The 70,536-nt window shown below is 42.3% G+C and overlaps 6 protein-coding genes and 2 long non-coding RNA genes across 8 annotated transcripts in view; 7 read left to right on the top strand and 1 right to left on the bottom strand.

Moving 5' to 3' along the window:
* The first annotated feature begins 20,371 nt into the window (after positions 1-20,371).
* On the top strand, positions 20,372-44,225 carry LOC311009078 (uncharacterized protein). The gene is made up of 20 exons (XM_084003051.1): positions 20,372-20,419; positions 21,108-21,592; positions 21,729-21,920; positions 22,154-22,249; positions 23,672-23,906; positions 24,811-24,957; positions 25,600-25,626; positions 26,364-26,897; positions 29,583-30,565; positions 31,088-31,183; positions 31,286-31,516; positions 31,707-31,854; positions 31,960-31,986; positions 32,076-32,624; positions 41,391-42,115; positions 42,232-42,327; positions 42,632-42,865; positions 42,958-43,105; positions 43,195-43,221; positions 43,305-44,225. Exons 1-20 carry the CDS (start codon positions 20,413-20,415, stop codon positions 43,862-43,864), a joined length of 5,547 nt encoding a protein of 1,848 aa, XP_083859177.1. The 5' UTR covers positions 20,372-20,412; the 3' UTR covers positions 43,865-44,225.
* LOC311008711 (zinc finger protein RFP-like) lies at positions 33,283-36,835 on the top strand. The gene is made up of 7 exons (XM_084002537.1): positions 33,283-33,407; positions 33,616-34,204; positions 34,279-34,374; positions 34,449-34,682; positions 35,194-35,332; positions 35,412-35,438; positions 35,518-36,835. Exons 2-7 carry the CDS (start codon positions 33,626-33,628, stop codon positions 36,096-36,098), a joined length of 1,656 nt encoding a protein of 551 aa, XP_083858663.1. The 5' UTR covers positions 33,283-33,407; positions 33,616-33,625; the 3' UTR covers positions 36,099-36,835.
* LOC311008730 (E3 ubiquitin-protein ligase TRIM47-like) lies at positions 36,963-40,709 on the top strand. Its single transcript, XM_084002573.1, has 3 exons — positions 36,963-37,021; positions 37,681-38,251; positions 39,094-40,709. The coding sequence occupies exons 2-3, from the start codon at positions 37,736-37,738 to the stop codon at positions 39,370-39,372; spliced, it is 795 nt and encodes a 264-aa protein (XP_083858699.1). The 5' UTR covers positions 36,963-37,021; positions 37,681-37,735; the 3' UTR covers positions 39,373-40,709.
* A 515-nt stretch (positions 44,226-44,740) lies between the features above and the next one.
* LOC311008705 (uncharacterized protein) lies at positions 44,741-53,024 on the top strand. The gene is made up of 20 exons (XM_084002530.1): positions 44,741-44,821; positions 45,619-45,815; positions 45,920-46,011; positions 46,182-46,224; positions 46,315-46,400; positions 46,495-46,573; positions 46,664-46,749; positions 47,587-47,662; positions 47,753-47,838; positions 47,939-48,017; positions 48,107-48,183; positions 48,282-48,360; positions 48,448-48,533; positions 48,642-48,734; positions 49,031-49,126; positions 49,214-49,317; positions 49,408-49,516; positions 49,603-49,732; positions 49,847-49,873; positions 51,235-53,024. The coding sequence occupies exons 2-20, from the start codon at positions 45,635-45,637 to the stop codon at positions 51,780-51,782; spliced, it is 2,157 nt and encodes a 718-aa protein (XP_083858656.1). The 5' UTR covers positions 44,741-44,821; positions 45,619-45,634; the 3' UTR covers positions 51,783-53,024.
* A 2,089-nt stretch (positions 53,025-55,113) lies between these two features.
* LOC311008746 lies at positions 55,114-56,326 on the top strand. The gene is made up of 2 exons (XR_014596555.1): positions 55,114-55,409; positions 55,562-56,326. It is a non-coding gene; the product is annotated as an uncharacterized lncRNA (long non-coding RNA).
* Positions 56,327-62,989: 6,663 nt separating this feature from the next.
* LOC311008745 lies at positions 62,990-64,308 on the top strand. The gene is made up of 3 exons (XR_014596554.1): positions 62,990-63,044; positions 63,145-63,313; positions 63,920-64,308. It is a non-coding gene; the product is annotated as an uncharacterized lncRNA (long non-coding RNA).
* Positions 64,309-68,293: 3,985 nt separating this feature from the next.
* LOC311008738 (uncharacterized protein) lies at positions 68,294-70,334 on the top strand. The gene is made up of 3 exons (XM_084002582.1): positions 68,294-68,373; positions 68,780-68,951; positions 69,135-70,334. Exons 1-3 carry the CDS (start codon positions 68,361-68,363, stop codon positions 69,454-69,456), a joined length of 507 nt encoding a protein of 168 aa, XP_083858708.1. The 5' UTR covers positions 68,294-68,360; the 3' UTR covers positions 69,457-70,334.
* LOC311008732 (complement C1q tumor necrosis factor-related protein 3-like) overlaps positions 70,271-70,536 on the bottom strand; it is a 1,948-nt gene continuing 1,682 nt past the window's right edge. The window contains exon 3 of the mRNA XM_084002575.1: positions 70,271-70,536. This exon is cut by the window's right edge and continues 210 nt beyond it. Coding sequence (XP_083858701.1) covers positions 70,466-70,536 — 71 coding nt within the window. The 3' untranslated portion in view covers positions 70,271-70,465.

Below are 70,536 nucleotides of genomic sequence, written 5' to 3'. Positions count from 1 at the left end.
AGGACAAATCCCAAGCTAGTCATTTGTGATTAACGGCAAAGGAAGTGGAAAGGACAAGAGAAGAAGAATAAAAGGATGGATAGACGATATGAGGATCATTATATGAGGATGGGAGGGTCGGGGGGTCAACGTCTAACTTCATTTCAGCCGATTCGGAAAGTGATTTTCTGACACCATTAGAAGCAGAAATGTCTTTCGGAGAGGAGAAAAGTCGAATTAAGGGCAAATAAGGTTGCTTTGTGCTTCGCGTTAACACAGTTACTTTCTTACGGGAAGTCACGCCGCGCTGTAACATTAATCTTCTGTCGATCACGGGAGCAGCTTCACTCGAGCAAAAGGGGGTTAAGTGCCCTTCAAAACTAATGGTGGTGGGAGGGGGGTGAGGGAAGTGTTGACATGCTATTTTCGAGCAGGATTTCCCAGCAGGTCCAAGCCACAGATTACCTGCAGTGACTTTACTGGGTTTTCTTTAAACCCGTAGAGATTTTGTTGAAGTGAACCGAGTGACACCCTGAAATGACCCCTAAGAGAAGGAGTGGGAACGTTAAGGGTGGCGAGAACGGGGGTAGGAGATGATAATGGAAGCAGTGGAAATCTGTAAATTGGAAACCAACCCCAGGAGATTTTATACCCAGAAGCTGAGAGGCTCCAAAGTGGTAATTAGAAACTACATGGTGGCGCCAAGAATTAGTAGTGATTGGAAACTTGGTGACTCTGGTTGCTAGGGTAAAAGACGAAATGGCCTCACTACACCAATCAACCAATTTTAATAGAAACTTCACTGACTGAGCTTTGTAGAGGCAAAAACATGACTTGTTGTGCACGCTTGCCAGACTAAGAAGCCACTGTAGTCGAATATGAAGCCTTGAGTTCAGAATTTTGGCCGTCGTCACCCTGGATTTTTTTGCGTGACCATATTTGGACTGCGGAGGAGCAACGGGTGAATCTGACAAACAAGAGAGGCAACCTTATTGCATCTGGCTCGATCTGGCTTCTGGTGCAAAGCCTTTAACAAATTTAGTGGCTTTGATAGCGTGGTAGTGACTGTAGTCAGGCTCCACTAACAACTTGTCAATCACAAGGTTGCCTCACCCCTAAAGCATACCCTGGGGGGGTGGGGGGTAGGGGGGCAACGGCCTACATGTTGGTGGTTCTGGTGTTAGCTATCTAGATCACGGATACCGAAAGCAAGACTTCCTCTTCCGTGTGCCGTTCACAGTACAGTCCGATTAGCAACTCACATGAATGTCTATAGATAATCTGTATAAACACATCTACATAGGAATCTAGATAAGTAGCTAAATTAGCATTAGAGGATAATGGGTTCAACAAAAGCCTGCTCAAATGTGGTCTATTCAGATATCAAAATCTTGTCCCGTTGCCTACAGATTCATGCATTCATATTAGTCCAACTGTTTGACCATTGTACACCATGTACTCTCTTTTCAAAGCTTGATTTATTATTAGCATAAAAGTAAAGGTCAAATTAAATTCATACGAATGTCCTATCCCGCCGCAACGGGGTGCCTGAGTACCCGTTTTATTCGCCTTGGTCATTATCACCCAACTGTGTCTGCCAGACAACCAACTGCACATATCCAGTACAGTATTAGAATTAAGCTCCTCTCGCACACTAAAAAGGAAAAAAGACACCAGGAGGGAGTTAGAGAAGAGAAGGAGATGATAAAAGAAAACATACTCCGACGGCCCCAACAGGGTCGGGCTTTAATTCTGAGCCACAAAAATGAGGGTTGTACCAATTTGAATTCCTTTCCCAGTTTCTCTTCACATGAGCTTTTTATTGACACAGTTTGTCAAACTAAACAGAAAAAAACACTCAAAAAGGTAGTGGCTTGATTTAAATTGGTTCATTCTCCCAAACGATGCAGACCCCAAATGTGATTTTTGTGTGTATTTTATCATTTGACACCTTCGCCTCCTGATTTATTTTTCCCTCCTCGTGTTTGTCAAGGCCAAATTCTCTCTCTCTAAGCTTCAAAAAGAGAGGATCCTTTCGGAGTAAAAGCCTGTTTTAATGCCTTTTCACCCGAAAAGCTTCTGCACTTCTGCACCGTGTGATGTGTGCAAATGCCGTACATACTCCCTCTCTTCCCCTCTCTGCAGTGTTGCTGCAGACACACTCACTCATATCTTTGCAGTCTCTCTCTCTCTCTCTAACTCACCGGTTTTTGTTTTACTGCCGTCTCTCTTTCTGTTGCACCGTTGATGCTCATTTTCTCGCTCGTCGTCTGGTGCCTTGATGTCTCAGCATGACTGCAGTGCTGCAGTAAGATGCTCTCCCTCAAATAGAGCTGAATAATTTGTAGGGGGGGGGGGGGGGGGAGGGAGAGGAATTGCAAGAATGGGAGAAAAAGGGAGCACAGACTTAATATCTTCTGTTGCAGTGAATTTAACGTTAGCCGTTATGCTGCAGGAGTTCATCTTTCTACTTTATGCTCACGTAACCGTACTGGGGGAGGCTCACTCCCAAAACAAATACGCTAGGCTACATCACCGCTAACCCACAAAGCTAACAATAAAGCCAAATATGAACTGGAGGCTTCTGGTCTACACAGTTTAAAAACAAGATTGTATGGATGGATTTTTATACATGAATAGCATCTGGAAAAAAATAGCCAAACTATCGTGGTAAGTTATGTTTGACGATATCAAGTTTTGACTGAGAACCGATGCTAATTTGCACTGTACCGGCTTAAGCTAACGGGATAGCTTCACAGCCCCAATATCCAGCTCAAATAAAAATTATAATAAAAGTGTCAGCCTAAAATTATGATATAAGGCTTAATAGTCATGTGCACAGGCTGACATTTCATTCGCACTCGAGAACCACCTAGCTAACCGCTAAAAGTGACTTTGGAGGAAAAACTCACTGTTGTCGCTCCTTTTTCTTCTCAAACATCCAAATTATAAAAGATGGGTGTTTCTTTCTCTGCGTTAATAGTAGGGACACCAGCTTGAAAAGGGCATATTTACCAGGCTTTGCATTCATTAGCTGCAGCTGCGTACATTGGCTGCTGGTTGTTGTCATAGTTACACAGGCATGTCTGTGTGTGTGTCTGTGCTCTGCTCTGCTCTGCTCTTCGTTAGCGTCATTAGTAACACCTGTGTGCTCCTCCTACGGTGACTCAGCTGGAGAAAGTCCTACAGCAGGAACGCAGCAACTTTCACCTCCCGGAGCTCGTTAAGGCACTTTCAAATTAAATTTGACACTTTGAAATTGCAGTTTTGTTCTCCGTGCTGTTCCCTACCTCTTCGCCCCCTTTGCCTGTCATTTGAATTTCTTCTCTCCCAGCACTTTGTCTCTCCCCTCCTTCGCCTTAACCTCTCTCTCCCTTTTTTTTTCTCTCTCTCTCTCTCCCTTCCTCCAAACCAGACACATACTGTATACACTCGCAGTCACTGAACATTAGTTGTCTTCCCTGTCTGGCTTTGAACGCGGGCCGGCGGATTGGCTGTTGACCCGACGGCCTCCTTTTGCACGTGTGCACACACACACATAAATCACATGCGTCGTGCACTTATACACACACACACACACACACTGCATGAGAGAAAAACTCCCACACAAATGAGCACATCAGCACAAACATGCGCTCATGCATGCCTGTAGACACACACACACACACACACTGAGACTCTGAGTTATTGGCAGGGCCAGAGTGACAGGCCTCTCTTCACCAACTCATTCACGCTCTGTCGGAGATTGCGTTATGCATGGGCCATTTGCTGTGTGGATCATAAAGCACAATAAGGACAGAGTTAAGCAAGGATAGATACACACACACTTAAACTCACACACTTTGACACGCACCTACTACGATATTGCACAATGGCAGAATCTGTCTAAATCTAAATCCCCCTCCTACTCCGTCCGTCAGTTTTCTTCACTTTGTGTCTCTCATTCCTGTATCACTGACTCACACATCCGCAAGAGAAACACTAATAGTGTGGTCGCAGAACGGCAAGTAGAGCTTAAAGGACAGAAGGAGAAAAAAAGCAGCATGAGAAAAGGAGTAAAAGTACGCCGGCTAATGGAGGTCCGAGTAAAAGTTTGTTTAGTTAAGTGTAGAAGAAGAAGAAGTGTTTGATGGAGGAAAAAGAACAGCTCAGGCGGAAGAGTGCAACATCTTCTACGCAAAGAAATCTGCAAGCAACAGGAAGTCATTTGTTGCTGCATGACATAAAAGCAACACCTGTAGTGAGGCGACAATAACAATCACAGTCACAGAGCGAATGCTACGAAGTTCCACAAAATAAGCCCCCACTTTTGATTGCTAGCTAACTTTAGCTCAAGGAAAATGAACATCAACACCTTAAAAAAAAGGTTAGCAAACAGTTGCCTACTTTTCCAGCCAACTTCATTTATTGTTGCAATGGCCACTTTACAAACGTAACATTAACTCTTCTTTAAGCTCCGTTTTTGGTCTCCACCAGTTTCTGATGGAAATATTGGACTCGTTAGCTGCTAAAGGCTCTACTGTGTCTGCTAGGTAGTTGCTAAGTTGAAAGTTACCATCTAAGTGCACTGTAGTTTGCAGAAGTACCTCTAAAAAAAGGTAGTTAGTCAGGTAGGATAAGGCGTAGTATAAAGAGCGACAAAGTCCATGTAGGTTGAAGGCTGGTGGACAGACGGGTCAAATAAACGCAGGATTCTCACCCAGGATACCCCTGTTAGTAGCAAATGGCTAATTTTGCCTCACATGTTGTTGCATTAACACTGCAGGGCCTTCCGTAGGAGAGCCATGAAATATAATATGATATCATATGAATCAGTAGCATTTCAGTGAGACAGATAAAAGAGCCTTGCTCTGGTTTTCCTTTCTCACTGTAAACTATAAAACATTTTTTGGCACGCGCCAAGATGTAGGAGAACCTGGCTTCCACTCATTCAGCTTCCCGCCATTCAGCTCTCCCTGCAGAGCGGATGTGTCATTTCGAGTCCATTGCAGTCCATTCGAAGACGCCGTGGAGTCTTCGTGCACCTCGTACCGTCTGCCAGGAAGTGGCTGCCGGGCTGCACCGTTTGGCAGTAACACAACACTGTCTGTGTGTGTGTGTGGGAGCTGCAATGTTTATTAATAAAAATCTTGACACTTACAATTAAATTGCAAATCAGAGAGTCTCTTTATCGTCGTGCATATGTTGGATTGAAGTGTTTATTGCAGCTTCCCTCAGGTGGAGAAAAAAATCAAATAAAATGTGACAGAATGTGTTGCTTAAAGTGTTTTTTTCTCTTCTCCACAGCTGGCATCCACTAACTCCGCTAAATGCAGCCAGACGACTGCAGCCGACAACAAAGGTACATCTTAATTTTGTTCACACTTTCTATAACAACGTCCACCTTCGATGCTTCCTGTTATTAAGGTTTTCATCCAGATTGGAAGCAAAAAAAGAGAATTTGCACATTGCGATGTTGAAATTAACCAGGAAAAGGAGCTTTTCGGTTGCGTAAAAGCACTAAAAGGAAAACTGCTGCTCACCGTTGGCCAACTTGGCAACTTTGTTGCAAGATTGGCAACTTTTCAGACCCTTTGACAGCTTTATTCATTGAGGTTCTGAGTCTTCAGGATTATTTGTGCTCATATTTTCCCTGAAAGATAAAGGGTGCTACAGCTCGATTCGATGGTTACGTACGACAAAGCTGTAGATAGTAGTTGTGGATGCTTTTTCTCTTTCATTACTATATTTTCATATAGTCAACCTTTCCCGATTCTAATAAATGGACGAATGTAGCCGGCTATACTCTAAGAGAAGTCCTTAAAAATATTGGCCAATGCACCATTTTAATATTCTTTATGTTTTTAAATTCCATATTTAATTGTGGGAGCAAGAATATCTGCTAGCGCAAAAGCTGCCAGATGCAGTGACCTTCGCCCACGAAAAATGTAATAAAAGTTTTGGATTCGTTGCAACCTTCCTCACACTTCTTTGGTAGAAATAAATGTTAAGGATGTAACATTAGCTCAGAATCATTTTAGTTAATTTCGCAGACTCATTTTTGCACTCTTTATTGATTGATTGATTGATTTTTTGGCCTGATGCGTCCTCGAGGCTACAGTCCATATAAGCTAAAATCTACAAAATTTTCCATTTTAGGTTTGAAGGAAATGTTCGTAAACGTAACAGAGCATTGCTGCCAGGACGTTTTTTTTTTTTTTTACAATTTATGCTTTTCCACAATCCATAAAAATATGCCAAATTTTTGCTGTAGGTCAACTTTTCAACTTCACTCTCTTCTTACACATTTAAGTAGTTGACTTTTCAGCCTCCACCATTCACACCGGAGATACAAACTTGTCAGGGGAATCATAAACACAATGTGTGTAAACCATTCTTTTCTGTTTATCTTCGTCCTCCTCTCTCTCACTCTCTCCACAATGCAAAAAAAAAAAACCCCAACAAAACTTGACATTCCTTTAGAGGTCAGACAACTGATTTTTCCATGAGCTAAGCAAACCAAGACACGGACGTCCTTTTTGGCAGCAATCACCAGCGTTGTCAGCCAGGAAAAAAGTTGGCTGCGGCTTAACTTTTTTTTTGTGCAACGTTGCTCATCAATAACCAATTCCAGCACTGCAGATTTTTTTTTTATACCGCCTATCAATGCACCACGGGCCCGGCTCAGCCGGCGGAGGGGGATGAGGTTGCTTTTCATATCTCTCTCCTCTTCCCAGCGGGAGTATTTCCTTTTTGCCTTTCACTCCGAACACAAAGTCCTGTTAGCCGACTGAGCATTTTTGGTCGTATTATGGGGAGGAATGAGCCGTTCCTCATGGCTGAGAATAATTAAAGTGACATCTTTGGCTGCAGAATATCCACAAATTCCTTCGTCTTTAATGAGCACAAGATTTCGAAGTGATTCTAGACGATTGGGCTCAGTGCTGTTTGTTCATCCACACCACTCTGTGCATTTTCAGATTAGAACGGCTTTTTTTTAAAGCGCCGACAAACATTGGCTTGTAACTGTCAGTTCAGCATATTTGAGTGCTTCTCTTCATTGTCATTTACTTCTCATACTATTGGAGATGGGCTTGTTTTTGAGCTTCGATCTTGTCCCATAACAGGCACTTTATTTTTAGGGCTGAACTGACAGTTTTTTTTTTTTTTGCCACTACCTGGTCACAAAGGAAAAAGTGATTGAAATGCTGCTAATGAACTGAAATATTGACACTTCCTGTGCCATCCTCCCCCCTCCAGAGAAGGCGTCGGCGGCAAAGCCTCAGGAACAGGAAGAGGAGGAGGTCGACATCGACCTGGAGGCACCGGAGACGGAGAAGGCAGCGCTCGCCATCCAAAACCAGTTCAGACGCTTCCAGAAGAAAAAGAAGTAGAGTGACTGATTAATAACAAAAAAAGAGAAAAAAAAGAATGAAACGATAAAAAAAAGATCCGCAGATGTACAGAAATACAGTTAATGATTGAGATGAGTGGTTTTGGGAGGGGGGGGGGGGGGGGGTGTGAAGGAGAAGGGGTTTTCAATTGTTGAGGATTTATTGTCATATTATGCAAAGTGTCATGAAACGCCTTTTTGCATGAGATCGACTGATATTGAGGATGAGGACAGAAGGGAACAATGGGGGGAGGGAAAAAGATGGAGATTTGGAATTTATAATCAAGCATGATCAAAATACTGTAACCTCCCGTCACCAAATAAACCTTCGCAAACGCCCCCCACCCACCCCCACCCTATAACGAACATGTGACTTCCCTTCATCCCCTCGTCCTCGCTCGCCCCTGCAACACAAGCCGAGACAGAAGTTGTACTTAAAAAAAAAGCCAAAAAAAAGAAGCTTCTCTCCGTCTCTGCTGACTGACAGAACAAGCACACATCCTTCAATGCACAAAAAAACCAACAACGAACCCCCAAAAACAAACAGAAGCACACTCTCTTGTTTCTTTTCTTTCCGCTATCGTCATCTCGCCGTCACTCCGCGAGGGTGAAAGTAACACCCGGGCGACTGTCTCAGGTGTGAGATCACCTTCTGCATCGACATATTGGATTGCCTCCCTGCGAGGTCTGATCTCGCAGGTGACGGTGGAAGGTGGTGGTCATGGAAACTGCTCGCCACCTCGCACAGTCAAGAGGCAATTTTTTTTGTTGCTCTGCAGGCGAGATCAATACGTGATGGAAAGCAGGCCCACGAGCCGTAGCATGTGCGCTACGTCCAAATGATTCGCCCGCATTAGTGATCATCAGGTGTTTATGCATCTCCATCATCCTCCCCCCGACATCGTTTAATAGCAACGAGCAATCCGGTGGAAATCCATTCAAATATTCATACGGATTCATTTGGAGGCGACCGCTGGAGCGGCTTGAATGAAGCGTGTGAGGGTTTCCATGGTTTCCGTCAGCGATAGTCCAAACGACGAGGAGGCGTGCTAAATAATTACCACCGTTTGTTTTTAATCTGATTAAATGGGGAAGGAGACGTCTGGCAACGCAAGAGGTTGTTTTCTCTCACGCATCTCGGTTGCCAGACAGAGTTAGACTGAAGCAGGCTTCTCATTTCTGGCCTGTTTATTTAACTGGAGCACAGCTAGCTAGCTAAATAAGTTAAGGTTAGCTGCTTGAGTCACTCTTGGTTGTTTCTAGACCCGTTTAAAAACCCCAAAGCCTGTTAACACGTTTATTCGCCAACATTCGAGCATTCAATTCCTGACCTTTTGGGCCGTTTCTCATGCTCTTCCTTGGCTAACGGAGTCTGCTCACTTGTCGCCGCGACATGTATTATGATACGATAACAGAGCAAACTCCATTCTCTGGTGCTTGAAAGCTTTGCCAGGTGCCAGTAAGGGGCCCTTGAGTAAAGATATTTCTGGTATGGCGCAAACGGATCGATCCGTCCACACAAAAGTGACTAAGTAGAAAACAACCCAGAAGCTCACGGGCCTCAGGGCGATTCGACTATCTTTACACGACCACGAATAGTTTTGACCTCCGGCGGGGCCAGAAGGTATAGAAAGACGTCCGCTCGTCTATATATGCAACCGCCGCTTCATCCGCCGGCCGAGAGCTCCTCGGCAGGGATACTCGGGTTACTCCGGTGCAACCCAGCTGGGTAACAAAAACCCTCCGCATCCTTAAATAAACACTTGATAATGATTGGGAGCAGATGCCAGCGGGCGAACCCGAGCCCCGTCACCTTTAGATCAGACAGACGGGAAAAGACAGAGAGACACGCGGCAGCTGTCGGCCCCCCCGAGACCGAAAGAAAAGACACTTGCAGCAGTAAATATGAAGCACACCATACAAATGAATGAGTCCTGTACATATCTGACAACACACACACACACACACACAGCTTCATCCATGGCCCCTCCCCCCCTGATGTATGATCTATGTAGCACACTGACCTGCTTCTAAAAAAGCTCTCCAATCGCTTTAATAATAATCTCACCTATTACTAGAATTATTATTGGACTGTAACCTCTTTTTCTATTTTGAGGGCAGAAAAAAATATATTAAAAATTGCAACCTCGCTCGCTCACTCCTTCCCTCAGAGATTTGCTGATGACATCACTCCTGAGTTTGATATCAAACCTCTTTTTCTCTCCCCCCCCCCCCCCAAACAACTGGATTTGACATGCTTTTCAAATAATTACCTGACATACACCCAGTAAGACGGATTAAGGTGGATTTGGCTTGGCAGGCGTTTTGAATAGACACCTCAAGTAAAAAGCGTAGCTTGTATATAAAAGTGTTTTCAAATCTGTGTGAGGCCTGTACGGCGGAGATACAGGATTAAGAAGTTAGAAAACAGCTCAGATAAGCTCCCGGACTCTGAGTGTGCCTCCACCTGCCTCCCTTTATATCCAGCTGTTGAACATCACTCACACTTAGTCGATGTTTGTGTACATTCACAAAACCCGACCTACACGAAAACCCTATTTTCAGCCAGAGGCTTGAAGTGGTCACATGACAAAGGGAGACCACCGTAGAAGGACCTTTTCAGTGCTTGCTCCTCTCCACTTGTTCTCCAGACTGAGGTAAACAAGGAAGAAGCACGTGGCACATTGTGAATCAATCAAATCAATGAAAAAACGATTTAGAATGGAAAAAAAGAAACAGAGATAATTTTTTTTTCAAAAAGGGATCCCATCAAAAGTAGTGGACTTTTACTTTGAAGTTCATTTTGGCCATCAGATATCTGCATCATCCTAATTATATTAGAAAGCGGATTAATCTGTAATGCCGTAACTTTTTTTTTTATTTGACAAAAAATGTGTGAAAGACGCCTTTTGATAAAACATGTACTTGCACGGAAAGATCAGGGGGGCCGGGATCCACGTAATTGAAAACAGAGCCTCCGTCTGGAGGCTGTAAATAGCTACCTGTCAGAATCTAAAGAAGCTTAATGTTGCCTGGCAACAGGCACAACTCAGAGAAAGTATAACGGCAAGCCGGTCATTTCTATGTGAAATGCGACGTTGCGATAATCCTTGTGGATTCGAGGCTCGGAGATTGTTCAGGGCGGGTTAGATGAAGGTGACCCCACGACCGGAAAAAAGGTCACGGTGAGTCTGCAGGCATGTTCCTTAAGACATCGGACATGCCCCCCCTTTGACTCGTAGAAGCTGAGGATTAGTGTGAGCTAAACATTTCTGCTTTAAATGTCACTTTGTTCTTTTTTTTTTTTTTTTAAAAAGGAGAGAAAGGAGTTTGATACAAATTCAGCATCAAACGGAAGGCTGATCAAAGTTCCCCCGTGCTCAGTCACGGGGTTTTGCATGCAAAACAAAACACAGGTTCAAATCTCTTTATCGAGCAGGAATATACATTTTTTTCCTTTGCGATCTCACAACAGCAAATTCCCAAATACCCCCTTTGTTTCCCTTAAACAGCGAATTAACTGTTGATAAGCCATTTGCGTGGATGCACTTTGCTAACGTAGTTCGGCATTGTTGCACAAGACGTGTCAAGATGTTTCAGGTTAGATTTGTCAAGGCATCACATTAAATCCTAATTTATTTCTATATATATATTTTAGTGTTTTAGCTCATTTTCAGACATTTAGCTCCCGTTATCCTGCCCCACATACTGGCCTCTCTCTCTATTTCCTTTCTTCCTTCATCAATGCCGTGTTTTCACTTTGCTTTGTTAGCCTGACCTCGTTTTCACTTTTCCGCCCCGAAGGCGACCAAACGAGGAGGGGGGGGGGGGGGGGGGGTTTCCGCCGAGCACAGCATGGTCGCCGCGAATGAGAGCGGTGGCGGTGGATTGGGTGTGAATAAAAAGCTTTTTGCTCCCGATCATAATTGGAGCAAAGCCGCTTATAGCTTCACATCATCGGCATAGAGCAGCACCCCATCTATACACTTCAGCTTCTGTACAGTGACCCACCCCCCCCCTCAAAAAAAACATGCTTGCGGACTTATTATCCCCTCTCCCTCTGCTTGTATGTTTATCTACATCCACTTCTTATTATGCTTGACAACAATATAATGTACTCGATAGAGAAAAGTAAAATCGGTGCGGATATTTGGGCGCAGCTTTTACAGCCTAGAAATGACATCAAAGCCATACTGTAGAGAACTAAAAAAAAGAAAAACACGTATATTTAGATAATCTCTTCTTGTACATCCCCTTCTGTCGTGTCGTCCGCAGCGCCGCAACAGTCGAGCAGAATACAAAAAAATCAAAATAAAGCATGTGAAGGAGGATTGTAGAGGTGATTGTAGGCTCCACAATGTGGCGTTGCGGCGCAGGCTCAACCCCCCCTTTCACAGCGTGGCCAAATCGGTGACCACTGTCCTTTTTCAGGGAGGCATCTGCCAATCAGGAAGCTCTACAGAGCCCCATCCCACAACCCCCGACCAAAATCTCCTTATTGCCTCGTCACTTCTCCCAACCATAACGATCGATGCTTTTTATTTATTGCTGGTTCTTATTAGATTATGTTTCTTAATATTCACGTGGACGCCCCCTCCCCTCCCCTCCCCCCACCTATGCGTTGTCGTTGTGAACTCTTGTTTCGTTGTGTTCCTGACGTGAAGGCATGTGAAAATCCATATTTGTATATTTTAGGCGACACAATTCCCCCTCCGTGTGTTTTTGACATTTCAATCTACGATGTGTTGTTGAACTTTCAGAAAATGGTGGCTAAAAAAATGGTGAGAATGCACAAGAACACTCCCTGTACTGTGTTTTTCTGCACTAAATAAAATTTGCTGCATATTGCTTTAAACTACACACTTTGCAGTTATTTTTTTTTAAATGAAAAACACATTTCTGCAGGTGTCTAACAGAATATCCTCCAGATTCTGAGCCTTCGGGGGGGGGGGGGGGGGGGGGGTTCTGGTGTTGCTATGAGAGTCCCCCCCCAGAGGAGCTGGTTTCAATCCGGTCCCCCCTGTGGGTGCCGTTCCAGTTCACGACACCACAAAATATGGCTTCTTCATTACGCTGCTGGCGTTTAGGGAATTTGGAGCACCTCAATTATGCGTGGGCTAAATGGGAGGCTTTGTCTTCGCATATCCCTTTGACACACATGAGCGCTTGGACGTGTGCTGTACCACGGGGGGGTCAGAGGGGTCTCGCATGTTTCAGTGGTCCCGACCAGAAATAGACTTGTTTGCATTCAACAGGAAAAAAATTACGCCTTTTTTTATAAATAGTTGAATGTATTAAAGCAATAGGGATCTTCTTTTTTTTTGTGGGTTGGAGTATTTCCTATACACTATCACTGTAATATCGATGATATATCTTTAGTTGCATCCCATTTCAAACACTCCTTTAAATGCAGAAACGTGGCCTTCTTTTCCCTGACTCGGAGGATCCAACTGATGGATCCTTCACCATCACAGGATTCATGGCACATCAGTGATGATTGGACTGCAATAATTTATGAAGCATGTCCATCATAATAGAAAATATAAAGTAAAACATGATCTCATCTTTGAGTCAAGGTAGGCGTTTCTGCTGAATTTGCAGATAAATTCCCTCCAAGATGTCGGGTCCTGTGAGTGGACCAGGCAGACGACCTGAAACCATAATGCCTCCACTCCCACACCACTAAGTGTCTTAATTCCAAACTTTTTTGCGAACAAAACAAGCAAAAAGGTACATCATTTGGTTCAGAAGGTCTTCTGAATGTTGATTTAATAAAATAAAATGTGATTAATTGAGGAAAAAAACCCCGCCACAAACAGGCAGCATGCCAAAAGTGATTTTCCTGCTGCTGACTTCCTGGACGGGGGCCCACCTGCAAAGCTCTTGTTCTAAAAACTGCAGTGCAGCCTTTTTTAAGGGGCCCAAGTGCTATGAATGTTGCAATAAATGTTGAGCGGTCCGTTAAGAGGTATCACATGTTACATCACTGCACCAGTAATACGAGCCTTAAGTATCAGCAATCCACAATCAATGGAGGGCGTGTTCCTTCACGTAAATACCCCTAACGCTGATGTTTGAAGATTAGAATCAGTCATACAGTGGCCCTCAAAATACAATACAGACTCATGAAGATCAATTCCCTTCTTTGTCAAATTCCCAGTAAAAGGATCAATAAAGTTCTACGGAAGCAACGCTGTGAGGACAGTCTGTCAGAGGTTAGAGGTCATCCTGCTCAAGCTGAACCTATCATTTCACAATGCCACGGTTCATACTCACGGAGAAATGTTTCCAAATAAATTATATGATGCTATGTTTTCTTCATGCCCGGCTGTATTTATGTTTGGATTTATTGCTCAGATGTGGAATAATGAAAAGAAAACAGTCTTTTTGCAGCTCGAGTGACGAAATACGGAGATAAAAGAGCAACACAGACTCTCATCTTAACAAAATATAATAAATAAAAAGGGGAAGATCCTACTGGCTAGAAATAGTCATTGTGTTCAACAGCCCTGTTTGGAGTTTTAATTTAAAAAAAGGATGGGATTTCACATGTTTATTCAACCACATGATCTTTAGCCTCAAAATGTCTCATGTGATCACATGCCTTTTGTCCTCCCCCAGTGTCTTTATTAAGACAAATGTGGAGAATATTTCAAATTGTGCAAAGATGAGATCAGATGAGACAGCATCAGATTAGATCAGATCACATCTGAAGGGAGCCGGATTAACGTTGTTGTCGTCGTCGGCTGTTTAAGCTGTTTAAAAGCAGAATGTAGCTGAAAGGAAAATCCGGCGTTGTTGCCCCCCCCCTCCGAATGCACACGCTCTCGTGTCTCGGTTACATTCAAGACGACGCATCGTCCGTGGCAACAAAAGCCATGCGATGCATGAAAAGGTATTACCTGAAACGGATGAGATACAGATATTACAGTGAAAGAATTCGCCGGAGGGAGATTCACTTCCCACCTTAAACAAACATGCAGCAACAGGCAGGAGCTGGTGCATGTGAATGTTCGCACGTGCGGTTTTATATGAATGATGGAGGGGAAAAAATAAAAAATAAGAGTGTAGCGGTGTAGAAACTGTGGTTGCGTGAAACACACTGGGATGGTTTAAGCTTTCTCAGCAGTGATTTGTTTCCCGGTCACACAGCTGAATACATTTACACTTGCAGCAGTGGTCTTTTGAGACTGTCGGAGGGTTTGGGAGAATCCTCTCCTGCACACGAGGTGAAGGGTTTCAACTTTTACAAAGCAGCAGCAGTTTGGAATAAAATGTTTTTAAAAAAGGAGAATCACAATGCAAGGAGCTACCATCTTATTTCTTGCTTTTTTTGGAGCAGTGTGCAAAAAAACACGTCGCTAACCAACATAACATAAAAAACTAGCTAGGATAAGGCTCCAAACTAACATAGCTCGGGTTAGCTTATAAAGCCTCCACAAAGACATAGCCATGGTTAGCCTCCACAAAGACATAGCTATGGTTAGCCTCCACAAATACATAGCTAGGGTTAGCCTCCACAAATACATAGCTAGGGTTAGCCTCCACAAATACATAGCTAGGGTTAGACTCCACAATGACATAGCCATGGTTAGCCTCCACAAATACATAGCTAGGGTTAGCCTCCACAAATACATAGCTAGGGTTAGCCTCCACAAGGACATAGCTATGGTTAGCCTCCACAAAGACATAGCTAGGGTTAGCCTCCACAAAGACATAGCTATGGTTAGCCTCCACAAATACATAGCTAGGGTTAGCCTCCACAAATACATAGCTAGGGTTAGCCTCCACAAAGACATAGCTAGGGTTAGCCTCCACAAAGACATAGCTATGGTTAGCCTCCACATAGCCTGCATCTAGGTTTAGCGTCCAAAAAGACACAACTAGGGTTAGAATCTAAAGCGACATAGCTAGGGTAAGGACAGAAACGTCACAATTTAGTTCATAAATGACTATGAAACATAACAACTTTCTCAACGTTAAATTGTTTGAAGCTCATTTCTGACTTGTCAAGAGCAAACATCAATCCAAAACAAATTATATTTGGTCTTGAAACATAACTCAATGCAGTTTCTTTTTTTGGGAACGTTATTTTTAGGAGACCAGGCTGCCCATGTTTTAAAGAAATGCAGCAAAAGTGCCCTCTGGGATGTCCGTATGGCAGATTAAAGATAAAGTTCTCCCCTGGGGGAAAACGTGATGCAGTGCCGATAATGCTGTCCCACATGACAGAAAACTGTATGCAGCAGCTTGTGGCCTTTTTATTCAATTATTTCAGCCGAGTCCACCACTGCATGTAAACAGATGCTACCACGTTCCAGATTGTGAGCCACGCTAGCCGTTTCCTCCCTGTTTCCGATATTTCTTTCGATAATTCTTGATAACATTTCAAATGGTATCACATTTTGATGCCATTTCAAATGGTATCAAAAATGTATAAAAAATCAATTTTTGTGGGGTTCAAATGTTTCCAGACTCTGAAGCAGCTCGGAAGCAAAGTCTAACTGAACTAATGCGTTCATGTCTCCGCTCAGCGTGACGGAGTTTGTTAATAAGTGCGCTGATTTCCAATCATGCATGAGCTAAAGAAGCAGTTGGATCAGCTGTTCATGGTATCAGTGCCGATGTAATTCCTGTGTTAAGTCACCGATGATCGATCGATCATGCGGCCTGAACCAAAACTCTTACATAACCAGTCAGCAGCAGCAGCTGCAGGGTTAGTCAGGTGTTCAGGAAGTTGCAGGCTCTGCTTTAGTGCCCTTGAGCAGTGGTACTCCATATCTCACTTCCTCTGAGCTCAAAGATAATAACCCCAGCTGGGATTAATTTATAGTCTCAGTGTTATAAGAGGCAACACGATTGACTGAAACACCACATGATCGGATCCAGGCGGCGGCGGCGGCGGCGTTTCAGCTGTGGGTTTCGTCCTCCGGTTGCCGAGCCACAGAGGAGGTTATCGGTGACACAGACAGTGTGACACTATCCGCGCTGACCATCAATAATGCTCGCTAGCGCTACCGTATCCCCCCGGAGCACCGATACTCTCTCTGGGAAACCAGAGAGCTCTGGGGAGGAAGGCTGAGCTGGAGGCGGGAGGACGCAGAGGAAGCAACACGCCGAGAGATGCGAGGGAAAAACTATACGGAGTGCTTACTGGGGTTTTTGTGTGGGAAGCTGCGGGAGAGTACGCTTTCTCGAGGAAAACCCATTTCTTTACATTCGAATGTGAGATAAAGAGATGGAGGTTAGAGTTTAGAGTGAGAGCTGTGCGGAAAAAAGGGGGGGGGGGGGGGTTCAAGACAGGAAACAGCGCAGTGTTGCTGCCAGCGGAGACTCTGCCTGCTGGATTGCAGAGGGAAAAAAACTGAAAGCAAAAAAAAAAAAAGGAGAGAATAATAAGACAAGGGTAACGCTTCTATTTATACATCTGAAAGAGAAGCTTTGGATCGGGTTATGGAAAATAAAACAGAGAAACAGAACAAAGGGGAGTAAAAAAAAAAAGACAGATGGGTGAAAAAGATGAAGAGAGAGCTGGAGCTGCCGGTGGACAGAGAGGGGGAGAAAAGGGGGGAGGACAAGTGGTGGTGGTGGGGGGGGGGGGGGGTGGGGGGGATACATTTACCTTGACTGACACTGCGACAGGGAGAGAAAAAGCAGAATCCCCCCCCACACTCTAAGAAATTGTAGCTCTACAACATCATGCGACACAATCTCTGCAGTGGGTTTGCTGTAGGGCTCCGCTGAATATTATAGCATGCACACACACACACACACACACACACACACACACACACACACACAAACACAGGTAATCACAGCCAACGCACTGTTGCAATTGTGCAAGACTGACAGATTCACAGCAATCCTAAAAACACTCATAATAATAATAATAATAAAAAGTTCATAATTTTCGGAGCAAGTGGTCAGAAATATTCAAAATAACATTTAAAATGAAGGAGGAAATTCTGCTCCTAATAAGACAAAAATTATAATTTATAGATGTAGAGATGCGGTGACATTTGCAGGAAGTGAGGAGGATCAATAATATTGGAGATTTCTTTTTTTTTTTTATGTCTCATTGAATGAGAATGATCAATACTGTCGATACGCTGCGGAGCAAAGAAACGGATCGTTGTGAGAGCTCTGCAGGTGGTCGATCTGAGGGTCATCACTCAAAGTTGTGGGCCAGAAATGGAAGAAAATGACATTTAACTGCACCATAACTTTATTCTACACCATTTGTCTTTCAGCCAATCACTGATTACTTTTGGAGAATGATTTCCCATCTAACTGTTTCCATGGACGACAGCATCAGTAGGGGGGAGAAAAAGAAAAAAAAATGCAACATGAATGTAAAGTGCATGTGGGCAGAAGCTGGTGTTTTCCCCTCACCGCTGGCGCAACGTCGCCCACTAGTGGTAGAAATAAGGGAATGCATTTTCTAACACATTTAACACTGCTCTCTGCATTACACTGAAGAGAGAGAAAAAAAAGAATATTTAAAGAGGGAAAAAAACATTTTATATAACCATGCACATCGGTGGATTATGAGACAATGGGCCCCTGGGCACAGACATAGAAAAGAGGCCCTGCCACCTCTAGACTTCATAGTAGGTTAGTCTCTTTTTGTAGTTTCTTTGTGTAGTTGTTTTGTGTCTCTGTTTTATGTTTCTTTGTGGTCATGCTGAGCCTCTTCCTGGTAGGAATGTGTCTACAAAGCCATGGTCTCGCTGCTGTTTATTTCAGCTTCATAGATAATAACATATTCTTTCTCCAGATAAAAGTGCTCCCACTAGAAAGTAATGTTTTCATTTCCCTCCCAGAGTCAGATATGCAGGCAGCAGAGACCAGCTCCTATTTATCAGCTGAGCACACCGGCCTTAACTGCACACACCTGTGAGTGATCGGCCTTAATGAGCCTCCACTATCTCCACCTGAGAGTCTCACGTATGCAAAGGAAGACCTTCCTTTCTGAATCAACAAGGAGCAAGCTAAAATGGAAAAACGGAAAATAAAAAACTCAATTTAAATAAAAAACTACATTTGTATGCTTACAAGTTATTTTTGTAACATCAAGAAAAAGTCATGTAGAAATGGAATTAATTAAATTAAATGTAACAACAGGGATTTAGTTGTAATTTTAATGCAGACACTTCCATGTAAACACCTTTCAGGTCTTATACTTTTGAAGATTTCACATAAAGATCTGGAGTTTTACTTCAACTAAATGTTCAGCTTCATTAAACATTTTTTACTTCTTTCAGTAATTGCGACTTTTCATGTTTCAATGTTGGGAAATTTAGCCTTTTATCATCTAATACTGGTTGGAACTTTCTGACTTTTATTTTGTTAGGATCATTCGTTTTTTGTGGCTACTTTAGGTTTTTATTTATTTATTTATTTCAGAAATCAGTTCACTTGTTCTCTCAAGTGATGTAGTTGAAATTACAATGTAAAGACCTCGGAGCTCATATCACGGCAAATCAAATAACAGACAATAATATTATCAGTGAAACCCAGAAGTCGGCCCACTATTGCTGCCTTTTCCACAGAAACAGTGTTTACAGTGAGTACAGCAGCTTTACTCCCATTGGTGCAGCCTGGACGTAGTTTGACCATCAATCATTCAGATCACAGCCAGCAGAGTGATGAATGTGTTCGTGTTCCTCACCCCACTGTCTTTCTCACATTAGATATGAATAAATATGCGATGACGTGAAGGTTGCCTGAGTGATAAATTATGCCATCACTCAAGACGATTTGAACACTGCACCTGATTTGATCAATTGAGCGATCATGTTGATTAATTTAAGCATCCTGTTATTTGTCACGTCAAAAGCATCGTTTATCGCATCGCTGATTACGTCCTGCATCACCCCAAACTTTTCATTTGGATCTTTGTGTGGTTTTTGATTCAAATTCAAGTTGAAAAGGAGTGTAATGGGACTTTTGGATGTTAGTACTTTATAATCAGAATATTTGTCAGGCTGACGCCATCCGCATCTCCTTTTGTGACTGTTATGCTATGACGAAAATGAATGTCTGTTTGTAGATGATATGAACATGAGTGCCACATTGACATAATATAATTTCAGGACTATGACGCCTGTGTTCTGTAAATCTTGACCTTGCCTGTACATCTTGTCTTTGTAAGATAGGACATGATCCGTCCTTTGGTTCCTCCTCCTTAAAAGGGAGACTGTTGTTGGACTCAGGGTCGTTCCTGCTGAGTCTGAACCATTGTATCAGAAGGCAGGGGTGAACAGTACTTTCTTCTGCAGATTAGAATACTTAGAGAAATAAACCTCGGAGAAAGAGCTGATCCTGGTTGTTGATCTTTATTGGGCAGATTCATTTTTCCACAACAGGAGGTAGCCCCGAATCCAGGCGCCAACCTCCGGTTCTGAATAATGAAACCAAGGCTGAAGTGCCTTAAACTTGCATTCTATCTGCTGACCACCAGGAGGCGGCTGTGGCGATTTGTTCAATTCCTCTGTGTGATTTTAAATTTTAAATTCAGTTTGACATGCCAACATTTAAAATGCATGAATATCACTAGAGCATAAACAAAGTACAAGTGATTAACAGTGTTTTTTAAATTGTAAAATAAAAATGTAGTTACTTACACATTAACCAACAAGAATTTGCGATAAGTAAGTTCCTTCACATCTACACGCTGATATCACTGTGAAACTTATCAGAGTCGTAAATAAGCTGAATAATTTATGACCTCACCTATCTACAGCTGCAACCATTTGATAGTTTTTTATTTATTTTCGAATGTTATACAACAGCAGTACAACTACATTCTTACTGCCACAAAAAGCATTTTGACTGATGATGTCAGAGTCTTTCCAGGTGAGGACCCGGAGAAAACAAGTCTGGAGGCTTCTTTGCATATCTACAGATAACAAAAGGCAAACATGTGTGAACATTTTGGGTGTGTCTCGCCGAGAGTGGGAGGGGCCGCTCCGGGTTTCAAGCACCTGTCTGCATGTGATTCATAGCAAAGTGCATGAAGGGAGGTGAAGGACTGCATCGCTTTCACACCGGAGGAAAACATGCAGGGTGAGTGCTGCTTCAATCTCACATGTTGTAATTTATTTTTGTACAATAGAAGAGTTACAAATAGAGAGTTTGAACTAAAGTTGTGAATATTTGAGAAAAACCTCAGTGTTGTATTGTTTAGCTAAGGACACACATTATTGTTTTAACTGACTTAACGTCCTAAAATGAACAAAAAATCCAGTTAAAAACACCATTAGATTCGCAAATACTGATGTAAAGTCGAGTCCGTTTGGATTAAATGTAAACGGAGCTATTTAAGCTTGATAAGGAATGCCAATTGATGGTGGTTTAAATTACCAGAGGTAGCTGTGTCTTTCTTTTAAAGCAGCACTGAGCTGGCGTGGAGGTGGAAGGTCCTGAGTTTCTGCATTCCTCAGATAGTTTCTCACCTGTGACGCTCTTAAATTCCACTTCCTGCTCGCGTAGAAAGACTTTGTGTTCCCTACTGCCGTGGATCAATTCTCTCCTGTGTGACTCTTTTTTTATGACCCAACTCGAGCGCCAAAGGAACAATGCCAGATTGTCACACACTGACCTTTGACTCTGAAAACTATATCCTCAGACTCACAGTGGCACAGTTGTGGTTCGCCTCAAACACAAATACCCCAATTTTTGGTCAAATTCACAGTTCTGTTGTCTCACCTTACTGGCAAGGACTTGTGGGTCTGATCTATCTCATGTCTTCCAGCCGTCAGCTCCCCAGGAGGCCGCCACCTCTCCGAGGACCAGTTCAGCTGTTCCATCTGCCTGGAGGTCTTCGTGGAGCCCGTGTCCACGCCCTGTGGCCATAGCTTCTGCAAGGCCTGCCTGCAGGGCTACTGGAACCATAGCAAGAAGTTCCTCTGCCCCATGTGCAAGAAGAGCTACCCCAAGAGGCCCGAGATGAGCGTCAACAGGGTCCTAGCCGAGATCTCCACCCAGTTTCAGGGGTTGCTGATGGCTGGGGAAGCCGGGGCGGCCGGTGGAACCTCGCGGGGATCCACTCGGGGGTCCACGCTGAATCTCAGCTCGGACTCGGGCCACGGGGGCAACCAAGGGTCCGACAATGGGGAGTTCGCCCGGGCCGGGGAGGTCCCATGCGACGCCTGCATTGGAAGGAAGGTGAAGGCGCTTAAGTCTTGCGTGAACTGCCCCGGATCGTTCTGTGAGGTACACCTCAGGCATCACAAAAAGGTCAGTTCCTCTCTTCTTCAGGGTTAGTCCCTTCCCTCTGGCCATGCCTTTCTTTGTTGTTGGATTATTTATGTACTTGGACCTAAAGTGGACAGTATTCCAACGGTCCTGATCTCGTTATGCCGATGACACCCAGGTGAAGTCCCTGACATCCCATCGCCTCATCGAGCCTACATTCCACCTAGAGGAAAAGATCTGCAAGAAGCACGAGCGACTCCTGGAGGTCTACTGCCGAACGGACCACACCTGCATCTGCCTGGCCTGCGCCGAGGCCACGCACAAGTCCCACGAGATCGTCTCCGCTGACCACGAGTGGAAGAAGAAGATGGTGAGCCGCAGATATTCACCTTTTTATCCCAATAGAATACGTAAAAAAATAAAAGATGACGATTCTAAGTTTGGGGTGATTCTATCATATTGCACTTCTGCTAACTAATCCCATTAAATCCCACATGCCGGCCCTTTAAAAAGCACCCGATTAAAAGCCTCGAGGGCCGTCGTGTGATTTTCTGTGTCGAAATCTATTTCGGTGAACCACAATCCTGTTTTTTCTCCTCGCAGAGCAATCTGGGTAAGAAGAGGTCGGAGCTCAAACATTTGATCAAGGAGAGAGCCAAGAAACTGGAGGAGATCAAACAATCCATCAAGGTCATCAAGGTGAGTCGGCCTGAAGGCTGCCGGGAGAACCGAAAAATCAAATCACCAAAAAACATTTTCAAGTTTTGTCTAAAAGGATCACATTTTTGACATGAAGAACAAATCGCTGAGATTCATCCTAAAAATGGAATGCCTTATTTCGTTTCTGCAGAGACTGAGACGATGGCCTTTAAAGGCAGCTAATTAAGAGACATATTACAGGGATGGGTGTGAAACTGGCATTTTAAAATAAACAACCTCATAAAGGGACCTTGTGGTGTAATGACGCATAATTATCGCTGATCCAAAAATAGGTCAGACAAATTAGATTATTTCTCTCCTTTTGAAAAAGCTAAATCTGACACATCATTTTAATGTAATAACAATAAGCACACATGTGGATCATTACTGTCATGTGTTTTTAAAGTACATTGATCAGACCTAACCTAGACCTACCTAAAAGCTTTATTTACACGCCGGTCCATGCAAGGGTAGCAGGCCCCCGTTGCTCAAGGGCACTTTGGCAGGATCCATATCTGTTGACGGGCTGATAATTACCCAAGCCTCCCGGCCCCGAAGAGGATGCAGTTTGTTTGTTGTGTCTCTTGCGTCCACATCCATGTCTTTTAGGTCGTCCAACCGGTTCGACCAGCGTAAAAACATTTACCTTTCTTAGCTTACGCCCCGTTCTCACCTACAGTTGGTACAGTCAAACCCTAGCTCCAGGATAAGAGATTAAAATAGAAATGACAGGATTTTCATTGTAAAATTATAGAAATGTTATTGAGGTTTTGAATGGTTTACCGGAACAAAGGTTCACTGCTGCTACCCGTTTCCTGCTCGGTGACATTTTATCTACTTTTTATAAGTACAATGAGGATCAGGTTACTGTGTGTGTGTGTGTGTGTGTGTGGTTCTGTACAAACACTCTGCATATGTGCGTCAGATGGACCTGAAGATAAAGACAGCAACACCTCACTGGATTCTTTAAGGGGGTCCTCCGCAATGATTTGATCCCAAACTTTTTTTTCCCCAAAATTTAAATATGTCCAAAAATACACCTTAACGTGAATACAACCTATATTAAGCAGATATAAAATATTCCTGTTTGTTACTATCATGTTGTTTAAATTGTGATGTAGAAATGCCAAAATCAACAATTATTATTTTAATGGCTTAGTATTGTATCCATCCATCATTACAAAGTACTGTTATATATGGCACTATAGGCTGCACTTCACATTATTATTGGTTTAATAAGGAACATCATTTTATACACTATGTAATAGGGGGTCCCTCCACCGGGTTACTATAAGCCTTGGCCTGAAAACGTTGAAGACCTCTGATATAGAGCATAACATCATAACTGGATATTGGTATGATATTGAACCCTATGACGGATTAGTTTGAGTTTACCTTACACGTCCTCCCTTCCTCGTGCAGGCCAGCTCTCAGAGGGAGCTGGAGGAGAGCTGGCAGGTGTACGCCGAGCTGCAGCGCATGGTGGAGCAGAGTCAGGCGGAGCTGGTGGAGCTGATCGCGACGAGGCAACGGGAGGCCGAGCGCCACGCTCAGGAGCTGGCCCGAGGTCTGGAGAACGAGCTCAGCCAGCTGAGGAGGAGGAGCAACGAGCTGGAGGCCTACGCTCAGACCCCAGGACAAAGTGGTCTTCCTGCAGGTAGCACGGACACAAGATCACGCTGAAAATCAAATATGTTGGGTTTTTTGTCCAGATGGCAGATTTAACCACAAATGTCCCACTTTTTCCCCCCTCCAGCTTCTGTGTGGTCTGATCAATATTTCATATCAAGGCCGCGCTCCAGCTCAAATTTTAAAAATGCATGCTGGCATATTAATGACTTCATTACTCATTTTTTTCCTCCCAATGTGTAGCCTACATACACAGCTCACTTAATATGCATTCAGGACAGCGGAGGGAGCTAATTAGATACGATTCTCAACTACGTTGCAGTGTAAGCTGCTGCTGATGGTCCCACCTCAACACCCTTCAGACTGTTAATAACATTACCAACCTCCAATATATATATATATATATATATATATATATATATATATATAAATATATATATATATATATATATAATATATATATATATATATATATATATATATATTATACATATTTCAATTACTTTCTCCCATCATTATTCATCCACATCAATTATCTGGTGGACCTGCAAATTGCTAGGAGATTTGTAACACGACATCAAAAGCCTCTACGAACAGAGCCAGCTGTTTTATAGAAGCCCCCCCCCCTTGTGCATTTACCCTGGACTATTTATGTAGATAAAATGTTGATTTTCCTCTCATGAAAGACATCTTTGAAGTTCCACTTTTCCCAGATAGCATTCGAGGAAGCAAATATGTTCAGCTGTTCCGCGTCTGTGACTCTTCTGATATGTATATACTAGCCTCTCTTCTTTGATTTATATTGATAAATCTACACACTGTTGTTTAGCCCATGAAAAGAAAATGTTTGAGTGTGTTTATTTCCATTTTACTTTCACCTTACCTTGCTTAACCTCACTCTCTCGTCCCCCCCCCCCCCCCCCCCCCTGTAGCACCTGTCGACGCTGCAGCCGCCGCCCGAGCCCACCGATTGGTCAGCGGTCAGCATCAACACCGACCTCTACCTGACGACCATCCGCTCCTCCGTCAGCAGCCTCGTGGACAAGTTCCAGGAGGAGCTGAAGAGCTGTACGGGAAAGGTGAGGCAAGCTGGATGGAGTTAATTCCTCAGAAATGTATCTCTTAATATGCAGACGATGTGAAGGTTTACATGACAAACTGCTCCGCACAATAAAAGAAACAGCTTGTTGTAGCCTAATGTGCCTGTAAAAATATGAATGTAACTTTTCCCTTTTGCATGTTTTCCCTCCAAATGCTCAGGGATGTAGTCTACTGTGTACTTTCAAAATATCAGGAAGTAAACTGCGAGAAAACGCATCGTCTTAGTATCAAAGTTGCGATAAAATCCATCCTTCCTTGTCTAACTGCAACCACACATTGTGCAAAATCCAAATGTGGGTCACTGTACGAGCACGTACAAATAGAAAAGTGACTCATCACACACACACACACACACACACACACACACACACACACACACACACACACACACACACACACACACAAGATGATGGGACAGATGGAGATCGTGTTGACGCCACAGTTCACCACCACTTGGAACCAGCGGGGGAGCCGACTGACAGCAGCACATGTCCCGAGCATTTACAGCTCTGGATTAGATCTGCATGTTTACCACCAACATGTGCCATCTGCTTTGACTTTGACTCTTCAGATGAATGACCTGCTCTCTCTCTCTCTCTCTCTCTCTCTCTCTCTCTCAGAGCTCCGGAAGATGCAGAACTACTCAAGTAAGTACGACTTTTAATCGGTGATCAGTGGGTTTGGAGGGGAGTCTGCATTTTTCTTACGAGAGATTTTTACAAGAAAACAGAAGTTTGTGAGGTCCACGAGATGGCGCCACTTCTTCACAGCATAGTCGAGCTAAATCTAGGGTCGTGACCCCGGTTAAAGAGCGTCGTCAAATTCACCGGCACAAGTTTTTATAGTACATTCACTCAAGCGCTGCACTTTGTACTTGTACTTTTTTATTTACGATCAATCTATGCTGCTTTTATAGCTCTACTCCACGATAGCATTTTAAAAAATGGAAATGTTGTACTTTTTACTCCATTTAATGTATTTAACAACTGTAGTTACATTGATTTAACATAAAAAAATATTTTATAAAATATGGTGAATAACAGGTGTTTTATAAAATATGGTGAATTACAGGTGTTTGTTATTAAAATGTTTCTATCTTGTTCTGCAGACATTTATGAGTACTTTTACTTTTGATACTTTTTGCTGACCCTGTAATTATACTTCTTTACTTTAACTCAAGTAGACTTGTACTTGTATTTTTGCATTGCTACTTTTACTTAAGTAAAGGAAAAGTCAGTGACAGCATCAGTTTTAGCCAAATTATAAAAAGTCGAATATGAAATGATTATAACGTGTGCTGAAATTAAAGGGTAAACCATTTTCGGAGAGATTCAGCCGACTTGTTAAGGCTTTCATAATATAAACAGCTTTGTCTTCTGTCCAGGCGAGGTGATTTTGGACCCCGCCACGGCCCAGAGGAACCTGGTCGTGTCCGAAGACGGCCGGCAGGTGAAATATGAAGAGCGTAAGGTCGCCCACTCTGAGGGTCCGAAGCACTTCAGCCCTGCCCTCTTCGTCCTGGGCCGAGAAGGTCTCAGCTCCGGGCGACACTACTGGGAGGTCGACGTGGGGCGCAAGACCGCCTGGACGCTCGGCATGGCCGGCTCCTCGGCCCGCCGCAAGGGCGAGATCAAGCTAAATCCCGAGGGCGGATACTGGTGCCTGTGGCTGAAGAGCGGCGAGGTGAAGGCTTTGGCGTCGGCCCGCCTGCCTCTACTGCTGCCGACCCAACCCAACAAAGTGGGAATCTTCCTGGATTACGAGGAAGGCCTGATTTCTTTCTACGACGTGAAGGCGCGTCTGCATCTCTATACCTTCAACGACACCTTCACCGATAGTCTGTACCCAATCTTCAGCCCCTGTCTCCAGCACGACGGGAAGAACGCTTCGCCTTTAATCATAACCCCCGTCAAACACACCTGAGGACGACAGCCAATCCGAAGCCTGGCGAGTCAGTCAAACCTTTCTAACATTTTGAGGTCAAAGAATGTTTGGTGCATAGTGCATATTATAAAAAGAAATGTGGTCCTTTATGTGGTCTTAAAATAGGATTTGTTTCTTCTCAACCAGCCAACTGTAAGAGACTTTTACTTGTTTGCAAAAGCACTTCTCTCAAACAATTTGCAATATAATGACAAAAACAAAGCAAGTCATTTTGCATATCAATGTGGCATGTTATTGTATTTGTCAAGTAAAATCAGGCTCAATTCAAGGCAACAGAATGAAGGCAATTGAAACATGGATTGTATATTTATTGACTGACATAAGAGAAATATTAACAATTTTGGTTTCTCACAAGTTCCTTTGTACACCCTTTTCTCAAATAATATTTAAAATAAACTGATATTTTGGTGTAAAATGTAAAACGACAACAAAAGGATGATATTTTAGTTCTGACTTTTTGCAGACCTGTTCCAGTTGTTAAGGAGAGTTGTGTTGTAGAGACTAAATAAATTGCCGGAGGGAACCAAATGAGATATATTTTTTTTGTACATACGGTAGGATTCTGACATTGTTAGCAATGGACATTTTTACAAAATAACTTTATATTGATCCATTGTTTCAGGGACCACGAGACTATGTTCTGTATTTTTATATTAAATGTTTGCTTTCGTACTTTCTATCTGAACTTGTTCATTAAAGATGATCGGTCACAAACAAATACTACGCTTTTTTTTCCAACTCTTGTGAGAGGGATTTGTCATTTAGTTTGTTCCTATCTGAAGGGTTTATCACCCAAACCGGCTCCGTAGATGGATTTAATTGCATTCCTTAAAGGCAGAATAAGTAGGATTTTCCTTTGTAAGCTGTAAAAAGATTGTGAGTACAAATCCAAGAGGAAGCTATGAAAACAGCAGCCACAAGCGGAGCCGGGGAGACCTAAAGACAATAATTAAGACCATAAACTAATGTTTACAATGTTAAGGAGGAGTTGCCCCCTGGTGGCCAGCAGAGAGAATGCAAGTTTGAGTTTTGGCTTCACTTGTGGACAAAGGGACAACTTTTTGGAAACACCTCACAGTGTATAATGAGTGTCAAATAAGCCTGCAATACCAAATTAGGAAAGCACACAGTGCTTTTATCAACATTTTAATAGATTTTTTGCCTTTTCAAAAAACATCAAAGTTTTTAAAGATCAACATGTGTTGACTGCTGGTATTCCCCGAAGGGTTAAAGCCATTTCTCCTGTGAGGGCCGAGGCCAGGGGGTATAAATTTATCTGGGGTAAAAAGAGAGGGAGGGAGGGGGTATATTTTGGGTTTTAGATGTGTGTGTGTGTGTGTGTGTGTGTGTGTGTGTGTGTGTGTGTGTGTGTGTGTGTGTGTGTGTGTGTGTGTGTGTGTGTGTGTGTGTGTGTGTGTGTGTGTTAGTAGGGGGAGTTGGAGGTGGCAGCGGTTATAGCCTGTCTCATGTGTCAGTGTACAGCAGAGCCTTGAGGCAGCTGCTCTCTGGTGAGTCTCCCCTTATCTCTGCTTTTCCGTCCTCTCCAGCCCTTTTCATGTCTTTGCCGTCACATCTGCTTCTCCGGGTCTCTTAGAGGAGTGTTGTTTGGATTCGTTTTATCACTGTTTGGCTGCTTAAGAGCTCTGACCTGCAGTCTGTCGCACTCGGTTCGGGAAAACACTTCAGTTGTCGTGATAAGTTTGTATTCTTAAAGCATGAGGCGTTTCAATGCGAAGATAATCCAGATTATAGTTTAGAGCCGGGTAAACACCGCAAGACAGGCCACAGACTGCACCATTATTTTGGGAAAGATTGTTAATCCCTGCTGCTGTGAATACCTGGGCCTCGAGCAGAGCAGAGCAGTGCTCGTGTTAAAAGTCAAACTCAATTTCAGCTTCACGGACACGCTACTTTTAAACTAATTTAACAAGCACGATTTATATTTAGCTCAAGTTCAAATAAACGCTGTAAATGTTTATAAAGCAAAGGTCTGCTTATCACAGACTGTATATACCGCAAGTTTATTTATGTCGGCCAATGAGCACAAATATTTGGAGGAGATGCCAAAAAGTATGTTTGAGACTGCCGTTACACAAAGTGTCCACCAGGGAGCACTAACAATTTCATTGTTATCCCCCTGCGTATCTTAATATATGTACCTTGATTCTTATGAGAATGTTTTGCTCATGTCACGTGTATATTGAGCTGTATATTGGGTCAGTCAAGATATGTATTTATTTAATTTTACTTTTTTAAAACTCAATAATTAATATGGATCACCCCCAAAAATGTATTTACATTTATTAATAAGGACATTTCAAACAAAAAGGCAGTTCAGTTTACATAAGCAAACAAATGCAAATAAAGTGAAATGCAAAATAACAATGAAAAATTGGTGCACTTTATGTAAAATATTAAAATTACCTCGGGAGAAAGAAGAATAAAACAAACAAAAATCAGTCAACTATCAACACTCCCAACAGTCAAGACTCACAAGGGCTCATTTACTTTTCAAAAAAGGAAAAAAAAGTTTGACTTTATTTTATATATTTGTAATAAATGAGTCCTGTCACGCTTTGCTTTTGCACATTTGCATGAAAATCACCCTAAACAAAGTCACGGCATCTAACCCTTGCAACCTCAATATCACAGCAGGTTTGATGCCCCGTTCAGAGCCCGGTTGCTTGCGCTGAAAAAATGACCCTGCCTCTCCGCCGTGTAGGAATGGCCAACACTGGGAACCTTTCCGAAGAGCAGGTGCACTGCTCCATCTGTCTGGATGTCTTCACCGACCCTGTGTCCATCCCCTGCGGACACAACTTCTGCCAAGGCTGCATCCTGGGGTACTGGAAAACCAGCCCGTTGTACCAGTGCCCCATGTGCAAGAAGTCCTTCTACAAAAGGCCAGACATTAGCATCAACACGGTCCTGAGGGAAATCGCGGGGCAGTTCAAGGAGATCAGGTTTAGGAGCGTGGACGAAATGGGGAGCGAGGAGGAAGGAAACGAGCGAGGAAAGAAGTGGACGATGGAGAGAAGGAAAAAGGAAGATGAGGAGAGGCTTTTGGAGAAAGACCAGAAGCAGCAGCTTCTGGAGGAGCTGAAGCAGAAGCAAGATGAGGAGAGGAAAAAGAAAGAGAAACCAGGAGAGAAAAGGCCTCTACCGGAGGATTTACCGCCGCTGATCCCCTCTGTGTCTGCACCCCGAACCTCTCCTCCTCCGGCACCCCAAGCAACAGCTCAGGGGCCGCCGCCACCGCCACCGCCACCCCAAACATCACCACCACTGTCACCCCAAACCCCTACTCCATCACCTCTTCAAACCCCACCGCCACTTGTGTCCTGGGAGGAGGTCCTCTGTGACATTTGCCTGGGGGACGGGAGGCCCAAAGCGGTCAAGTCCTGTCTCGTGTGTCTCACATCCTACTGCGAGGAGCACCTGAAGTCTCACGGCGCCCGGTTCACCAAGCACAAGCTGATAGAGCCCGTTGCCAACATGGAGGACAGGATGTGTCCGAAGCACGAGCGTCTCCTGGAACTGTTCTGTAAGAAGGATCAGACCTGTGTGTGCGTCCTCTGTACGGAGACTGACCACAGGTCGCACTACACTGTCCCGGTGGAGAGGGAATGGATGGAGAAAAAGGTGAGACAGATCCAAAAAGCCACGTTTCATGGTAGAAACTCGATTGGTGGAGTTAAGTGTCAAATGAGAGACGAAAGAGCGTTTGGATCCCAAAGAAGCTTCTGCAGAGTGTTATCACGTGGAGCCAATAACTCCTCTAAAACTAAATATGAAGTATGCTAACAATCAAATATATCATGACATTCATCCATAAATCAATTTGGAACTTTTAGCACCAAGGGAAGTTCGTGCGGGGTCGCATTTTTCTGTTGCTCCGTATTGAGCTACCTTCTAAACATGTATTTATCACCCCTCCAAATAATGATGCCTTTTGAAACCACATCCTTTCATTGACGTTTGGACAGTCAAAGACAACATTGGGCCTTCAAACAGAATCTAATTGCAGTCCACCAAACATTTACTAGGTTACAGCCTTTTACACGTCCAGAGAGCAGCCTCGCCACTTAGCAGTGTTTGTACATAAAGAGTCAACCATCGTCTGCATGTCGTTCAGCCTTGCTTGTGTGAAATCTTGTCACACAGGCGCAGCTGAAGAAGACGGAAATAGACGTCCAGCAGATGATCCAGGACAGAGTGAGAAAGGTGGAGGAGATCAAACACTCTATGGAGCAAAACAAAGTGAGGGACAAACTGTTGTCACAGAGCTCGCCGGTGTGTTCAAATATAGCAAATTAACGTATATGATCATTATCCATGTAAGATTTTTGTGTACATTTTCAGGCCAGCGCTCAGAGGGAGGTCGAGGAAAGCATGCAGGTGGTCTCGGATCTGGTGCGCTCCATCCACAAGACTCAGGCCGAGCTGGTCTTGGCCATAGAGGGGAAGCAGCGGCAGACGGAGAGGTGGGCCGAAGGCCTCGTCACTGAGCTGGAGCAGGAGATCGCCGAGCTGAAGAGGAGGAACGCGGAGCTGGAAAACGTGGCCCGGACCGACCACATTCACTTCTTAAAGGTGTGATATGAACTGCTCCACTAGCTTTCTTCCATCATCTGTTTTGTTTGCTCTTCTTGTTCCGAAGGCACATAATTTAAGATAGACTGTTGGCTGCCATTCGTTTTGGAAATAATCTTACAATCTTGATTGCTCAGAAGGTAAATAGAAAAATGTTTAAAAAGTAGATCAATGCTCCGTCTCTCCATAGAGCTTCCCAGCCCTCAGCACTCCCCCTTCTGTCAAAGACTGGTCTGATACCAGCGTTCCCACTGATATCTGCGTAGGCATGATCAGGAGATCGGTGGCCAAACTGGAGGCGACGCTAAATGAAATGATCGGCAAACTGGTAGAGAGTGGTAGGAACTCATCACTTCACTTCATGTTTTCTGTTTGATTTTTAAATCGAGAGCCCCACCAGAATAAGTTACACCCTCAACAATCTGTCTTTTTTTCTTTTACAGAAATCAAGAAGATTCGCAAATATACAGGTGATTTTATTTGTTGGCATTTGGTTTGATCTTTTCATCATCTTGAACCACCTAGAATAAAATAAATCCTTTGTTATGTGTTCCTGCAGTGGACGTCACTCTGGATCCTGAATCAGCCAACCCGTGGTTGCAGCTTTCTCAGGACAGACACCAGGTTAGACACCTGGGTGCATGGCAGGACCTCCCAGACCACCCGGAACGCTTCGACACAGTGGTCATCGTCCTGGGTCGTGAGGGCTTCACCTCAGGTAGACATTACTGGGAGGTTCAGGTGGGGGACAAGGACGACTGGTACATGGGTGTGGCCCGGTCTTCTGTGAACAGGAAGGGCCGGATCTCTGTCAGCACCACCCAAGGCTACTGGGCCCTGGCCATGAAGAAAGGCCAGGGCTACCGGGTGTCAACTTCCCCACAAGTAGTGCTCCCCCTCAACCCCAGGCCCAAGCGAGTGGGTGTGTACGTGGACTACGAGGAGGGGCAAGTGTCCTTTTATGACGTGAAGGCCTGCACCCATATCTACACGTTCAAAGATACGTTCATGGAGAAGATCTTGCCCTTTTTCTACCTGTACTGCTGCGACAAAGCCTCCGATACCATCGTTATTTGTCCTGTGAATGAGAAAAGCCCGATCAAGCAAAGCTAAGGTTTGCAAGAAGAAAACGTTGCTAAAGATCTTTAAATTGAAAACTGGATTTTGTTTTATGTTTATTTATTCCGTGTATAGCATAGCTCAACAAATGTATGAATTGCACATCAGATCATGGATGTTCCCTAGAGCCTCAAAGGGATTGTTCAACATTGCAGGGAAAGTCATGTTTGTAAATTAAATATAGCTAGAACTAGCAGCTTAGCTTAGCATACATGTGTGGGTGTTGTGTCCCAGAATATTTCTCCTTGTTTTGGACGGACATGATATGTATTAATAAGTGAACTTTAGAAGTGCTGTAGGTGATTTACCATCAAATAGAGCCGGGCTAGCTCTATATGCTAAGCTAACCAAACGTACCATACAGACATAAATGGGTTTGTGAGGCTATTCTAACTCTCAGAAAGAATGCGAACACGTATTTTGAAATGAGCTATTCCTCCAAATGCATGACATGTCAAAACATATTAAAAATTGTGGTTTCTGGATCTCTTGATTTCTAACAATAAATGTTCGCTCAAACGTTTCCAAATGTCATCATGTCTGGCTTCATGCACTTTTGGAGAATACTGTTAAGTTTCATTTCAGTAATGTGATGTCACTTGGCCACACCCACTACAGGACGCAGTGTTCCCTCCAGCTTCTCAGGACTCATGTCCTGACATGGTGACGGTTGAATTGTTTGTGGTTTGGCTGCCGTTTTTACCAAGTATGGTTTTGCTTCTGAGTGACAGTTAAGGCCCCTGGAATATAGAGAAGAACTCCGGAGAGTCAGGTGAGTGTTTTTTTTGTAAATAGAGAACTGTTAGAATGCAATGTAAGATTAAGATTCACAAGCTGAACCATGTGAAACTGAGTCATTGGGCGGGAATCTATTGTCAACAGCCTAAAAATAGACTTGATTCTCAGGAATTATCCAACTTTTGGACTTTTTTTTATACCTGATGTTTTTGTCTAAAGCAAATATATAATTTCTCCCACAGAGATTCTATAATGTCCTCATTCGGTGTCCTTGCTTCAATGCCGGAGGAACACTTCCAGTGTCCGATCTGTACGAAGGTCTTCAGCGATCCGGTCACCACACCTTGCGGTCACAACTTCTGCAAGACCTGCCTCAGCAAGTGCTGGGACGGGAAAGATGCATGCAGCTGTCCGATGTGTAACAAAAGATTCTACATGAGGCCTGAGATCTCCACAAACAGTGTCATCCAGGAGATTTCAGTCCAGATAAAGAAGAGGAAGGTTGAGGCACTTATAAGCGCCGACGCACCGTGGGGGGTGAAGTGCGATGTGTGCAAAGAAGTGAAATTCAAGGCCCTGAAGTCCTGCCTGGTGTGTCTGACGTCCTACTGTGTACATCACCTGGAGCCCCACCAGAGAGTCCCCTCGCTGATGAGACACAAGATGGTCGAGCCGGTGGAGGACCTGGAGGAGAGGACTTGTGAGAAGCACCAAAGGATCCTGGAGCTTTTCTGCAGGGACGAACAGACGTGCATCTGTCTGCTGTGCAGCGAGACGGACCACAAAGACCACGAGACGGTGCCCGTCGAAGAAGAAGGGGCTCGACAGAAAGTAAGAGTTTGTTTGGTTAAATGCCTCAGAACCATGACTTGCTCAAACACCTTTTTTGCAATTATACATTTTAGGAAAATATTGAGTTGGAGACAACACGGATCAAATCGATGATCGAGGACAGAACGGAAAAGATAAAGGAATTCGCAGACTCTTCTGAAATGAGCAAAGTGAGTACTTGGGGGAAATATTGACACTTTATCATTAGAAATCTGCGCCCATGTCATGATTTATTTTTTTGTAGGAAAAAGCAAACAAAGAGATTCTTGACAGTGATAAGCTCTTCAACACTTTGACGGATCGTGTTCGAGTAGCACAAACTACGCTAAGAGCAAATATCGATACGAGGCTGAGAAAATCACAAGAGAAACACAAGGGCATGATTGAAGAGCTGGAGAAGGAAGTCGCCCAGCTGCAGAGGAAGCACTCGGAGCTGGAGCGTCTTTCGCAAAATGGCGACTACTTTCGCCTCCTGCAGGTCAGACGGTTTCCCCCCCTTCTTTCCCTCCTTCTCCACCTTCCCATTTAACTGACACTTTTATCCAGAGCGACTTCCAATAAGTGCATTAGGGTACAAACCCAGAAGAGCTAGAATTAAGTAAGTGCGCTAGCTTCAAATAAGACCGATTACAGAGTGCTACATATAAGTGCAGGATGTAACTGCCATTATTTTTCTTATTAATTCAAATAAACCATCATCTTCTAAGCCAAGAAGCAGTCGAAAGAGATGTGTTTTCTTAGCTTGCGGCGGATGATGTGTAGAGTGTCTGCTGTCCAGAGAGTTGGTGTATAGAGTGAAGAGGAGGGGACCCAGGACAGAAACTTGAGGGACGCCAAACCTTTTCAAAATGGAATATGTATAAATGTAATTGTCCAACTTTCCATTTAAGTAGTCAGTGAGTCAGTATGTTAAATCCCTCCACAGCAAAAAAAAAAAATGTGGGGCTTTAAAGAAAAGATTGATTATAATATATGTTATATATCCACAGGCCTTGAGCACAAAATCCGACACCCAGGATTGGTCTAATATCAGGGTTTACTCAGACCTGTATGTGCAGACACTGAGGAGAACCATGACTTGTCTTGTGAACATGTTCCAGTCAGAACTGAAGACTTTGACGGATGCAGGTAAATATCTACATTTTATTCATCGATGAAGAAATCTCTCATTGAGTTCCCATAACTTAAGCGTTTTCCCCTCCGACAGAACTGACCAGGATGAGACAATATAAAGGTGAGAACATGAACACAGTTAATCGACTTCTCTCGCTGATTCAATTCACTTACGGTTGAACTGAACCTAACTTTCTCAGAGCTGGTCACCTTTGACCCGGCGACGGCTGGTCGCCACCTCGTTGTGTCTGAATTCGGGAAACGTTTGAAGCACAACAAGAATGCTGATCCACCAACGTCGCATGAGTCCGAGAGGTTCGACCGTCCCATAGTCCTCGGGTCGAAGGGTTTCACCTCTGGACGTCACTACTGGGAAGTGCAAGTGGGCCTGAGATCCGACTGGGACGTTGGTGTTGCACGGGAGAGCGTTACCAGAAAAGGGAGTGTCGAAGTGAAAAAAGAAAATGGTTTCTTCGCCATAGGAAAGTCTGGTTTTGGTTATCAAGTTTTTGTTAAATCTTACAATGTCCTTCATCTGTCTCCCAGGCCAAGAAATCTAGGAGTATATTTGGAATATGATGCAGGCCGAGTCTCTTTCTATGACGTGGATAGGAGCCTACACCTTTATTCTTTCACAGGAGAGTCGTTCACAGAGAAGCTGTTCCCGTACTTCTATCTGTACAGCGGGGCCAAGAAAGCTGAGCCTTTGCTTATTAGATCAATGCAAGACAGAGCATCTTTACTTTCTCTCATCCACTCCTTCCAACAAGCTAAAGAGTAACTCGACGGTATAAACTCAAAAAGATTAAACCCTTTAAAACCCACAAAATTGAGACAAACCGTTGAGTAATCTGACAGAAAATCCAAACAAATGCTGAGATATGATGATGTTGTCGACCTTTTTGTTCTTGCATGCAGTGTTGCTAAACTTTATGGCAAGATTTGCAGGAAAAAAAAGATGACAAATCCCTAACCGAGGTCGTTTGTCCAGGAAAATCCTTCTCTTGTTTTTTTTTTATTGCAAATGATTCAACCTGACCTTGAAAGTTTTATTTGTCAAGGTCATAGAGTTTAGAAGTGATGTAGAATTCCATGATCTATACGACTGGGGTTTTTATTTTTCAAATTAGAGGTAGATTTAGATGCATGTTGATATCATAGTAAGGATGAAGCTTTCCAGCCGTAAACCACGATGGCGATGGCCAAAACGCCGAACTCAAGGTTCCTTCTATTTTTTTGTTTGTTTCTTAAATAATAATAATCTACTTGCTTTTTTTTATTCTTCAGATGAAAAAATAAGTTTTGCTACGGTGTTTTTTCTTCTTCTTCCGGTTGGTTGTCCTCATTTGTTCAAATATGTAAGCCGATGATGTCATAAAATGAAAGTACTTGTTTCCTTCCATGATAATCAAACACAGTAAATTATATCTTATTATATTTAATTTAATTCTGTCAACTTGTCTTCATAAGGTGTAATAATGTTCTTATGTATTTGTTTTCTAACTAAAAAAATAAACACTTCACAGTAATCTCTTGCCCTTTATTTAATTTGTTTTATGGGTTTATGAGCATCCAGGAAAGTCCAACAGGGCAGCTGCTGTTTCCCAGCAGTGATACAGTAGGTGTGTCTCCACACAGGAGGATAAGAGAGCACAACACTGTCGGAGCCTCAGGGACACGCAAGCTGATAGTTGCACAACAGAGGTATGTGAGTTTTTAATGTTTTCATGTAAAATTCTATTCTTATTTTTAATGTTTATTTAAGTCAAGTTTGATTTATTGTCAAATGGAAGCTGAGAAGCTGATCAACAAACTTTATCTGATGACCCAGTCTCACTTTGAGCAACTTCACTGACACGTACCAGAAATACATTTGTACAGTGAATATTGACAAATGTAGCATTCGACAGTCCCGTCTCTAAATCCGTGTTTTACCTGCATGTCGATGCCGGTTGGGAGCGAGGAGGGGGGGGACGTGTAGTAACTTGAAATCTGACGTAAAGCATCCTCTCCACTCTCCTGAATGGCTGCCAGCTGTGAGTAATCCTCATCGCCGGGAGCTTATTCATTCCCAGTGTTATGGCCGAAGCAGGATTTTCCCACAAGCGTTGGAACAAACATCACTTACGCAGTTTGTCATGGGTCAAGATGATGGCAGGAAATGGAGTTTCTTGATAAATATAAACATGTGGGTCGCTGTGAGGCCACGCGTGTTAACCCTGCTGCCTCTCGTCTGCTGCCTTTATGGAGACGAGGGTCTACATTTAGATACCATCTACCGTTTAACCATGAACGCCCTTAACTCGCCCTTTGGTGCTTGAAAATGCAAGCTGCTCAGTGTGCTAATCTTCGTTTTTGTGCAGATATACTGTATTCAAAATGGCATGCACCATCATCTGATTGCATGTTTGTGACCTGATGTCGGAGCCTCCGAAGTGCTGCATCTGTCTGGATGAGTTCACTCGCCCGGCCTCCCTCCCCTGTGGACACCGCTTCTGCCTGAGCTGCATCGGCGAGTACTGGAGGATCCGCGGGGCCTGCCACTGCCCCCTCTGCAAGGCATCTTTCCCCACGTGGCCCCAGCTCCAGACAGAGGGAACTCTCCACCACGCCCCGACGGAGGAGGCTCTGAAAGCTGGGGAGGTCCCCTGCGACTTCTGCCCGGCGGAGCGCCGAGCGGTCAAGTCCTGCCTGGAGTGCTTGGCCTCGTACTGCACCGCTCATCTGGAGCCGCACTACCGCAGCGAAGAGCTTGGGCGCCACCTGCTGATTGGCGTGGCAAAGAACCTGGAGGACTCTGTGTGCAGGCTGCACGGGAGGCAGTTAGACAGGTTCTGCAGGAGCGACCGAACGGTCATCTGTGCCACGTGTGCCCAGACAGAACACCGGGGCCATCACATCATTTCTGTCAAAAAGGAAGCTACAAAGAAGAAGGTGGAGTCCCGTCAAAAACATTAAAGGGTTCAGGGTTTTTTTGGGAATACGAGCAAACTGTTTCCATATTCAGTGATGAGAGTTCCCCTTACAAATGAGAAGAATTCCCAGTACTGCAACTTTAAAATGGTCTGGTCTGACCAGTAGCTAATGATAGCAAACTCGGAGTTAACTCCGCGGACAGTTTTCTGACTTCATGCTTCTCCCACAATACATTTAGATATACATTTAGCTAACAGTAGTTTAGCATGTAGCATTAGCCGTAACTGTCTCCGCTAGCATGCCTCCCGATCACGCTTTGAGGGAAAATATATTTTCTCAAATCAAAACAAACCGCTACAAAACTACGTGGCTAAGTGTTTGCAACTAAAATGACTTTGCTATGTTTAGTAAAAGAAAAAAATCAATCATAGCTTGGCTTTAAACAATATATGTAAGTGCAGTACTAGTTCTACGGGAACGTACATTTTAAAGTCACTCCACGTCGCTTTTAAGGCATGATTTCAGGACATACATTAAACCAAAGCCTCTACAATGCTCCATACAAAAACTGATGCTGTGTATGCGTTTAGATTTTCATGTTTATGAGGATGTAATTGCATAACTAATAATAATAATAACTAGTTAAAAAAATATTTCCTCACATATTTATGCAAAAATACCAGTTTATTATTTGAAAGCAGGTTTTGAATCAGCTGTCAAAGGAATATCAGACCGAACAGACTTGATTAAAGGAGGCGTGTTCAGGACACTGAGAGAGCAACGCAACAATGACATTTCAGTACTGGTTTCACTTCTGTCACATGACACAGACATGTTTTTGTTGCCCCTCCCCCCTACAGGTCAAACTAAAATGGAGAAGAGTGAAACTCCAGCAGGACGTTCAAGAGAGACTCAGTAAAGTTGAGAGGATCGACCTCGGTGGAGAAAACCCAAAAGGGGCACCAAACAAAGAGCTCATCGGGCTTCTGGAGGAAGAGGTGGCGGCGCTGCGGAGCTGGAGCGCCGAGCTAGAGCAGCTGCAGCACATCGATGACGACCTCCGTTTCCTGCGGCTCTGGACCGCGCTGGAAGGTCGACAGGTCACGGGTCATCTCGGGAAATCGCAGAGAAAACACTAGATGGCAAACCGCTGACACAGACGTTTCTGCACATGATGAGTCACCTCCAAGAGCACAAGAACAGAGTTTTATTTCTTTTATTTCTTTTTTTTAAATCCACAGCATGACCTTTGAACAGGAACAGGAAATGCTGCTCAGGGCTTCCAATCGTTGTGCTAAGCTAACAGAATGTCAGCTAGAAATGAAGTCAATTTATTTCCTTTTGAGCTGAGTGAAGACAATTTAACTGAAAGAAACAGTGAACCTGAAGAACTGAAATAATTGCTTGAATCAAGTAAAAGGGGAAAAAAAGGATGAAATAGGCCTCGATGGGTGATGTGATGTATTTAAGCTTAATGGGACCTTTCGTGCAATATTTAAAATGTTTAAATATTTACTGTTAAAATAATTTTTCCGTAAACGAATAAATTCACCCAAGGAGGAGATCGGAGACATAAGTAAAGTCGACGTCTGACTTTAATCTTGTACAAGAGGAGCAGTTACAGTGCAACAACGTGTGAGGCTGCTACAGAGGAAGTGCTCAAATCATTGTTGTGACTTGAGTCTTTTAAAGGCACAGGAGATAACGTGTCATTGAAAACATGTAATACAAGACATCACGTGCACAGGGCCCCCGATAACGGTTAGCTGTTCTGCAGGATAGCTTTAGGCCCTGTTTAGGTCATCAGTGGAAATACTAAAGTCATTAAAACCCTAAAATTATGTGGTTATACAAAATTCTTATAACATTTACTTTTTTTCCTTTTTGGACATAATCCAAACACTATTCATGCGGTTCAATAAAGTCACACACAAAAAAACACAAATCAATACTTTTGCCCGTTTCAAGTTCTACTTATCTGTAATCCTTTGGGTCAATTTGACCTCAGCAACAGAAAATGAACGTTTATACAATTTATGCTTCAGGTACATGATGTTTCTTTGTTGACAATCTAAATAAACTTTAAGTAAATAGCAACCCCCCTCCCAAGTGTGTACAGGACATTGTAAACTTTTACCTATTTGCCCCTATTAAATAAGGAAAAGTCCCTCTATATGAAGCAAAAGAAGGATAATGTTTGCCCTCTTTTTCAGAGACGTTAAACATTGACGGATAACAGGAGGGTTAAAGGCAACTTGTGTTCACCAATCAAACATTGAGCAATAGACTTTTGGCGAGTCCGTATCGGTGAGCTGACATGTCTCTTTAACAGAAGAGGAAGTGGCTTCGAACAGAAATGAAACTTAACAGAGGGAGGACGGACACACACACACACACACACACACACACACACACACTAGGTGGGAGTGGAGAGAGAAAGAGCCTTTCAGACACGAAGCATCTAAATAACTAGAAGGTAATATCGCACTCTATCATATGACATTCTATTAAATAGGGTTAGGGTAAGGGGTTAGGACAAAGGAACGACAATAAAGAATCCTTAAACATGTAAACTACTGTCAAACTACTGTTTTACCTAGTTTGCTTCAGGTATTATCTATGTACAATATTCCAAACTTGGTTTTAAAACATGCCTGCAGTGATTTATAAAGTGGTTTGCTTGTTCCGTAAGTGTCGACGCTTTCGTAATTTTCTGCTATTGTGTGTAAACACACACACACACACACGCACACAATGATTCAATGGGTGTGCCCTCGGCTCCATTAGGATCAGAGTTGGATTTTATTGACGTTTCCTTCCTGCTTTGTCATCTCGACTCCTGAAATCTGTCCAGTAAAAACTCTAAATAAGTAATGAGACACAAATGTATCTTTTTTTAATTACATGCAAGCGAACCTACGTTGTGTCCTTCGTAATTGAGACGAGGAAACTACCGACACAGATACAGCGGTGTCTCCTGAAGATTTTAATATAATATGAATGACATCAATATTAAAGGGTCATGAAATCCAAAAGCCTCAGACCTCAAATAACAATGCCACAGGTGTTTGGTCAAGGTGACACAGTTACTTCTGCTTTAGGTAATCAGAATATTTAGATGTTTCTATGTGAGTAACGTCATGATGCTCCCTTTCAGCAGATATGGCCTCATTTCAAGCATCGCCCCAAGAGACCCCCCCCCTGGAAAAGCATCTCCAATGCTCCATCTGTATGGAGCAATTCGTGGATCCCGTCACTACACCTTGTGGCCACTCCTTTTGCAAGACATGCCTGGACCTCAGCTTTCAATCCAACGGCTCTGTGTGCCCCTTGTGCAAGCAGCAACTGATGAATACCCCCGACGTCAACATCGTCCTGAGGACCGTTGTCGAGCAAGTGAACAAGGACGCGGAGATCGCAAAGAAGGCCGCGGAGAAGGCCGCGGAGATCGCGAAGAAGGAAGCGGAGAAGGCCGCAGAGATTGCGAAGAAGGAAGCGGAGAAGGCCGCAGAGATTGCAAAGAAGGAAGCGCAGAAGGCCGCGGAGAAGGCCGCGGAAAAGTTTGCCAATGAGTACAACGGGGCGCCCGGCGATGTGGCCTGCGACGTTTGCGACGAGCCGAAGCTGAAGGCCAAGAAGTCCTGCCTCGTGTGCCTCGCCTCGTATTGTTCAACCCACCTGGAGAAGCATTTCTCGACCAAAAGGCTGAAGGGCCACAAGTTGGTGGAGCCGGTGGAGGACCTGGACGAGAGGGCCTGCCTGAAGCACGGACGGCCCTTAGAGCTGTACAACAGGAAGACGGAGAGGTGCATCTGTGTCCTCTGTATGGAAGAAGGTCAGGAGGGCACCGTTTCCATTGAAGATGAATGGTCCAAGAAGATGGTGAGTAAAGCCCTTATATTTACTTTAATCTGTGAGTTGAGTGCAACCACACCAAAAAGAGGTATACGGGGGATTGAAGTTGGGGTATTGACTTGCTTCTTTTTTGTTTACTCCAGGCCAAGATTGAAAACACAAAGTCAGAGTTACAAGAGAAGATCAAGAAGAGGAAAACCCGGGTGGATGAGATAAACGTGGCTCTGAAGAGCTGCAAGGTAAGCTGGAATAGTGACGAATGGTGCGGTTGACTTAGATGGGTAGGAACAAATCAAACCGGTCTATCGAAACATTTTTGCCAAAACAGTATGATGAACGCCTCTCGTTTCAGCATTTTGGGCCGACGCCATCTTTGTTATTTACAACCTTAGAGGTTTGATGTAGAGGACTATACTGTGAGCTCCTCTGTAAAAGCAAAAATTAACTTTTGGAGACTAATGGTGGACCATCCATAATGATAAGCGATATATATTTTGTTGACAATGCTTTTGACAAACAATGCTTCCCCTGACGCATATCCAGGACCAGATGGAGAACGAGTGGTGGGACATCGAGGCCGTGTTCGAGGCTGTGAAAGCCATCGTGGAGGCAGCCCAGGCGACGGCCCAGAAGCCGATAAGTGACAGGAGGGAGGTTGTGCAGAAAGAGGCGAATTCCATCAAAGAGAAGTTGGAAGCGGAGGTCGACAGGCTTGAGAAAAACATCTCAGAGCTGAACCACGTAGCGGGACTCGAGGATCACATCCTTTTCCTTCAGGTGAGAGGACTTGCCCTTTTGTTGGTCTTGCACAATAGTCCAGCTACTTGTGGCTTGTATGATGAGATCTCTTCCCCCCCACCATGTCTCAGAGTTACCCGTCTCTTCATGACCTGGACCTCCTCAAAGACTCGACAGAGATAGAGCTCGACACGTCGCTGTCTTTTGGCACCATGAGAAGAATCACCACAACCACGGTGGAGCAGATTCAACAGAAACTCGAGGAGCTGACTCCCACCGGTGAGTTCAAAGCGTGGTGGTAAATGTTAAAAAAGCCCCAAAAATGTTGAATTCATTGTCTTTAAAACTTTTCTTTCTTCACTTCGCAGAACTTAAGAGAGTTACAAAGTTTGCAGGTACGTGATTTGATCTTTAAAAGAAAAATCTGACTCTGGATCAGATCCTTTTGGATTCTTTTAAACTTGTGATTGATCAACAGTGGATGTGAAGCTGGATCCGACGACCGCCCACCGACACCTCGGCCTGTCCGACGATGGGAGGGAGGTGAGAGATGAAGGGGAGGACCAAGAGGTAGACGACGTTCCCGAGAGGTTCGACCTGTTTGCGAGCATCCTGGGCCTCAACAGTTTGACCTCTGGGAAGTCCTTCTGGGAGGTGGAGGTCAGCAACAAGACGGGGTGGGACCTTGGCGTGGCAAGACGCGACGTAAACCGCAAGGGGAAGCTCTCGCTGAGCCCAGACGACGGTTACTGGGTCGCCGTGCATCACCAAGGCGACAAGTACGCGGCCATGACGACGCCGCCGCTTCTTCTCTCGTTGACGAAGAAACCGGAGAAGGTCGGGGTTTACGTGGACTACGAGGAAGGCCTCGTGTCCTTCTACGACGTGGAGGCTCAATCGCACATCTACTCGTTTACCGAGTGTTCGTTCGCCGGCGAGCTCCTCCCGTATTTCAGTCCACATCTAAACAAAGATGAGAAAAACTCTGACCCTTTGGTTATTTCTGCCGTGAAACACTGTGAGCACGACGAGAAATAAATGTGTTTTGTAGAATTTGAAGGGGGGAGCAGCAGCCCCACCATAGCTAATACACAGGCAGCAGTTTAATATATCCATGGGTTAAACCATCTCTTTATCCAGAGGGGGGGATTGACAGATAAGGGGCCTTGGGAGTGTTTGTACTCTTATTTTGAAGGATGTTTGGGGAGAAAGTGAAGTGAATTGTGTATTTTAATGTTGTACTGTGTACTGTGTTTTTACCTTTTAGTACGTGAAGCACCTTGAGCTTAACCTTTGTATTGTAAAGTGTGCTAATGTCAAGTGTGGTCATTTTCCAAATGAACTGTAATAACATTATTTTTTTTACCTTGAAATCACAATAAAAAAAAGTACAATTAGACTTCTGATGTACTTGTACTTTTTCCTGACAATGATCATTTTACCCCATTACGAGGGAAATGTTGTACTTTTGTACTTCACTACATATATTTGTTAACTGGGTGTTACTTTGCAAATTCACAATATGAACAATACTAAAATAATAACTACTACCATTGATACTTCCAACAATACTACTACTACTACTAGTACTACTACTGATACTACTACTCCTAATAACAATTATAGTAATAACAACAGCAATAATTTACTACAAATAATTATACTACAACTACTCAGTCTCCTCCTCCTGCCCCTCCTCCTCCTACTACTACTACTACTAATAATAATAAAAATGATCATATAAATGCGATAGATTGTTATAGACTAAGCTACCCGGATAAAGTAAAAGACACTTACAGATTAATGCAACACTATTTAAAATCCAATATATGTATTGTTTCTGGAGTGAGCCAATTCCCATAATGAGTGAATATATTTACTGCGTATCAGGTAAGAATCCGTTTGTGTGAAACGAAACAGAAACGGTGGAGGATTAGAAGAGACGCAGATACGAGCCGCAGATCACCGGGAGGCGGAGGAGCGTCCACACGCACGGTAAGCGCGCGACCTGAATTTAGGCATAAATGATTTTGTATTTATAAATACCTATCATCATCACCATTATTATTATTATTGATTGTATTTGAACAATTTTTGAATAAATAATATATAACTTAAAATATAACGTAATATGTAACGTAATATATATTTGTAATGTTTTTCACATGCTTGATTCAATTCCTTATACTCATCTCTACATAATAATAATAATAATAAATATAAATACATGTCTCTCTCTCTCTCTCTCTCTCTCTCTCTCTCTCTCTCTCTCTCTCTCTCTCTCTCTCTCTCACACACACACACACACACACACACACACACACACACACACACACACACACACACTTCCTTTTATCAATAAAGTTTGATCTACTTGCGACACCGACGAGGTTTTTCCTCGGAGGTTATATCAAACTTTCTTCAGTGAAGATTTTTTTTACTTCCTGGATCCGCCTGTGTCTGTATTCAACAACAGGAAATAGTCGATACTACACGATGTACCGTAGAGCGCCACTAGAGGGCGACTAACCACCGTCTGATCTCATACACCCAGGTTGCAATAAATAATCAAATAAAGAAATTATAAATATGATGATCAATAAAAAAAACGACAATAAAAAAAAGAACAAAATGTGACACAATGTGAAACAAACAGCTTAATAGCTTGGTATATTTATGAGGAAAAAACACACAAAAATATATAGATACTGCCATTTCTGAGAGTTCTGCATTTGTTACTAATAGTAATAATAATTATAATGACTGTGACAATAATGTTCATATCTTTGCAGACTCAACAAATCCGACATGAGCATGCAGACGTGCCACTGCGGTTGGTCCAAGGTGACGTCTTACCAGGGCCTGAGGACTCACCAGGGAAAGAAGGGATGCACGCCGAAGGGAGTGAACATCCCCGAGAGTGAACTATTCAGATATGCTCCGATCAGAGAGCCTTCGAGGAGTTTCTTCCTCCCTCCCTTCCAGTCTGGTGAGGAGACGTGTTCATCACCTTGTGTCTCAATTCACCTGCTGCATGTGTGTCTTAAAAAAACATCAACCAGAATTCTTTTTTATTTTAATTATCGTTTTCAGACGATCAACAGCTCAACATCGAACGTGCTATCAAAGAGTTACAACAAACGGACGACTGGCCGACTGACTGGAGCGCTCCAGTTAAGAAGGAGGTATCATTCAAGCAAACTAAATAACATTTATATAATTCAGGACAAAACATTTTGAATTTTGAATGATGAGCACATATTTTTTTTTTTTTTTTTTTTTAAACAAAACGTGTTTTGATTAATTCATGCATCTCCACCTTCCCTCTTGTCTTTTGTCCGGAATGCCTTTGCAGATGATCTTCGGCAGCCCGGCAGCGACGGACGCTAACAGATCACGTACGCATTCTAATTTGAATATATATTTATAACTAGAAGTAACACAAAGCAGCTGTGTTTAACGATGACCTTGCTCTTTTTTTCCTACAGTTCAGGAAACTCAACGGAACTTTCTGCCAATGGCCACAAAATCGGAAACAACTCAGCCAACGTTTGTTTTACCCAGTTTGTCAAAGGTAAAAACAGACTTCTGTAAAAAAAAAAAAATAGTGTCGTGGAACATATTGAGTAAAAACCTGTAAAATGTCCCCCCCTTTTGTTCCCGGACAGCCTGTGATGTCACAGGTCATCATCACCCAGAAGAACGCTGAACCTGCCGAAGTCGCCGTGAAGGAGGCTAACAGATCACGTACGCATTCTAATTTGAATATATATTTATAACTAGAAGTAACACAAAGCAGCTGTGTTTAATGATGACCTTGCTCTTTTTTTCCTACAGTTCAGGAAACTCAACAAAGCTTTCTGCCAACGGCCACAAAAACAGAAACAACTCATTCAGAGTTTGATCTTTTCAGTTTTTCCCAGGTAAAAACAGACTTCTGTAAAAAAAAAAAAAAATTATAATATCTATAATTCAAGGTGAAGTATACAGCTAACTGTTAAAGCAATTTCAGTAGCTAATCTGTCAATCAGCAGGTAGCCCCGCCCCCAAAAGCATCCCCTGCTTTCTGGTCTGGTGGACTCTAAATGGACCATAATGTACTAAATGAACATCATGCTGGATTGAAGAAGACTTGAAACTAGAGATTGAGACATAAACTCATGTTTACAATGTTTACTGAGACAATACATCAAGAGAGAAGTAGGACCATTTTCTCATAGACTTCTATACAACCAGAGAGGAGTCGCCCCCTGGTGGCCAGCAGAGAGAAGTAGGACCATTTTCTCATAGACTTCTATACAACCAGAGAGGAGTCGCCCCCTGGTGGCCAGCAGAGAGAAGTAGGACCATTTTCTCATAGACTTCTATACAACCAGAGAGGAGTCGCCCCCTGGTGGCCAGCAGAGAGAAGTAGGACCATTTTCTCATAGACTTCTATACAACCAGAGAGGAGTCGCCCCCTGGTGGCCAGCAGAAATAATGCCGATTTAAGGCACTTTAGCTTTGGCTTCACTGTTCAGAACCAGAGGTTGCTGCCTTGGGTTTCAACATATTTTAAATGTCATATGCATTTTTAATGCTTTTTAAAATATGGTCTAAACCTTGGCTACACGTAGCCGAACACATCTTGGTCTAGATGAGAGCTAAAGCACAGAGGCGAGGTTAAAACGATGTCTGGTGTCATGAGTGATCTGGAAAAGTTAGCCAATCTTTGTTGTGTAAAACCTGTAAAATCTTGTCTTTCGCTTTTCTCCGCACAGCCTTTGAAGATGGTCTTCGGCAGCCAGGCAAATCCTGCGACTGCAGGTGTCGCAGCGAATGAGCCTAACGGATCAGGTACGCATTCTAATTTGAATATATATTCATAACTAGAAGTAAAACAAAGCAGCTGTGTTTAACAATGGCCTTGCTCTTTTTTTCCTACAGTTCAGGAAACTCAAAGGAACTTTCTGCCAACGGCCACAAAATCAGAAACAACTCAGCCAACGTTTGTTTTACCCAGTTTGTCAAAGGTAAAAACAAACTTCTGTAAAAAAAAAAAAAAAAAATAGTGTCGTGGAACATATTGAGTAAAAACCTGTAAAATGTCCCCCCCCTTTTGTTCCCGGACAGCCTGTGATGTCACAGGTCATCATCACCCAGAAGAACCCTGAACCTGCCAAAGTCGCCGTGAAGGAGGCTAACAGATCACGTACGCATTCTAATTTGAATATATATTTATAACTAGAAGTAAAACAAAGCAGCTGTGTTTAACAATGACCTTGCTCTTTTTTCCTACAGTTCAGGAAACTCAACAGAACTTTCTGCCAAAATCAGAAACAACTCATTCAGCGTTTGATCTTTTGAGTTTTTCACAGGTAAAAACAGACTTCTGTAAAAAAAAAAAAAAAAACTAGTGTCGTGGAACATATTGAGTCAAAACCCGTAAAATGCCCCCCCTTTTGTTTCCGGACAGCCTGTGATGTCACCGGTCATCATCACCCAGAAGAACCCTGAACCTGCCAAAGTCGCCGTGAAGAAGACGGACAGATCACGTATGCAACACAAACACAATCTGCAGACAAACAGATGATTTTTCAGCTGCTTCTTGCTTGAATGTGCCCGACTTCTTTCTCCCATAGCGTTTGAGACTCCGCCGCGCTACAGCACGCCACAGCTGACCGGAGGCAACGCCCGCAGAGCGCTCGATTTCCAATCGGCAGCGCAGGTGCAGCGGTTTCTTAACTTGTTTGAAATGTCCAGTTTTATCCTGTGAACTGCTTCGTGAGTAAAGATGTGTCAATTTGTACGATCATTTGGTCCTTTCCCCGTTTAGGTCTGGCAACTGCCCCTGGATCTTCCGATAACCGCGGCTCAGGAAACCCCAGCGGTCCGACCAAAGGAGAGCAAGGAAGACAAGGAACAAAAGGTACTACTTCAGCCAAAACTAGCGTTGCTGTTGTTTGGTCCAATGTGGAATCTTTAACTATCGGATTGATCGGCATGCAATCTGGGGCAGACATTCATGGTCCCCAGCCTACGAATCCTACTTAGTTTGCCGATCATCTGACTTCCATCAGGTTAAAGTTTTCCCCCATCCGGCGGAGGCATCCGGACGTCTAGATCGAATGACTTTTGTACGGATTCATGGTTACAGATGTTACATCCTACGAGAGACTACGATGTTTGCACACTAAGACGAGTACTTTTTCTGTTTGATTCCAGGTGTGGCAAGACAGGATCCGAGCCAATCTACAGCAGAAGATCCAGGCGAGACAGCAGAAGATCGCCGAAGTCAAATCGTCCGTTAAAGACTGCAAGGTTAGCTGCGTTGCATTTTAAATGTTTCTTCCCCACTTCGATTTTTATCTGTTAACGTAACACCGTGACCGTTTGTTTCTCTCTCAGTGCGACTTGGACGCCGAATGGGTGGAGATCAACGACGTGTTCTCCCAGGCAATGAGGGTCGTGGAGGACGCCCGGCAGAAGGCCCTCCAACCTCTGGAGGACAGGTGGGTCACTGGGATTATAGGCGACGATGCATCACCGCCGCGGTTTCAGGTCATCGGCGAATAAAAACGACCGCCGTGCGTTACTTTTAGGAGACAGAGAGTGAAGAGAGACGCTCGCGATCTGGTCCAGACGCTGCAAACGGAGATCGACAAACTCAAAAAGAGCATCGACGAGTTGGACAAAAATCCAGACCTGCAGGTGGGACATCCGAGCTTTTCAGGGCATTATTCAGATTTTATTCTGCGTATTTTTCCACTTGTTGATTTGTTCGACTTATTGAACAGGCGTCTCCTCTGACGGACGAAACATGCGACCTCGCCGTTGACACCTCGCTCTCCTTCGGGTCCCTGAGGGCCACGACATCGAACATGATGCAACGGATTCACCAGGAACTGGAAAAACTCTCTTCCGTCGGTGAGCACTTTATTTACTTTTTAGGTGCATTTAATTTATAGTCACTTTGTTTTTTTTTTACTGTTGTTTTTTTATTTTCATTTGAATTCTCTCATGTTATTTATTCTTCCACAGAACTCAGGAGGATGCCTACGTTTGCAGGTGCGTGACTCTGAACATTTAAGGAAAATGGAAGAAATAAAAGTGGTGGTCGTGGTTTTACAGCTTCAGGCAGAAAGCCGGGACTTTAATTAAAATCGCAGTTTGGTGACGATGAAAAAGCAAACTGACTTCAGGGTGACAAATGAAGAGGCGCCGCCCGAGCCCGGCCGCTTTTCTACGTGTCCTAATTGGTTGATTGGGACAGCAGGTGGGAGATAATTAGTGTCATTCGGGCAGAAAATAAAGACAGATTCTGAAATCTGAGGAGGTCATAAACAAAATAAATCAGAAATCATATGCATGTACAAAAAAGAAAGTTAAAAATGTGATTTCTATCATGAATATTATGGAGAAGATTGGTAAAATTGTCAAATTTGTAACATTTGTACATTTTTGTTAAATTTGTTACGTCATATTTCAAAATGTTATCCTGCCTGTAATAAAGTTGGTAGAAAATAAATAAATAAATAAATAATAATAATAATAATAATAATAATATCCATGAGAAATCAACCGTAGTGATTACTTTATGTACAGTTAAATGTGACAGAAATTCCTTTTTTAATTATACTTGCTCGTGATATTAAAATAAAATAAAACACTTCTGTCTGTTATCTGGTTAGTTTCTCCCTGAATGACGCTCATTATCTCCCACCTGTTGTTCCAATTATCCAATTAAGCCACGCCCCCGAGGGAATGTAGAAAAGGACCACCCTTGGGCGTCGCTTCTTCATTTGTTACCCTGGAGAAGACCTGCCAAGCTTACGAGCACTTTTCTGTGTCACCCATTTGAACTTTGAACTGTATTGTTTAGAAGAAAACCCCTTGAGATGCATCATTTGGTTTTCAAGGTTGTTCCTTGAAACCCAGGACAAAAACAACACAACAACACAACACAAGACGTTCACACTTGCTAAAGCTCTCAACCCCCTATTGACAAGGAGGAAAACCTCCATATATAATGCATTTATCCACAATTATGAAGAGGCAAGAGAAAAATATAGAAATTAAAGAAATAAGTACCAAAAAGTACACCAACTATTTGCTTGCAAGTAAATAAAAAGATGTTTGAAGGAGTACCAGGGGCGATCCTAGGAACAGAGCTTTAGGGGTGCCGAGCACCCAATGATCCCAAAACATGTCCCATTTAAAAAAGAAAAACATATATATATATTTGGACTATCATTCCCACATCTGAGAATGAAGAACATCAGATATTTGGGGTTAGGGGAAATCACTGGGTGCTGGGATGGTAAAGCACCCCAAAAAGGCTGGATACGCCTTTGAGGAGTACCAAGAAGTAGCGGATCTTAAAGATCCAGGTATGACACTCATCCATCATGATTCTCTTTCCACTGCAGTGGATGTAAAGCTGGATCCAACCTCTGCGCACCCCTGGCTGGTTCTGTCCCCAGATGGGAAGACTGTGAGGGATGGAGGGAAGAACCAGAGGGTCCCCGACGCTACGCAGAGGTTTGACATGTTCGGCAGCATCCTGGGCCTGAACAGGTTGACCTCCGGTAGGTCCTACTGGGAGGTGGAGGTTGCCGACAAGACGGGCTGGGACCTGGGCGTGGCGAGACGCGGCGCAAACCGGAAAGGGAAGCTCGCCCTGACGCCGAGCGGCGGCTACTGGGTCGCCGTGCATTATCAGGGCGACAAGTACGCGGCCCTGGCGAAGCCGCCCGTCAGCCTTGCCCTGCCGGAGAGGCCTCGGCGGGTCGGGGTCTTCGTGGACTACGAGGAGGGCCTGGTGTCCTTCTACGACGTGACGGCTCGCTCTCACATCCACTCGTTTACAGAGTGTTCGTTCGGCGGCGAGATTTTGCCGTATTTCAGCCCTCACCTGAAAGAAAAGGAGAAAAACTCTCAGCCTCTGGTCATCTCCGCCGTGGCGAAGCAGTGGTAGCTCTGCTGAGCTGTACTGCGGCATCATGGGGGTTTTCTGGTCATCTAAGCTCTTCAGGGATTGTTGACACACCGATGATTTCTTCTTTTTTTGCTAGTTTAAATGTGCTGTACATTTTTCCGTTAACATACTACTTCTGTATCTATATCACATCATGGAAATGGAAGTAAAAGTGAAAGTAAGAAAAATGTCCCCTGTGACTGTTACACTAGTCTATATTATATCATTAGATTATTAGCACTCATACCTTCATGTATAATCTCTATTTTACTTTTGAAGTTGTTTTTAAAATCTATTATATTTTGTTGTTTTTTCTGACTGCAGCTCATTATTCTCATTATTGATTAATCTGACAATCATTTTCTTTTTAATCGATTGACTGTTTGCTTTGTAAAAATTCTGAAAATTGTGAGAAATTGTGCCCAAAGTGACACCTTCACAATGTTATTTTTTGGGGTCCAAACCCCAAACCTCCTAAATAATTACAAAAACAATTAAATTGATTTAAAGGAAAAGGCAGCAAATATTCACATTTGAGAAACTATAGTACAAATAGTTCAAATTAATTATATGGCAAGTGACCTATGTTTTCTTTTCTGATTGTACATTATTCATTATTTTGTAAAGAAAGTGAAGCTGTCAAATAATTGACAATTGACATATATTCTATAGCGGACCAGAATATATAGAATATAAAGTGGCATCATAACAAAGTAGTAGATGTACTTTGTTATTTAACTGTACATCAACACCGTCCACTTCCTTTTATTGAAACAGTTTTTTACAGATCCTCATATATCTGTTCATCTGTCAGCCTGCCGTTACGTACAACGTAGTCGGATCTTCTGGTGAAACCGATCTCACCGGCATTACAACCTGTTTTCACCATATGAAGTGAGAGTATATGAATGGAACTTACATTTGGGGAATATTTCTGTTTTTAATTTTTATTCTTCACTGGTTTGGTAAAAAAAAATAAAAATAAAAGAATAAAACAATCACATCAGACTGTGACGTTAATACAACACTGCAAGTTCATAAAGACTTTAGAGAGAGTTTATTAATCCTTTACTTTTGTTGGGATCTACTTCAATGCCATCATGTTCTTTTCTTTTTACATGCCTGGGGGCAGCCAGAAGCCTCTTGCTTACATTTCCATTTTTTATTATGTATTTTTTTTTACATAATCCTTAAACAATTATTGTGGAAAAATGAATCTGCCCAATAAAGATCAACAACCAGGATCAGCTTTTTCTCCGAGGTTTATTCGACAAAGTATTTTCATCTGCAGACAAAAATAGTTCGCCCCTGCCTTCTCATGCAAAAGCTCGGAGTCACCAATATCTAAATCTAAGTGTTGAGCCCCACCTGGTTTGGCCCGTTCCACCTCCGTGATCGCCAAGATTTCCTTCTGAGATCTCGGACCACGACCCAGTCACATGGCTCCAGGTTATGCAGCTTTTGTGTGGTGGGTGTCGGCAGTGCGTCTTTCACCTTTAAACCCTCATGATACTCGGAGGTGGGGTCGTACGTTTGTCTCCACTCGGTTGCATCGATGCATTTTTTTCAAGGTTCCAGGTTTTGTTGCTCCCCTCTTTTGATCAAGGAAACAAACGGGAACTGCGGCACTTGGAACGAAATATCAGACAGGCACAAAAAGATTACACATCGTGCATCATTCCAATACAGATAAAGCAGTTTTAGGTTGTCACACAAGCTGTCCAAACCATGTTTGTTCAAATAGTTCGTCTTTCTCTGAGGAGACGTGTGCAGCACAATACAAGTCTGTGTGGTGCATGACATCAGCGTGTGTGTGTGTGTGTGTGTGTGTTTGTTATTGCGGTGAGGTCTGGGTGTGGAAGGTGCCGCTGATACTAATAAGTTATTTCTGTGCCAAAGGAAGTGAGAAAGGCTTGATTGTGTGAAACATTTCTGAGTATGGTGTTGATTGTGTGAAACATTTCTGAGTATGGTGAGGCCTTCTGGCCCTGAGTTTATGTTTACGCCTAAAACACACTCATGCTGGAGGATGTTGCAGGCAGCAGAATGTTCTCTGCGGCTTCGCCAGACCCTGTCACGTTGGTCACATGTGCTCAGGGTGAACCAGCTCTCATCCATGAAGCAAAGGCCCTATTTGTGGACGTCGGGCCCTCAAACCACCCTCATGGAGTCGATTTGGACTGTTTGAGTTGAAACTTGAACATCAGTGGCCTGCTGGAGGTCATTTTGTAGGGCTCTGGCAGTGCTCCTCCTGTTCCTCTGTGCACAAATGAGCAGATATTGGTCCTGCTGTTGGCTTGTTGTCCTTCTTCGGCCCCCTCCACGTCTCCTAGTGTACTGGCCTGTCTCCTGGAATCTCCTCCAGCCTCTTGACACTGTGCTGGGGGACACCGCAAACCTTCTTGTCACAGTGTGCATTAATGTGCCATCCTGGATGAGTTGCACTAACTGTTCAACTTCTGTGGGTTGGAGAAACCGCCTCATGCTACCTCTAGTGGTGCAAACACTGCCAAAATTCAAAAAAGAAAAAAATCTGAAGAACGGCTGAGAACAGCCAACAACAACAAAATGAAGTCTTTGGAGTGGCCTAGTCAAAGTCCTGACCTGAATCCTATTGAGATGCTGTGGCATGACCTCAAAAAGGCGGTTCATGCTCGAAAACCCTCCAATAAGGTTTAATTACAACGACTGTGCAAAGAGGAGTGGGACAAAATTCCTCCACAGTGCTGTAAAAGACTCATTGCAAGTCATCGCAAACGCTTGATGGCTGTTGCTGCTGCTAAGGGTGGCCCAACCAGTTATTAGGTTTAGAGGGCAAATACTTTTTTCACATAGGGCAATGTTTGGATTTTTCTTTTTTCTCCCTTAATAGAAAACTTAATTTAAAAACTGCATTTTGTGTTTACTTGCGTTATCCTTGCCTTTTATATGACAATTTGTTTGATGATCTGAAACATTTAAGTGTGACAAACATGCAAAAAAGAGGAAATCAGGAAGGGGGCAAATACTTTTTCACACCACTGTATCTCTGTGAATGAGGAAGAACCCTTTCTTATTTTCATACTTGTGGTGAAATGCTGCTACATATTTCTGTGAAAGAGAAAGACCCTTCCTTATCTTAAAGGAGAGGAAGGTTGTTAGATCAGTTGGTTTTGGTCCTCCTCAGACTGAACACAGCAACATTCACACGACTGGCCGATCAGAGCAGGTGAGGAAACCTCTTCATCGCTAACAAAAATGAATTCACAATATTATTAGAATCTCTTTTTGTCCAATTAGACTTTCATCCTTTCTTCCTCGCACTCTAGAGAAGATGAAGCTCGTCCTCTTCATCGCCATCATGTTCACACTTTCCCTTGTTCACGGGGTTTACAACAAACGTCGTCAGAAGAGCCACAATAAACGTTATCAGGTGAACTCCAACAAACGTTGTCAGAAGAGCAACAACAAAAGTTATCAGGAGAACTACAACAAACGTCCTCAGAAGAGCCACAATAAACGTTATCAGGTGAACAACAACAGACCTTGTCAGAGGAGCAACAACGGCATCGCTAAGTACAACAAGTTCCTTACTAATCACATCGTTCAGAAGGCCTTTAACAGAAGTTCGAAGTCCGAATGGGAAAAGTGAGTTAAAGGGTCTGACATCAACATTTTATATTGCTTCCATACAAATTCCTGACTTTTACATCACCCTACTGCTGTCTTTAAAGCATTAAGCATCATGAAACTAGGTGATCGATGCCAATTACTTTGCAGTTAATGATCTTGTTGTACAGGTACATCAGCGATATGGGACTCTGCAACAGACCAAAGCAGTCCTTCCTCAAGAGGTCGGATCAGGCCAGCATTAAGAAAATCTGTAACGGCAAAGGCCACCAGCTGAAGAACAAACGGAGTAACTTGTGCATCAGCGATTCAACCTTTGGGGTGTATGACCTCAAAGTCGACAACAATTGCAAAGTTACAAGTCTGGTGGAGAGCGATAAAAAAGTGATTGTTGCCTGTGATGTCATTGACAACCAATGTGTCCCTGTCCATTTCGAAAAGTTAGGAAATCAACAACCAGACAATGCCAAGGTCTGCAAGCCTTAGAGGCTGGCAGGTTATAGGGACGGTTAGTTGACACTGGATCCCAGTTGTCAGGTTCGTTATTGACCCAAAGTCTTAAACCTCCAAGCTCAGCTAAAGAAAGCTTAGTTTTTTTGCTTCTGATTTTATTGTTAAACTACATTATATTCTCTGTCACATAGTTGAGGCTTGTCAGCATAAAAAACATTTTGAGAAATAAAAATAAAGATGAAAATGACATATTCAGCACGATTAAACAGAGAACACAAGTTACATTTAGTATTGGATATGTTATATATCAGATCTTACTGTTACTCTGTATGATCCCCTTGTTGTTAAAGTAATGTTCAACACATTTGTACGATTTCTAAATTCTTGTCATCGGGAACAGGATTTTTACTACAGTGTCACTGTAGTAAAAATCCTGTTTGGTTTGCATTTTTATGTTGGCAAATAAACTGCTTAAAGCTGCATCAATCAATGTTTTTGTAATTTCTTTTTTTTAATTTATTTTTTAGAACTTTCTATTTAAACATTTTAAGACATTTATAAGTAAATAAATTATAAAATGAATAAATAAATTAAAAGGGGAGAGAAGGAGGGGGAAATAAAATAAGAATAAATAAGAGTAGAGATGAATAAAATTAATTAATTAATAAAATGATTAACTAGATAAATAAAAATAAGTAATAAAACACACATACATCTATACATCATCCTACACATTTATGTATACACATACCTTCAAACATGAATATATAAATACCTATAATTAGATTAAGGTAAAGAGGTATATTAATGCGTAAAAATAATATATTAAAACAGGATAGTAAATTGACTGGCAGACAAAAATGTACATAATTATGATATTAACAATAGTAAAAGCACTGACATTGACAGGTAGAAGAGCAAATATCTATAGATGGTAGCTGAGCAGGATTTTCCAAAGAGGAGTACTCCATCACATCGTCCCATCTATTGTACACCCAGGTACCTTGAGATACAAATACCACCTTTGAATGAAAGTGTCCATTGTGAGCTGCAGACTAGCTGTCATTCGCTCCATCATATATACATTTTTCAGTCTCTCCATTGACCTATAGTTGGTGGTTTTACTTCTCTCCAGTTCACAGTAATCCTTTTCTTCACTACTAGTAAGAGAATCCTCAATGCATATCGTTGGTCTGTATTATATATATATCTTTGGGTATGGCTCCCAACAAAAACAACATTGGTTCTAGAGAAACATCTATCTCCAAAATAGTATCGATTTCCTTTTTAATATCATCCCAGAATCTTTGGAGTACTGGACAGCCCCAGAAGATGTGTGTGGTGTCGCCAATATTTCCATATTTTCACCAACATAGTGCCACATTAGGGTTTTTCACATAGAGATAATAAAGGGGGTATTAAAAAATCTGATCTTTACCTTCCAGTCAAACTCTTTCCACAGTTGACTACTTATTCCCTTATGGCAACCTGCCCACACTTCCTTCCATGTAGAGTCTTCAATTATAACGTTCATTTCTAATTCCCATTTTTCTTTGATGTACTCTGTATTTTGTGAAGTGTCCTTTGCTAATCATCCATTGTCTACCGCTTATCCTGTATTCAGGGTCGCGGGGGTCTGGAGCTGATCCCGACTCCCTTTGCTAACCTTTCATATATATTAGATAAGTGTTTTTTTGTTGGGAAATGTCTCTCTAGAACACTAATAGAGTATTCTTCGATTTCATTTGGGTTTTTACTGACCATTTCTTTTTCCTTATGATTTGTAACATAATGCCTTATCTGGAGGTACCTGTATAGATCCTTTGATGGGAGGTCAAATTGTTCCTTTGAAAAGTTGATTAATTGTACAAAGACCTTTGTCGGCCCATCTTCTAGACCTACTGTCCCACAGGGAGGGTGGGATTTCCTACTATCAATGTGGCCCTTGAGATCGACTCCGGCCCCCTGAGCATTTTTTTTACTGTTGTCCAGACTTTTAAGGTGTGTTTTATCCATTCGTTCTTTATTTAGATTTTATTGACTGACTTTATATCCATAAATGGGAGTACTGATAAGGAAACGCCTTTAACGGAGTTCTACTCTATCTTGGTCCATATTGCCTCCCGATTCTTTCCAATCCATGCCACTATTGCATTTACTTGTGCAGCCCAGTAATACATTTTGAGGTTTGGTAGACCTAAACCTCCCTTGTCTTTGGGTAATTGGAGGGATTTTAATCTTTAATCTTCTTCTTTTGCCATATAAATGTTAAGATTAGTTTATCTAACATTTTTAAAGTGGAAGGTACTTTAATAGGAAGGGATTGAAACAGTTCTTTCACCAGTTCGACGTGCCTTTTGGAGGCCTCAGCATTAAAAAAAACTCACCAAATTTGGTGTGTCCATGCGACCTGGTGAAAAATTGGGAATTTGGCAGTTTTCGGCCACAGCCCTGCCACACCGTAACTCCGATTGACATGAAATTTTGCACACATGTGCGAACAAGTGTCCTCTACAAAAAATCCTCTTGGCGCACCAAAGTCCGCCGACCAAAATTTTCCGCCATCTTGGATTTTATGAAAAACCCGTATTGCGCATTTCAAATGCAATTAGCATAACTCCATAACCTTTGGGCCTATCATCACGAAACTCGAAACCTATGTTGACATAGCTTCAAAGAACATACCTGTCAATTTTTATCAAAATCGAGTAATGTGCGGCGCGTCCAAAAAAATTCAAAAAGTTGCCATTTTTGGCTGTTTTTGGCCATTCACAGGGGTTGTACTTGATCTAACTTGGACTATACCGGTGATCCGATTGATACCAAAATTGGATATATGGTTGGAAAGGCATTAAGGACAAAAAGTTACCCAAAGATGTTTAGGAAAAGAAAAGTTTAGGGGCGTGGCCAGGGCGACGCCATGACTGTGCTACTATTTTGAACCTTTGCCAAAGGCATTAAAGCTGTTATAACCTCAGTGTTTCTTCTCCGATCTGCTCCAAAAAATTCAGACTGTCGTCCTGAACGCGTCTGCACTGCAATATTGTCTCACAGTCAGAGCGCCACCTAATGGCGACATGAAATGTGACTGATTTTATGGCCATTTCTGAGTAACAGCCCCCCTTTAGGTTGGGCATACACTCATGAAATATTTTTTCCTAGATAGACCATGTGGAGATGTACAAAAAAGCCTCTTGGACCCACCGCCTAAAGTCAATAGTTAGTGGGCAAAAAAAAAAGTTTCTAACCACTCATTCCTCTCACCCACTCCTCCCTACAGAGGGAACAGACACACAGTAGAGGTGGGCCAAAAGGAGGGGAGCAGCAACCTCTAGGGGGAGTCAGAGATCTATCAGTGAGACATGAGGAGACGTGACCTCTGTCACTCTGAAATGCAGTTCCAGTTTGCTTTACACCAGATCAACAGTCATGAAACTTTCCACGCCTGCTAATGATTTTATGCAGTCAGGGAGACAGATGGCTTTGAATGTCAATCGCTTGTGTCCCAGCAGGGGTAGGCGGACGCGACACTGCCACGTGACTGCAGGCACTCCACCACATATGAGCAAGGGCCGGTCACGACACTGCTTGCAGTTTTAATTAATTTGTTATAATTTGCCTCAAACAGTTGGGTGGGGTTAGGTGTAATAATTATTCCTAGATATCTAAATCCGTGTTTGGACCAGCAAAAAGAGACATTATTATTTAGTTGTGTAGGCCAGGTACCTGAAATCATCATGGTGTTGGGACCTAACCGTTAGGACTACACAATGCGGCCTACAAAAGCCTACACAGGACAAAGGAACAAAGGAGATTAAAAACTACACCTCCATTTTAGTTTCACTTCTCACCCAGGTGAGAGATGTGACGTCACAACTCGTGCCCTATTGGCTGACAACTGCAGGTACCCCAGGGGGTCCCCGGCAGCAGCCGTGAGCTTTATAAACCGAAGCCGCCTGGAGAACGCTCTCTTACGCTCTTACTCTCTTACTCTCTTGCTCCCACTTTTACCCGGGCGCTGGTTCCAGCGCTTCCATCGCAACACCACGTTGCCACGGGAGGCGACCCCTCCACCAACAGGAGGTGGACACGGCCCCGCAGCGCACCGCTGCAACAAGAGGAACCAAGCCGGTTCCTGCCGTCCAGCTACCGGACGCTGTCTGGAGTAAGCTGACTAAATCGCCAAGCCGCGATTATATCGCCGTCCGTGGAAGAAAGAAACACCAGCTTTTTTCTTTATTCGAGTTTGACCAACGAGAGGAAACCCGCTCCGCTCTCGCCTGGACTAAGCCGACTCGTCACGTCTCCCGCTGACGCTGGGACTCAAGAATTGCCGTCGCGAACGCCAGGACGGATTCGCAACCTACGCAACGACACCAGTAAGAGGCTATCAGTCTGGGCAGAGACATAAGTGATAGTGTAGGACATGCTTGTAATTCTTGTTAATGTGTTTTAAGTTCTGATCGCGGACCGCCAAGCCCTCTGTTATGTGCTGCTGTATTTGAATACTGATCGTGGACCCACGCAGCTGGGTCGATTTCTGCAACAGTGTTTTCGACTAACCTCCGCCATATTCGTGAGCTCAGAAAGCCTCTACTATCAGTTAAAAGACCGGTCTCGCGGAATAAACGCCAGTTCATTCACGCGCGCCCGTGTGATAGCGGCACGTCTTCTCAGCCTCAGAAATATCGCGCGCGCATTCTTCCCCTCTCTTTGTTTGTGTCCCGCTAACGCACACGTACGCATATCCTCCGCCAGCTGTTTCCAGCTCCGGACGTTGAGGACATAACTCCACTTCCGCTTAGTTTTGTGTGTTAGGTAGTTAGGTAATAAGGCTTTGTTAATTGCAGTGTTATTGATTGTGATCATTATTACTGATTTTAATAAATCTTATTATATTATAACTAGCGGTCTCTTGTGCTTGTTGTGTATATGTCACTGGATAACAGCAGGTTGTGAAGGCTAGTGCTTGAATTTCACGCCTTTTTAATTGTTAAATTGTTTTTATGCTTCTATGCCAATGATCACGATCCTTGGCATTTGAGTATAAAACCTTTATATTGAGACTGAATACGGTTTTAGGTTATCTTTTCCCTGATCCCAGGGTGGTGCCCCGTTTATTCATGATTATATCATGATAATATATTAAATATAATTATTAATACCGATAATCATATTGACATTAATAATTAACTGTTGATAACCAAATCTGCTCCTGCTACAACCCCAACAATGGCTTCTGATTATTTTTGTTAATTTTGTATCCAGACACTGACCCATATTCATGTAAGCAATTCATAAGTGCAGGGACGGAAGAAAGTGGATTTTTTTTCAAAAAGCAAAATATCATCTGCGAACAGAACTATCTTATGAATTGAACCTCCTTCATCCATTATCCCTTGAATTTGTACATTTTGGTGTATCGCCTCTCCCAGAGGTTCAATACTAAGAGCAAATAAGATGGGTGACAATGAATCTCCCTGTCTCACCCCTCATTCTATCCTGACAAAATTAGAACAATGACCATTAACTCTTACTTTGGAGCTGGGCTCTTTATATAATAGGTTTATCCATGCCATGAATTCCCTCCCAAAGCCCATTTGTACTGACCCTCGTTACTGAAGCAGTCCGATGTGAAGTGGTTAGCACACACATACAAGCTAACACGAACCTTAGCCGGCACATTGTCATTAAAAATGAAACGCAAGAGACCAGACTTGGACCGCCAATCACGGCGCTGTCGGTCGGGCTGCGCTCGCTTGGGCGGTCCGCGCTGTGTTGCGAAACGCCCCCTCTCGGATATGTCCTATCATCAGAGGAGTTCAGCCTATGCAAATGACTCCTTTCGTTACGTAACAAAAGGAGCTGAATCTGAACAACCTGGAGGAGCTCCGTTGTACCAGAGGGTGGGCTGCAGAGACCATGCTGGAGATGCTTGTTTTCCTCATTCTGGGAGTTGACAGGCTCAGGGAGGACCAGTTTATAGGTGTAGAGACCAGAGAAAACCTGTTTTTCATAATATGGGACCTTTAACTTTTTTTTAAATGCGTCCAAAGAGTGTACGGGATGTTAAAAACATATTGTGTTAATTTCATGTTAATCCACTGATACTTTTATATTTATTTATTTATTGCATGTTCTTACAAGTCTTACTAAGTCTCACCCACACTGACTTGGCACGTATGTGTTTTTTTTTGTTTGTTTGTTTTTTTTGCATCAAGTCTATCCCACAGTGACTCTTCGCACACAAAAGTGAAATTCATTTATGATGAGATTACGGTTGTTGTTTTCTCTTTTAAGAATGAAATGGTACTATTTGGTAACTAAACCTCTTACAGTTTTCAGGGTAATGAATGGAAATAATTTACTTTTTCTTCTTCCTTACCTGAGCACTTGTGTTCTACTGCAGCCTGTATCATATATGAATAAACATAAAGTACAGACCCATTTCTCCTTATTGTATTTTCTCCTACTTGCTGTAATGGTAATGAGTGTTCTTTATGGTTTATTCTTGCTTCATTGTGACCAGACATGAAACAAACGAGTCATTGTTCGACTGTATATCTCTTTAGAAGTGTCTGGCAGATGGACAGCAGATTGTGTGTATGAAGCAACATTAACATAAACACACATTTGACAGAATATATAATTTCAAAAAAGCTTTTTTGTTCCTATTTTTAAGTTTCAACCCGTTTAACAATTCCAATGCTTTAATAACACACCCTGTGTTGCATTTAAACTCTTTTGATGATGTTTCTTGACCAAATTTAAACAAAACAAGTCATGAAAATGTTAAACTCTTCTTGTATCACAATCAGAAAACTTGCAATGAGATGCTCAATAAATTTAGCCGATTCAGTTATTTTTCTGTTGGTGAATTCAAAATAAATCAAAGACGTACAAAATTATGTCAAATGGGTTAAATTCCAAATCCAATGTTGTTGTCACACCACTGAATACTGCATGCATGTGCCCTGTTATATTTACAGACTTTCAAGGGTTTCCATATTTGGTTTTATTGAGCGAACGGTTTGCAGCATTTTGTTGTATGAATTTTGACATAATTTAGACATGCTGGCTTCACGCTGCTACATATTTCTGTGAAAGAAATAAAAGGGGAGGAAGGTTGTTAGATCAGTTGGTTTTGGTCCTCCTCAGACTGAACACAGCAACATTCACACGACTGGCTGATCAGAGCAGGTGAGGAAACCTCTTCATCACTAACAAAAATGAATTCATTATATTATTAGAATCTCTTTTTGTCCTATTGGACTTTCATCCTTTCTTCCTCCCACTCTAGAGCAGATGAAGCTCGTCCTCCTCATCGCCATCATGTTCACACTTTCCCTTGTTCACGGGGTCAACCATCCTTGTCAGGGGAACAACGACAACAATAAGTACAACGAGTTCCTTAAAAATCACATCGTTCAGGAGATCTTTGACAGACGTTTGATGACTGAATGGGAAACGTGAGTTAAAGGGTCTGAGAGTTCATTGGCCACTGTTATATTCATTTAGCCTTCATCCTCTGCTTTTAATAAAAATGTTATATTCATTTGGATGATATACTCTGCTTGCATTAAATATAATAATCATGCTTTAAAGGAACAAAATATACAAGCTATACTCATGTATTAATCAAACAACATAATCATTTATTAAAGGAACAAAACATATACGTTTATGTGTGTATCAAACATCAAAATCGTATATTAAAGTAACAAAACAAATGAAAGGGATGACTGAGACGCTTGCTTAATAACTGCCATTTGCTACACGTAGAAAAACAACTCCTTATAGGGTGATTTTGGACAGATGACTGTCAAATGTGTTGGTTAATAACATGTATGTATGCAAGATTGGTTAAGTTTCCGGTTACACCCAGATTAAGCAAGGATGGAGCCAGATAATCATAGACTGAGATCATACAAATTCTGTTTCTACTCAGTCAACATTTTATATTGCTTCCATACAAATTCCTGACTTTTACATCACCCTATTGCCTTCTTTAAAGCATTAAGCATCATGAAACTAGGTGATCGATGTACTTTGTAGTTAATGATCTCGTTGTACAGGTACATCAACAGTGGCGGACGCTGCCGCGGAGGAACGCAGTCCTTCCTCGAGAGCTCGGATCTGGCCAGCATTAAGAATATCTGTGACGGCGAAGGCCACCCGCTGAAGAACCAACAGAGTGACTTGTGCATCAGCGATTCAACCTTCGGGGTGTATGACCTCGTAGTCGTCAAAACCAACAATTGCAAAGTTACAAGTCTGGTGGACAGCGATAAAAAAGTGATTGTTGGTTGTAATGTCATTGCCAACCAATGTGTTCCTGTCCATTTGCACAAGTACGGAAATCAACAACCAGACAATGACCAAGTCTGCAAGCCTTAGACGCTGGCAGGTTTTAGGGAGGGTTAGTTGATACTGGATCCCAGTTGTCAGGCTCATTATTGACCCAAAGTCTTATCTAAACAATATTCTCCGACATTTTCAACATTTCATATCGCGGACATAATCCGCAACCAGATTCTTTGCGGAGGTAGTGTTTTTGCCAACGGGAGATTCATGAAATGTTTAGGTACATTTCTGTGTTGAAATACCTGCTTATATTTACTGTTTAATATGTGAAATATGATTAAAATCATATGCCTTAGTCAATGTATTTGCGCAATATTCTTATGCTTAATTTTCAACTGACGCCACTTTCTTTTTGTGCCTGGGGGGATCACACCCAATGAAAATGATAATTCATTCAGTGCGCTACTTGGTGAACTACGGAAGTTGAACCCCTGTCGCCTGCATCGTGGGCAGCGTTGCTAACCGTTACACCACAGTGTTGCTCTGCAAGGCTGAAAATAAAGACATATTACCGTTAGACCAATCGACTGTTTCATTCAGTTATACACATTACATCGGGCCGTAAATGTCTGCCACGCCAACTATCGCTACTTTGCTGCAGTTACGTTGCTCCTCTTTCTCAGGATGAGCTCGTTTTCTACATAAACACTCAGTAAAATCTAATAACGCTCTCCCGGTTGCCATGGTGAATCGTAGTATCGGAGCTCCATTGATGATGGCTTTATAGTGTTGGCAGGCGCGTAACTCAGAGTTTACATACTAAGAGTTGACTGAACTAATTCAAAACCGCTGTTCTGAAACTGAAAACTCAGAGTTGCCCATATCAGAGTTGTTCAACTCAGAGTTCAGGGTTAGGTTCAGAGTTTGTTGAACCTGCTTTGTGAAACGGGCCCCAGGTGAGGAAACCTCTTCATCACTAACAAAAATGAATTCATTATATTATTAGAATCTCTTTTTGTCCTATTGAACTTTCATCCTTTCTTCCTCCCACTCTAGAGAAGATGAAGCTCGTCCTCCTCATCGCCATCATGTTCACACTTTCCCTTGTTCACGGGGTCAACCATCCTTGTCAGGGGAACAACGACAACAATAAGTACAACGAGTTCCTTAAAAATCACATCGTTCAGGACATCTTTGACAGACGTTTGATGACTGAATGGGAAACGTGAGTTAAAGGGTCTGAGAGTTCATTGGCCACTGTTATATTCATTTAGCCTACATCCTCTGCTTTTAATAAAAATGTTATATTCATTTGGATGATATACTCTGCTTGCATTAAATATAATAATCATGCTTTAAAGGAACAAAATATACAAGCTATACTATGTATTAATCAAACAACATAATCATTTATTAAAGGAACAAAACATATACGTTTATGTGTGTATTAATCAAACATCAAAATCGTATATTAAAGTAACAAAACAAATGAAAGGGATGACTGAGACGCTTGCTTAATAACTGCCATTTGCTACACGTAGAAAAACAACTCATTATAGGGTGATTTTGGACGGATGATGATAAAAGCAAACTGTCAAATGTGTTGGTTAATAACATGTATGTATGCAAGATTGGTTAAGTTTCCGGTTACACCCAGATTAAGCAAGGATGGAGCCAGATAATCATAGACTGAGATCATACAAATTCTGTTTCTACTCAGTCAACATTTTATATTGCTTCTATACAAATTCCTGACTTTTACATCACCCTACTGCTGTCTTTAAAGCATTAAGCATCATGAAACTAGGTGATCGATGCCATTTACTTTGTAGTTAATGATCTCGTTGTACAGGTACATCAACAGTGGCGGACGCTGCCGCGGAGGAACGCAGTCCTTCCTCGAGAGCTCGGATCTGGCCAGCATTAAGAATATCTGTGACGGCGAAGGCCACCCGCTGAAGAACCAACAGAGTGACTTGTGCATCAGCGATTCAACCTTCGGGGTGTATGACCTCGTAGTCGTCAAAACCAACAATTGCAAAGTTACAAGTCTGGTGGACAGTGATAAAAAAGTGATTGTTGGTTGTAATGTCATTGCCAACCAATGTGTTCCTGTCCAATTGCACAAATACGGAAATCAACAACCAGACAATGCCCAAGTCTGCAAGCCTTAGACGCTGGCAGGTTTTAGGGAGGGTTAGTTGATACTGGATCCCAGTTGTCAGGCTCATTATTGACCCAAAGTCTCAAACCTCCATCAAGCTCAGCTAAAGAAAGCTTTGTTTTTTTGCTTATGATTTTATTGTTAAACTACATTATATTCTCTGTCACATAGTTGAGGCTTGTCAGCCTAAAAAACATTTTGAGTAATGAAAATAAAGATGAAAATAACATATTCTGCATGATTACACGGAGAACACGAGTTACATTTAGTAAAGATATATATTGGATATGTTAGATCTTGCTGTTACTCTGTATGATCAGTTCAGTTCAGTTTATTTGTTTGTCCCAAATGGGCAATTTGGTTGCAGACAGGATCACATACCACACAACAATAATTATTGGTAAATAAACTGCTTAAAGCTGCATCAATCAATGTTTTTGATCATTTGTATCATTGTGCCATTACCCATCAGTACACATCTACTAAACTCAAATGTGAAAACGTATGTTTTTGAACCAGTTGATAAAGACTTTAGAGAGAGTTTATTATTCCTTAACATAGATTTTGTTGGGATCTACTTAAATGCCATCATTTTCTTTCTTTTTTTACATTCCTGGGGGCAACCAGAAGCCTCCTACTTACATTTCCATTTTTTATTATTATTATTATTATTTTCTACATAATCCTTAAACAACGCTTCTGTCTTAATTGGGGGAAATGTCACATTTCATCAATGGACACAATCCGATACCCCCTTTTTATTAAACATGTTTTGAACCTTAACCCTCCTGTTACCCTCAACATGTTTTAGCATCTGCTATCCTCTGGGTCTATTTGACCCAAGCAATTTATACCTTTTATAAAATGATTAAAATTTGAATGTTTACCCGGTTTATGCTCGGGTTTCTTTGTTGACAACCTAAATAACCCATTAAATAAAACAGAACCCCCCCTTCTCACCCCTTTATAGATGCAGAATACTTATTATGTGACAAAATAGGCAAATCACGTTAAAAACCTCTTACTTTCCATTTTTTGTAAATTAACTATTTTTCAAATGCGTCCAAAGAGTGTACGGCACGTAAAAAGCATATTGTGTTAATTTCATGTTAATCCACTGATACTTTTACTCAAGTAAAGGATCTGGATTTGTATATTTTATATATTTATTTACTTACAAGTCTTACTAAGTCTCACCCACACTGACTTGGCATGAATGTGGGGTTTCTTTTTTTTTTTTTTTTTTTTTTCATCAAGTCTATCCCACAGTGACTATTCGCACACAAAAGTGAAATTCATTTATGATGAGATTACGGTTGTTTTTTCTTTTCAGAATGAAATGGTACTATTCAGTAACTAATACTACACAAAACCTCTTGCAGTTTTCAGGGTACTCAATCATAAAGTACAGACCCATTTCTCCTTATTGTATCTTCTCCTACTTGCTATAACGGTAATGAGTGTTCTTTATAGTTTATTCTTGCTTCATTGTGACTAGACATGAAACAAACGAGTCATTGTTCGACTGTATATCTGTTTAGAAGTGTCGGGCAGATGGACAGCAGATTGTCTGTATGAAGCAACATTAACATAAACACACATTTGACAGAATATATAATTTCAAAAAAGCTTTTTTGTTCCTATTTGTACGTTTCAACCCGTTTAACAAATCCAATGCTTTAATAACACACCCTGTGTTGCGTTTAAACTCTTTTGATGACGTTTCTTGACCAAATTTATACACAACAAGTCATGAAAATGTTAAACTCTTCTTGTATCACAATAAGAAAACTTGCAATGAGCTGCTCAATAAATTTAGCCGATTCAGTTATTTTTCTGTTGGTTTTCCATATTTGGTTTTATTGAGCGAACGGTTTGCAGCATTTTGTTGTATGAATTTTGACATCATTTTGACGTGCTGGCTTCACACTGCTACATATTTCTGTGAAAGAGGAAGTACCCTTCCTTATTTAAAAGGGGAGGAAGGTTGTTAGATGAGTTACTTTTGGTCCTCCTCAGACTGAACACAGCAACATTCACACGACTGGATGATCAGAGCAGGTGAGGAAACCTCTTCATCAATAACAAAAATGAATTCATAATATTATTAGAATCTCTTTTTGTCCTATTGGACTTTGTATTCTGGTTTGTTTTGCTGTCTTCATGTGACAAATTAAACTAAATAAATAACATATAAATGAGTGATACATTAAATAAATTAATGATTATTGTTTAACAATTTTGAAAAAAATACTTTTTTATAAACAAGCTTTTTAATGGAAACAACATTCCTGAAATTTATGTGAGATTAAACTGAGATTTTTAAGTTGTAGGCCTATGGTTGTCAAGTCATCGCATAAAAAATATAATTTTCTATTTTTATTTTTTTACTAGTATTTGATCATTAACTGGTCGATCCATATTAGTTAAGAGCAACAGATTTCATCTTTTCTTCCTCCCACTCTAGAGAAGATGAAGCTCGTCCTCCTCATCGCCTTCATGTTCACACTTTCCCTTGTTCACGGGTTCAACAACAAACCTTGTCAGAAGAACAACAACAACAATATGTACAACGAGTTCCTTAGAAAACACATCGTTCAGAAGGTCTTTGACAGAAGTTTGAAGTCCGAATGGGAAACGTAAGTTAAAGCGTCTGAGAGTTCATTGGCTTCTCATTAGACTGAGATCATTAAAACATTTTATATTGCTTCTATACAATTCCTGACTTTTACATCACCCTACTGCTGTCTTTAAAGCATTAAGCGTCATGAAACTAGGTGATCGATGCCATTTACTTTGTAGTTAATGATCTCGTTGTACAGGTACATCAACGATAAGGGACTCTGCGTCGAGCACAGACCAGACCAGTCCTTCATCGAGAGCTCGGATCAGGACGGCATTAAGAATATCTGTAACAGCGAAGGCCACCAGCTGAAGAACCGACAGACTAACTTGTGCATCAGCGATTCAACCTTTGGGGTGTATGACCTCAGAGTCGACAACAATTGCAAAGTTACACATCTGAAGAAGAGCGATAAAAAAGTGATTGTTGCTTGTGATGACATTAACAACCAATGTGTTCCTGTCCATTTCCAGAAGTTACAAAATCAACAACCAGACAATGCCAAGGTCTGCAAGCCTTAGAGGCTGGCAGGTTTTAGGGACGGTTCATTATTGACCCAAAGTCTCAAACCTCCATCAAGCTCAGTTAAAGAAAGCTTCGTTTTTTTGCTTCTGATTTTATTGTTAAACTACATTATATTCTCTGTCACATAGCTGAGGCTTGTCAGCATGAAAAAAAATTTGAGTAATGAAAATAAGGATGAAAATAACATATTCTGTACGATTACACTGAGACATTTAGTAAAGATATATATTGGAAATGTTATATATCAGATCTTACTGTTACTCTGTATGATCCCCTTGTTGTTAAAGTAATGTTCAACACATTTGTACGATTTCTAAATTATTGTGAACATCGTGACACTGTAGTAAAAATCCTGTTTGGTTCGCATTTTTATGTTGGCAAATAAACTGCTTAAAGCTGCATCACAAAATGACGTATGGACCTTCAAATTGTGAGTTTAGCAAAGTTCGTTGATTGTTTTGAATAGTTCAATGGAACAGTTTGATATTTCAGAAATTACTTTTCAATCTGCTCCGAAGAGTCATGCTAGCAGGTTTCTTCATCTTTATGGTAAGCTAAGCTAACCGGTTGCTAGCTGTGGCTTCATATCAAGAGTGAAGCGTATTTTAGCATTTGAGAGGGAAAAAAAGTTTTTATTATTATTATTATAAATCGTAGATAATAAGTTGTTGTTCTTGTAGAGAAACAACGTTGCCGTATTGCTTCCTCCAACACGTAAGAAAGTAGTATACGAATAAGCATCTGCAACAAAAAAAAGATACGCTTTCACATTTTAGTTTTAATCGGGGGAAAAAAACACATAAAAAAGTAAACATATACAAATACAAACAGGTTTTGTTATGATACATAACAAGTTAGTTCCTGCCTCACTGTACAGTGTGTAGCGTTTAGCGGAATTTACTCTCCTATATATTCCAATGGCTTTCTGGCTGATAGGTGGGTATACCCTATAACCACATATATATATATATATATATATATATATATATATATATCCTATATTTCTCAGACCTGGCTGACCAAAAAGCCGCTGAAAGTGGTGATGGCACTGTCTCCCCAAACATGCGTACTTGCAC

This window comes from Eutrigla gurnardus, assembly GCF_963514095.1.
Source record: "Eutrigla gurnardus genome assembly, chromosome: 23".
Lineage (NCBI taxonomy): Eukaryota > Metazoa > Chordata > Actinopteri > Perciformes > Triglidae > Eutrigla > Eutrigla gurnardus.
This window is presented reverse-complemented; position numbering and strand designations above follow the sequence as displayed.

Coding starts and splice junctions, on each gene's coding strand:
- LOC311009078 (XM_084003051.1), top strand. Junction 21,921..22,153: donor ACGAGTGGAAGAAGAAGATG/GTGAGCCGCAGA, acceptor TTCTCCTCGCAG/AGCAATCTGGGTAAGAAGAG. Junction 32,625..41,390: donor GAAAAGCCCGATCAAGCAAA/GCTAAGGTTTGC, acceptor GCTCCCTTTCAG/CAGATATGGCCTCATTTCAA.
- LOC311008711 (XM_084002537.1), top strand. CDS start 33,626: ATGTCCTCATTCGGTGTCCTTGCTTCAATGCCGGAGGAACACTTCCAG. Junction 34,205..34,278: donor AAGAAGGGGCTCGACAGAAA/GTAAGAGTTTGT, acceptor TATACATTTTAG/GAAAATATTGAGTTGGAGAC. Junction 35,439..35,517: donor CAGGATGAGACAATATAAAG/GTGAGAACATGA, acceptor TAACTTTCTCAG/AGCTGGTCACCTTTGACCCG.
- LOC311008730 (XM_084002573.1), top strand. CDS start 37,736: ATGTCGGAGCCTCCGAAGTGCTGCATCTGTCTGGATGAGTTCACTCGC. Junction 38,252..39,093: donor AGGAAGCTACAAAGAAGAAG/GTGGAGTCCCGT, acceptor TCCCCCCTACAG/GTCAAACTAAAATGGAGAAG.
- LOC311008705 (XM_084002530.1), top strand. CDS start 45,635: ATGAGCATGCAGACGTGCCACTGCGGTTGGTCCAAGGTGACGTCTTAC. Junction 46,012..46,181: donor GCGCTCCAGTTAAGAAGGAG/GTATCATTCAAG, acceptor ATGCCTTTGCAG/ATGATCTTCGGCAGCCCGGC. Junction 48,361..48,447: donor GAAGAAGACGGACAGATCAC/GTATGCAACACA, acceptor TTTCTCCCATAG/CGTTTGAGACTCCGCCGCGC.
- LOC311008738 (XM_084002582.1), top strand. Junction 68,952..69,134: donor TTGAAGTCCGAATGGGAAAC/GTAAGTTAAAGC, acceptor CTCGTTGTACAG/GTACATCAACGATAAGGGAC.